Below are 59,835 nucleotides of genomic sequence, written 5' to 3'. Positions count from 1 at the left end.
ATACTTAAAGTGCGTTTTGCTTTTTTGTGGGATGAAAATGCCCTTGAACCTTCTTCTTCATACCTTATTTTATCCCTACTCTCCAACTATCTCTTCTTTACCACTACACTCTGGTGATCTTTCGGGCTTTTGGACTACTCTTTGGCAATATTTCGTACTTTCTAACTACTTTTTCCGACCTAAACTCCCATCTCAGAAAAATGAGTTCTAAACTTGTTTGAGAACAAGATGGGAGAAAATGAGATGAAAAATATTACCAAATTTTCACTTTTAAGATATAGGTTCTTTTTCTTTCTTTAAAAGATTTAGCTTGGATGGGTCTTTTGATAAGAAATGGTTATAAAAAAAATAAAATAAAATAAAAAAGACAGCAAAAACTTTACCTTTAAAAACAAAAGGGAATGCAATATAAACTTTGGGCCCACTTTTGAAATGTCATATAGTGTTTAAATGAGATTATTCTAGTTCTATTTGAAATGCTATTGAATTATCTTTTCAATGAGCCTAAGATCACCCCAATTTGACCTGTAACGAGGGAGTTAAGAGTGTTTTTGTGAGATTGTGCAATGCTAAAAATGAACACGAATACTATGATATACTTTGGACTCACTTTTGAAAAGTCAAATCGTGTGCAAATGAGATGATTATAGTCCCATTTGAAATCATGTCTAATTATCATTCCATCAAGTCCAAGATTACCCCAATCCAACCTATAATGAGGGAGTTATAACTTTTTTTTTGTGGAATCCCACGATATTGGAACAACCCCAATCCATGCAGTGTTACAACCACCATCCACACAGTGTTAGAATCCTGATCCATGCAGTGCTACAATCATTATCTATGTAGTATTAGAAGCACGATTCATGCAATGTTACAACCACGATCCATGCAATGTTAGAATCATGATTCAAGCAGCATTACAACCACGGTCCATGCAGTGTTATAACCATGATCCATGTAGTATTACAACCATGATCCATGCAATGTTACAATCATGATTCACAAAGTGTTAGGACCACGATCCATGCAGTGTTAGAACCACGGTCTTTGCAATGCTAGAACCTCGATACACGGTGCTACAATCAAGATCCATGCAGTGTTAGAACCCTAGTCATGAATGATGGATGTCCGACATTGAAGGTGGGGTCTACATGATGGACATTCCATGTTAAAGGTGGGTTGCACATGATGGGCGATGGAAATTGAAGGTGGACCCTACATAATGGACAACAACATTGATGGTGGGCCCCACATGATGGACGACCCACATTAATGGTCAGCCCATAATGATTAATGGCCCACATCCAAGGTGGCCCCAGGAGATAGACAACCCACATCGAAAGTAGGGCCCACATGATGGTCTATTAAGATCAAAGGTGCACGCCATATGATGGGTGGTGGATATTGAAGGTGGCCCCACATGATGGATGACCCACATCAAGGTAAGCCCCACGTGAGGACAATTCACATTGAAGGTTGCCCCTTAATAATGAATAACCCACATCTAAGGTGAGCCTTGCGTAATGCATGCCCCACTTTGAAGTTGGGCCCTACATGATAGACAATCCACATTAAAGGTTGTAAAACAACATAGACCATCCATGGATTCATGGTTCTAACACTACATGGACCGTGGTTATAATACTGTGCGGATCGTGGTTGTAACACCTGTATGGATCGTGGTTTTAAGACTACGTGGATCATAGTTGTAACATTGTCTTGACAATGGTTCTAACACTCCATGGATCGTGGTACTACTATTGCATGGATAATAATTGTAACACTGCATAGATCAGGGTTCTAACACTACATGCCTAGTGCTTGTAACATTGCGTGGATCAAGGTTGTTTAAGTATGGTGAAATTTCACCAAAAGAGGGATAACTCCCTCGTTATACATTAAATCGGCGTGATCTCAGACTCATTAAAAATATAGTTCTATGAGTTTTCAAATTGCAGTAAAGTCATCTCATTTGTATGTTATTTGACATTTCAAAAGTGGGCCTAAAGTGCATCATGGTGTTCATGTTTATTTCCAGCATCGTGCAATCACACGAAAACACTCCCAACTCCCTCATTACAAATCAGATTAGGGCGATCATGGGCTCTTTGAAAATACAATTCGACAACATTTCAAATAGGACTGCACTAATCTCATTTGAAAACCGTGGAACCTTTCAAAAGTGAGCCCAAAGTTCATCTTGTGTTTTCTTTTTCTGTTTTTTTTAAAAAAAGTGAAGTTTTTGCTATCTATTTTCTTTCCTTCTATCCATTTCTTGGTAAAAGACTCGTCTAAGTTGAATCTTTTGAAGAAAGAAAATAACTATCTTTTAAAAGTAAAATTTTTATCATATTTTTTTCCATCTCTCTCAGTAATTGAAAAGCGATGCAACAATACGCTCCTTAACAAAGTAGCTGGATTGTGAGTAAATCTTGGAAACCAGCTCTTGGCATAGTATGGGCAATTAGCATAAGAAAAAAGCAGCACAATTAAAGTTATTTCACTAATTTCGTTAAGTGCCAAGCGCATAATAAAACCGTGCAAATTATTCTTATCTTATGCAATGATGGAATGATGCCTGTCAAGTGGCTTCTTATTTTATGTGCATTATACATCTTTAGATTCTATACCGAAACCATGATTTGGACACTTTAATTTGCTATCTGCATGCCTCGTCTGCAATTACAGAATTATTTATATAGTGCCGGTGTTGCCATCACACTTTGCCAGAGCATCAAAGCTTTTCTACCGCAAGTAATTCTCCCGCAAGTATTCTATGAAGATTTGCTCCAGCAATTTGCTTTTGCAGCGACGATCTCTGTGGAGCCACTGTGTGAGAGATTCGCTCCATCCATTGCTTACCCCAACTCGCTATACAAGGTTAGCCCAAAACTTGAGTGGACCACAACACAAAACAAAGAAATTGTGAAAATGACAATGACGACAACCACCATTGAAAACTTCCAGGGACCACGCGATATCCATATGCCATTCAACCTGTTCATAAAGTGCGTACAACTAGGATGAAGGAAAAAACCAAATATCTTGATCCAAAATTTTGATGGGCCTGACAAATGTTTCAATGGAGTCTGTATCCATTGGATAGACTTGATTTTTAGGCTTGCACACATTATGTCTTAAATGAATAATGGAGTTGAGGCTACACGAACATCGTCACAGCTGAGTAGGCGTTCGAAGTGGATGGGGTAGGGACGCAGATATGCAAAGTGCACGTGGCAAGATGAATTATCAATCGGGTCCGTTCATCTAGTGGACACTAATAAAGATTGTTTAAACACAAATAAAAATTAAAAAAATTTAAAAAAATTAAAATTTTCGTATAAACCTATCCCTAATTTCTGTTTTGAACATTTAACTTGTTTTCATTTTCCTATCCATAATTTCTGTTTTGAACATTAACTTCTTTTCATTTTCCACCGTCTCTTTTGAACATCCACTGGTTTTTCGCACTTGCAGATGGCTGCTGCGACTAACATCTCTGGTCGTTCAACAGTAGCACCAGGGTAAATGTGTCCTAGGTGCCAGTGGACTATGGGGAGCAAGGTTTAAAGAATAGCATGAAAACAGCATGATAGAGGGAATACATGTCCCATATGGGTGAAGGAATGATACACAATACACCGATTTAAAACCTTGGCTGAAAGGTAGCAGTCATTTCACCTGCAATTAAGGACGAGGCCTACAAATGCAGAGGGCGGCAGTTATATAAAGTTGTCCGTGCAGATGTACAGTGAGGGATTCCAGTGATGCAACCGGGTTGCCCTTCATAGCCCCAGCGGCACTTTTGAGAGGAAGCATCAGTTCAATGATTCAAACCGTTGAGCGGATGCTTTGACAATCCTCCAAGATCAGAAGACCACTGGAATCAGCGGCCTGCACCATAAATCAAAACATGATGGGCACCCCAAACTTGCACGGCAGCTTCTCAGACGAAGCCCAATGGCCCCACCAGCAGCCCCCCTACCAGGCAGCACAGGATGAGAGACAGCAGGCAACCCCACCACCTGCAGATTCCAATTGTAATTCTGCTGTTTGGTTTGAAATGCAGCTTTATATGGGAATGTTATAGCGTTAACAGTAAAAAGGTGAGAGCTCTCTCAATAACTGTGAAAATCAACATTTAACATGTTTTTCTTCTTCATTTCTTTTTTCTTTTTTTTTTTTTTGTTTTTTGAAGAAATCGATATCCATGCTTTGTAAAGAAAACCTTGGAAATGAAAATCAGTTTCCATAGCTTTTTTTCTTTTTTTTTCTCTCAAAGAGAGTGAAAGGTAGATCATCCATGGAAATCGTTTTCTTTTATGAAGTTTCAACATTCCCAAAAAAGGCCTGAGAAGAAAAACCACATGCATCTAAGACTGCCACAAAAAGCCTTATTTTCAAAACCATTCTTTTATCCCCAACTCAGAAATATACAAATTGTACTTGTAAGAGAAACATAATCCATCCTAAAAGTACGACGAATAACACCTGCCTACGAACTTCACCTAGCCCCAGACCGTCTATCAGGCTCTGGCAGCTCTGCGAACAGAAGATGTAAAGGTTAGCGCAGAAAATTAAAATAATCATGATAAACATTCACAAATGCTCAATGAGCAGGTCTGACAAAACAAAGCTCCATGACCAGCTGATGATGAGATCCATGTAATGCAGAAAGAAACCTTTTTTTGCATTCAAGTCAACGACCCTTGGATGGACCAAAACCCAGTAATTGCATCAATACAGCCATCATTCGATTGCAGGAGTGCTACAATTGTGCTTTTCGGACCTAAACGCAACACAGAAAAGAGGGGAATCTTTTCTAAAAATGAATCAGAATTGAGCTGCCTGCCCGGGAACGAAAGATAGTTTTTACTTCCTCGTGGATACCGACAGCCTCTTCTGCATTACGATCTGGGGATGCACTACAACTTAAAAAAGGGGATGCTGGGGCTCAGAGGAATTGCGGTCTCCATCTTTGATGGTTGCAGGAAAAGCAGCGGCCTTCACCAACAGCCGTCCAAAAAAAAAATAGCCGAGTGGCACATTTCTTCCGAGAACGTTTCATGCATAATACATGTACAGGCTGTTTGCAGCAGCGCATGCGATTGAATTTTCAGTTGGGTGCCATGCTAGGTGGAGCAACTTCATTGTGAAATCGAAAGCATTTCCATTTGCGTCGACGCCAGGGCTTTCAGCTCCTGTTGTTAACATTCATGAACACAATAGATATAACAAAGGAAAACCATGTTGGACTTTCTAATCCTTTTAGTTTTGTGTAGCTCAGAGCAGGATAATTCAATACCAACCTCGTCTTACAACGCGTGTTAGGCTGCTCAGAGATCTTGCCGGCCTTGGAGGGGTCTGCACTTGTCTCCTACATATGATTAGCAAGGTGGTATGAAGTCAATGATGGATTAAATGGTTCTCATGCTCATCAAATGACTTCCAAATAAATATATATTTTTTTAGGCAAAGGATTATCTCACAGATGAAGAATTTCACTCTAAACTATAATAGCTATTATTTATGTCATAGATAAACCATGTTCTCATCATCATATCGCTCAGTCCTTTTAAAAAAAAAAAAATAGCTATACCTCATAGGATTTTTGCTGGCTTCCAAAGTCGTTGCCTCATTGCTCCCAGAAGCGCAGCCGAACACACGGAACAGATTGCTGGATAGCAAAAGACAGTCTTAGCATCACTGTCTACAAGGTTACAGATAACAATTTGGATACTGAGTAATGACAATAAACTGGACCACATTTAGAGGCATTGTTGAACTGGATTGAAACAACTGGTTCAAATAAGTTGGCATGGACAAATTGCAATTACATTCCATAGCATTCATAACAAGGAAGTAACCATCAAATTGAAGTTACATTTCTTTTGAGTTGAACAACATAATCGCAGTTTGGGCCCAGTCTCTCAATGTGAATAGTTTGAGGAACTCAATTAAGTTACGCATTCAGTTGCAGACGTAACTATTGAAACAGAAATTGCAGACCTGTATGAACCGGTAGCTACACGGAGTCCATCTCCACTCAGACAGCACTCAAACTTGTCAAAGATAGAGTCATTTTCATACAAATCACAGAGCTGCACAAGACAATGACAACATCATCATTAGAATTAGAATTCAGCACACCTGCATGGATTCCATGCAGCAGTGCCTCATCAAGGGTTCAGAAGAAATTTATCCATAGCAAGAATCATCACCTTTGGCCTCAGATATTCATGAACCTGGAAAGTTGCAACAGGAGCAGAATCCATATTTATATCCCATAGCTGGTAAAGTACGGACACGTGAAACAGATGTGAACGAGAAAGGCACAACAAAAAACACAAACAAGCTACAGATTAAGCTTTCAGCTAAAAGCAATGTGCATAACTAAAATCATTTTAAATAAGATCCCTATACAGTATCCAGATGCCAGACACTGCTACACTGGACTGATGATCTCAAAACTATAAAGATACAAGAGATGGAAGGAAAAAAAAAAAACATTTCTTCGAGTTGATGACATAAACGAATCATTGCTTCTTCTTCTTCTTCTTCTTCTGTTTTTTGGGTTAAAAAACTTTACTTGAAAAAGGAAAATATGTATGTATGTATGTGTGTGTGTGTGTATATCTATATATATATATAGAAATTTAAATCAAGAGAGTGCTAGTCTATTGGGGAGTGTCACTAGTATATCTATTGCCAGCCTTGGCATTCCTTCCATTGCAAGGAACACTATCATGTTTGCATTTCTTAATGCATGATGGAGCCCACTTAGGGCAAAGGGGGCAAAACAAGGATTGGGAGGACTTACAGATAAAGGAGGTGAAGATTGCCATGTAGGTGCTGAGGCATGAATGATGGAGAGCAAAAAGAGATGATGCAATGATGTGCAACAAAGACCAGAGACCACTCAACTAGGGAGGGAATATTGGTTAGAGTTTTAAGGGCTTGCAAAGAGGATGAGAGGAAGTCCTTGAGGGACTTGGATTGAGGTGACAAGGACCACGAAACTTGTTTGCTCACTGAAGATATGTCCTCACATAGAATCGATTGGTGAAACACGATCCATAAAGCCAACCCAAAATAGCAATGGCCATGATCATGATGGCAGCAGTGGTGGTGGTGATGACGACAACAATGAACTCTTCAATGCCAGTTTCTAGTTCTTTGCCAAGAAGCACATGCAAAAGATACAGCAGGACAGAGAAAATGAGAGATAGGGAGAGTATTCACCAAAAGGGTGGGATGGGGTTCCACATTCAAAAAAAAAAAGAGTTGGGATGGGGTTTGGGGTGTAAATATCAAACTCCCATTTGAAAAATGATTATTCTAGAAACTGTAAACATTTCAGAACATAACCTAAACACTCCCACACTAATACAAAAAGATACAAAAAAAAAAAACCTTAAGAGTCATGTAATCACGACTAAGGATGTGTCGTCCGTCCTTCGAAAACTTAATATCTGATATTGAGGCAATAATCTCCGTAAAGAATGACCTTGAACCAGGAGCCTCCTGCTCCTCAAACCTGTACATATTCGATATCATTAACTAATAATGCTTTATGAGATTGGGAAGTAAGATCATTGAACAAGTAGCTTCAAAATTGACAAGTAAATATTTCAAAAAAAAAACGAAAGGTACTACATAATATTTTATCATGCTTACTAGTATTGCATATGGTTCCTAAGTCAAGAGTATCCATCAGACTTAGCAATATGATCTGGTGAAATTGGCTAGGATCAAAGAAGCTGGTGAACTACTTACAATTTGGAATGAGTATCACATAATGCAGATTGCCGCAGGTCGATAAGCCGTATTGACCCTTTTGAGCTACTATATGCTAGCATATTACAGTGAGTAGGGTGGAACTCTGCAGAAGTTATCACCTCTGCAAGTATAAGAACAGATGAAAGATCAGGCATTTGTGTTCTTAAGATGGAAGAACCAATAGAACTGTTAAAAGCACATTCCCATCATTTTGAATTGAACATACAATAAAAAGAAGCTTATGGCCTATGACATAGCACTTACATTGAAAATCATAGAATGAAAAGACCGAATGGAGGGTGCTATGAGAAATAGAAAAACTATTGATGGTCATGTATCATGTAAAACACGGTCACCACGATAGACACAGCCGAAGGAGTTAAACAAGTTAGATCCAAAAGTTGGATGGGACGACCAAGGACCACTACTAATGGATAATGAATGACACAAACAAGGAACATAACTAAATGGATAATGATCTAAATACAGCTACACATGAAGAAGTCCAAGCCAATAGGGCCAAGACAAATAACTGCCTACTAAATTAAGATTTTTTTTTCTTAATCTTAATGGGCTCTTTGTTGCCATTAGTTGGCTGTTGGTTCCGCTGGGCCTTTGTTTTTATTTTTTTTTCTGCTTCTTGCAGCTTTCTAATAAAATTCTCATCACTCTTCAAAAAAAAAAAAACAAAACAAGAACAAAAACAAAACAAAACGGCTTCATTAAGATTATTTTTTTTGGTGTTTGAGCAGAAGGTAAACCTCTCTAAAAGTAAGTTGATTGGGGTCAAGCCAGATGTGGAGGCAGACTGGATATGCGAGAAGCTTAGGTTGCAGAAATGTTGGATTGTCGCCATGTGTTGGAAAGCCTCCTAAGTTTCTTTGCAAGCTGGTGATCGAAAGAGTTGAGTGGAAGCTCGCTGCTTGAAGGGCAAATATTTCTCTTTTGGGTTTCATATTTCTCATTCTTTGCAAGCTGGTGATCAAAGCCATGCTTCTTCTTTCATTTTTTATTTTTTTAAAATTTTTTTTTCTGTTTTTGTTTTTGAGCATTGTTAACATGGGGAGATTTTCTGTGAAATTGGAGGAAAAGTGCAAATCTTAGTTGCACAATCCTTCTACGCAGGTGCCACTCCAGCTTCAAATCACCCTTCAGATTCACGCTTCACCAAATCCTTCTTTCATGCTTGCTAGCTGTTTATAATTGCTAACGTTTTGAAACAGATACCTCATCAGTTGCCACTTTGCGTCATGCTCCATGCAACTCTAGTGCAAATATCATTTGGTTGAAAAATGAAAGGAAACAGGTTTATAAACCAATTAAGGAGGGTGGAGCTACAATAAAAGGCCCCCAAAACAATGAATTATGTGCTTTTGGGCAAATGGGTGAGGAGGTTCAGGATTAAAATATGGCATCCAAGCCTATGGTAGGGCTGTCCCACTATCAGCCTGGCGCAGAACTTGCAGGGTCCAGAAGGGGATCCTGTCTATGAAAAGCATGATCAACTTTGGAACAGCATTTGATATAGAAAATGGCTCAACAACTTGGTTTTGGGAGACAGACAGTGTGGCAATGGTCCACTCTGCAAAAATTTTAGACCGTAAAGGTTCTCACCATATAAAGAGCTCAAGTGCAGGATATCTTTAGCCGGAGAGGGAATCGGGTCATCAGGCCCTACTTTCATATGGAACTCAAGGAAGTTGAAGCCAAAGAGTCTGTGAGGCTCCTTCGGCTTCTGGAGGGAGTGGTGTTTAACCAATCAAGGCAATATGGAAGATTATGGAGATGGGAGAGGTCTGAGATTGGTGCATGTGAAAACAAGGGAGGAGATGGCAGGAGAGGGACCGATGGCATTGCTATGCTGTTAATGGTTCTCCTAGAGTTACTGCTTCTGGGTGGCTGGTGGCCATGACAAGGTGCTCACACATTATCATCTTCATAATAGGGAAATGAAAATTAGAGTGGCTGCTGCATGTTAAGGATGCTGAAAGTATGAATCACTTAAATGTCCACTGCCCATTTGTTACAAAGATTTGGTAGGGTAATCAATAGACACTGCTTGGTCAAAGCCTAGATCTATGGCTGGCTGCAGTGATCGAGGTGTGCCCTAAGGGATTGGAAAGATGTGCCTAAAAGAGTTCATTATCCCAGTCAGCTTAAAAGGAATTTTGATGGAATCTGGTGGGGAACCCCAGGCCATCCAGGGTGGGGGGATTCTTCAGGACATCAGTTGGAGCTTGATCAATGAATTTTCAGGGCCTGTCGGGATTAGGGACTCTAATTTTGCATTAAATGCAGGACTTCTGCAAGCTTGTAAGATTGCATTTGATGTTTCTTTGGGTCCAGTCCTCAGTTAAGGTGACACAAGTAACACTATTGCATGGGCTATGGGAAAGTCCTGGAGAATTGTGCATATTTTAGATGAAAGTGCACAATCTGTGCAACAGTTGGGACATTCTCTCACTTTAGTCCCCAGGAAGGCAAACTCAGAGGCACACTATTTAGAGAAGGCTGGTGCACGTAGAAATTTGATCTTAGTACCAAATGGGTGACAGTGTTGGATCCAGTATCTGTAGTAGTTGTGTGCAGCTTCTCACTGCTTTTTCCCCCTTTTTCATTGTAGCCTTCGTGTCATCTCTGGAGTTTTGTTGTTGATTTTATCTTCTTTTTTTAATGAATCTCTTGGTTATCTATCAAGACGTGAGAGAGAGAGAGAGAGAGAGATGTCTATGATTTCTAAATGGGAAATAAGATTTCACGACCCAAGAGCCCTCTTGACATCCACAGGTTTTGTTCTCTGAAATCCAATCAGACAACGTTGCTAAATGATTGTATATATAACACCACCACCAAAAAATGACAGGTTCAGTAACTAGATGCTTGGATAATATCATGGTGAACACGTCGACCGCTCATATTATATTAAACAGCAAAGGTATTGGATGACAGAGGAATTCATTAACAAATGCCAGAATTTTAACTTATGCTGGTTTTGAGATTCAAGAGAAACCTCAGGACTGCCATTCACAAAACGAGTCTGCAGATAAAATTTTGTCAATAAACAATGTCTATTCTGAACATTGTGAATTCTTACCAGTCAGATCCTCCATGTTTGCAGGCTTGACATCAACAATATTGAAACTCTGGCTGCTTATTTCTAAGTTCCAAAGATTTATTCGAAGATCGTCGGCAGATATAAAAGTCTCACCATCACTGAAAATAAGAGGGATAAAAGAAACTTGTGAAGTAGAAACTAGAAAGTGAATTTCCCTGCAGCCTGCAGGTAAGAAAAAGCAAAACCAGTATGCAGATCATAGTCGCCAATTCCATGTGCAGATAAACAAAGTGTGGAGATCAGAGTACACAGAACACATATAAACACATAACAAACCATATGCAAAAAGTTATACTTCATAGAATTGATTGGTGTTGCTTAAATAAGCAATTTTGGGCAACCATAATTCTCAAAGCACTTAAATAAGCATTAAAAACACGTAGAAAAGGGACATTTCAAAGTATTAGTAAGCACCAAAACGACGTTTCAAAGGAGGCGTTTTCGCTCTCTCCAAAGGGCTGTAATTCAATAAGCGGCCCCTCATGTGTGGGGGCATATGGCACATGTGTCAGTGACCCGAGGCATTCATTTTTTTTTTGAGAGATAACAGAAACTTTCACTAAAGGGAGAACAAGGGAGCAACTGGCCCGCTGAGATAGCGAGTTAGCTCCATACAAAAGCACATTACAATCTTTTAGAGGGATAATAATAGAAGCCCATTCGAAAATATAGGACTGAACCCTTTGCATAATGGAATCCCGCCCTTTAGATTCCCCTCTAAAACATCTTCCATTCCTCTCTTCCCACTCCGCCCACCAAATAGCCGCAAGAGATGATCTCCAGATTATAGATTTCTGCTTACAAAAGGAGACCCCATGCCAGGCCATAAGCAGCTGACCCATCGAATTGGGGAGAGCCCACGATAGATTGAACCAGGAGAGAAAACAAGACCAAATCTGGCCTATGAGAGGGCAGTGAATAAATAGGTGATTGACTGATTCTTCCACCGCCATGCAGCAAAGGCAAATGTTGGGAAGAATCATACCTTTTTTCCTCAAGTTATCTATCATCAATACTTTGCCCTTAACCTACCAACCACGCAAAAACTGCAATCTTCAGGGGTATCTTGTATTTCCACAGCTTATCAGTCCACACTTCTTCTGTCGCCTAAGAGATCCTGGCACAAAAATTGTAGGCCGATTTAACCGAGAAGAGGCCCGATTTATCTTGGATCCACACCAATTTGTCGATGTTTTCCTGGATAGGATTACCCTTACTAATGCACGCTAGGAGAGCCGCATACTCTTCTATCCCCCAATCTTGGAGATTCCTTCTTAAGGGGGGATTCCACACAACCTCAATTCCATGAATATCATAACTGTCAGCCACCAATATGGATCTATTAGGAGCTAGACGGTAGATGTTTGGGAAAACACCTTTAAGGGGTTGATCCCCTACCCACACATCTTCCCAAAACTGAAATTTATCCCCTTTGCCGATGGAGAATCGAATGCCTTGATGAATCTCCTTCCTCAAGCCTAAGATATCTTTCCATATGGCCGAAGCCCTATACACTGAACTATCTCTCGTCCACCCCCAGGCCGACCATATTTACTCTTAATCAAACGATTCCAAAGAGTATCTAGTTCGTTTCCAAGCCTCCAGATCCACTTCCCTAGGAGCGCACGGTTCATGCTTCTGAGGTCCCTAACACCTGCGCCACCCTTATTCACATTCTGACACACCATCTTCCAATTCACCAAATGAAATTTCTTTGTCTTCCTTGCCATGCCAAAGGAAGTCCCGTTTGAGTTTTTTCGAGCTTGCCCAAGATCGCATTCGGACATTTGAACAATGACATGAAATATGAGGGCAAGTTAGAGATGACCGCTTTGATCATAGTGAGACGCCCCCCCAAGGATAAGTACTTGCATTTCCATCTGGCTAGGAAATGTTCAAATCTGTCGATAACTTTGTCCCACAATGACTTAGGAGGTTTTCCTAAGCATAACGGAAGGCCAACAAAGGTAGAAGGGAGATTACCGGTCGGACAATCGAAAGAACCCGCAACAAGAGAGGTCTCAACTTCTTCCATGTTAACACTGAACATTTTAGACTTGGAGAGGTTGACTTTGAGGCCCGATATTGCTTCAAAACACCGAATCACCGTGCACAAATTGCTAATTTTAGACTGATTTGCTTCGCAGAAAAGGAGAGTATTGTCCGCAAATTGAACATGAGATATTGGGGCGTCCATCCCTCTGATTGCACACCCTCCAATGATACCAGTTTCTTGACCTCTTTTCAACATTCTAGAGAGGGCCTCCCCAATGATAAGGAAGAGGAAGGGAGATAGAGGATCCCCTTGCCGCAACCCCCTTGAGCTCCCAAAGAAACCTTTTAGGGACCCGTTAAGAATGACTGAGAACATGGCAGAGCTAACACATTCCTTGATCCAGAGGCACCATTTAACCCCAAAACCCATCTGCTGGAGCATATAATGAAGAAATTCCCAATCAACATAATCGTAAGCCTTTTCAAGATCAAGCTTACAAAGCAGAGATTTGGCCCCCGATTTGTGAATGGAATGAAGACATTCATTCGCAATCAATGCACTATCAATGATCTGCCTACCCGCAATGAACGCACTTTGATTCTCCGATATAATCTTCCCCATAACCTTTCTCAACCTAGTCGCTAGAACTTTAGCCAAAATCTTATACGAGCCACCCAGAAAACTTATTGGCCTAAAATCCTTTAGAGAGACAGCACCTTGAATTTTAGGGATGAGAGTGATGAAGGACGCTCCGAGAGCCTTGGATAACCTGCCTCTTTCATAAATTTCAGAAAAAAAAAAAAAAAAAGAGTCCATGATGTCTCCTTGCAACATATCCCAAAAAAACTGAAGAAACGTGATCGGAAAGCCATCCGGGCCAGGGGCTTTTTCTCCTTCCATATCTTTAACAGATTAAAGGACTTCCTCCTCCGAGAAATTGGCTTCCAGGGCTAGCGATTCTGCAGAAGAAATTTGATTGAATGGGAGAAAATCAAGTTTCGGTCTGCGCCAACTTTCTTTACAGAATAATTTGCTGAAATACCCTACAACCTCCTCAGTTATACGCTGCTTATCCTCAGTCCGCTCGCCGTCGATCTCCAAACAGCTAATCCTGTTGACTCTAGCACGCGCAGTGGCCATGATATGAAAAAATCTAGTATTCTTGTCCCCCTCAGCAATCCATTTGTGCTGCGACTTTTGCCTCCACGAGGTCTCAGCTTCACTCACCCTCGAAGAGTAATCGTGTATCAGTTGGGCCCTTCTATTCCACGAATCAGCAGACAAAGGAATGTCATTGGAAGAATCATCTAGCGCCTAGAGCTCAGCAAGAATGGCCTCAGTTTCCCGATCTCTGGTGTGAAGGAAGGCTGCCTTCCAGTCATTGATCTTGATTTTTAGGAGCTTGAACTTTTGGAGAATTCTGAACCCAGCAAATCCCTCCACTTCGAACCCTGCCCACCACCCTTTAATCAGCTAAGAGAAGCCTTCGATCTTCAACTAAGAGAGGTCGAACCTAAAAGGTTTTGGCCCCCAGTTATCTTCAGGCATGGAGAGCTTGATCGGCCAGTGATCGGACGTCGGTCTTGGGAGGGAGGATTAAGAGGAAAAAGGGAAAGCTTCAATCCATTCCGTAGAAACAAGAAACCTATCCAATCTCGCAAGAATTGGATCCCTCCTACCATTCGTCCAAGTATATCGAGCTCCCACCAGTAGCAGATCAATCAACGCCTGGTCCTCGATCCATTCTGAAAATAACCGCATACCCGCTTTCACCTTGCCCCCCGTAGATTTCTCGTCCGAGTATCGGGTGATGTTGAAGTCGCCGCCAATGCACCACAACCCATCAAACCTCTGCCTAGCTTCGCTCAGCTCCTTCCAGAAATCTTCCCCTTCAATCAGCTTGATTCGGCCCATACACAGAGGAGATGAGAAAACTACGGTTGGAGTTGACCTCAATGAGGATAACCGAGACCAAAAATTCCCCAATCCAACTCTGATCCAAGGACTAGACAGCTAGATTCCATGCTATTAGCACCCCACCAACACTACCTTTAGCATTCAGGGCCACCCATGAGCCATCTTTCACCTTCCACAGGGATCAAGGAATATTGTCGTTAAAGGATTGGACTTTAGTCTCCTGCAGGCAGATAATGTCCGCTTTACTTCTTGAACAAATATCTTTAATCATGAATTTCTTCTGTCTGGACCCCACCCCTCTGATATTCCATGATATGATGATCATTAAGCAACTGATCTGCCCCTACGACCAACTTTGGTCGTTCCCTTCTCACTAAAAAACAAGCTATTAGGACTGGCTAGAAGGCTCTGGAGTTCCCTATTGTGGCTTGTACGAGTGTGGCCTTTATGCGGAGATACCGATGTTGAAAGGGGCCGACCTCATGCCTCTATACACAGGAACAAGGCTACAAAATCTTTCAGATTGTCTACGAAAGATAGGCCGACGAACCTACCAATGTGACCCAGGGCGTCCCCTATCCAGCGTTTCTTCTGGATGCATTTTGCAATTTTAGCTTTCTGATCTTCAATCACCTGTGCCAATTCCATACTTACTGTTACAGTTCCTACCCGCATCTGAAGGGGTTCCGCTTCCAGAATACCTTGAGCCTCATCTTCAGGGATGCAACTACCAGCGTCTTCTTGAAATAAGGAAACAATGGCCTGATCACAAGCATCGGCCGAGTAGGGAGAATAAAGCAAAGACCCGGCTTCAGATTGATCTCCCCATTCCGTTGAGTGAAGAAGGGAGTTCGAAGTAATCTCGTCTTCTCTGTCCGAACCCTCTTTCAAAGACGAGAAATGGTCCAAAACTGGCGGCGGTATATCAATTGGGCTTAGAGCAGGATCGGAGGCAAGGGTCGCACGTAAAGAAAGGCTCAGATTTATCGACCTGGATGGCGTTAAATCCGAGCCACCCGATGAGGAGCCGAGGCTGATTTCGATGCGGTCTTTGTCTTCCCGACCCAGGCTCTCGAGAACAACGTTACCGCCAAAGCAGCTTCCGAGCCTAATGAAGTCAGACCGACCCTATGTTGCACTGCCAGCAAGACACCCGAAGGAGCGACAAAGCTCGGTCTCCACAGCGCCCTTGAGAAGACCACATGGCACCGTACTTATATCGCCAACGTCGCACGAAGACACGCCACGTGTGGCATCTCGAACCGAGAGGACTCCACTTTCTAAAGGGTTACACGCTTGCTCCGTGCGAAGCAAGACCAGAGAGCAAGTGTCGTCCAGCAAACGCATGTTCTGAGAAGAGCACAAGAGGTTCTGCGTCTCTCGCTCGATCGTTGCCACGTGTCCGAGCGCAGGCGTAAGAGCACGACGCTTGAGGGGAGGGGGATTTGGTAGGGTGCTGGTGTTTGTAGCCAGTACCTCGCAGAGGTTAGGTACTCCTGCAGTGCACTAAAACTGTGCACCATCTTCCTTCATCTTCTCGTGCCAGACCTTCGGCCTCGACGAGTGGATCTCTCTGGCTCGCCAGAGATCTCCCCACCAAGGGATGGGATCATTGTTCCTCTCCTGTTGAATCGACGGAATTAGCTGCCTCTCCTCCGATGAAATCTTCAGATATGGAGGTAGCGGCAACCCTTTCTTCCTCCGAATCCGAGCTCTGATGACCCCCAACTCTTCCCCTGCAGATGTTTTGGGGTCTATCTCGATTAAATTTCCCAAACAAGATATCAAGCCGTGAAAAAACTCTACGCTCCACACTTCCAAGGGGATCGACCAGATCAGAACCCATATTTCTTCATACCCAACGGCCGAAAACTCCTCCCATTTAAGGATTTGAAACACCGGACCGTCGGTGTGCAACGCCCTTGCCATCATCAAATAATATTCTATAAATCCTGGAGGCCCCTTCATCCAGACTTTGTTGAATCCAATCGGCCTTGTGATGTAAGACCCCGCTTTCATCCCTCCGATATCCTCTAGCCACCGATTAACCGATGGTAAGGATGCTCCTTCCTTGGTCATAACCACCACCGAACCACGTAGATCCATCTTGGACTTGGAGAAAGAGTCCAGATTGATCTGAATCACTGAGTCGTCAACCTGCATGGGACGCGTCTCTGGGCTACCTTTTCATTGCAATGAAACTTTCTCAGCCCTGCAAGTGTCTGTCCTACCAAGATCTGCATTCCCTGAATCTTTGAGGAGCACCTCTTTGAAGGAGGAAGATCCTGGCTGATACTGAGGAATGTTAGCCCGCTAAACCTCCTGAGACGAGTCTGCCTTTGTCTTCGTCTTCATCGCAGAAATGCGTGAACGTCTAAGCTCCAAGCCAAATCTCGCCCGCTGCACCACCAGTTTTTGTCCTCCGAAGCTCTCACCATGAAGGCTTTTAATCACCTGAAGTAACTCCCGCTCCATGCTCATCCTGACCAACGCAAAGCCCCGCATAGCTCCCGTCTCCCTATTCCTTGGTAGTACAACATCCATCACTATTCCAGCTCTACTGAAGACTCTGGATAGGTTGATGGGAAGCCAACCATCAGGAAATCCTTTCACAAACAGCGTCGGATAGTTCGCCACATCTCGTGCCCTACTTCTGGGCTGAGAATACCTCTTTCTTCTCGCAGGGATTATCGTCCAATCCCCATTTTCCTTATCTCCAGAACGCGTCTCCTGCGTCGCTACCTTAGAGCCGATAGCTCTATCTATATCCCCTTCCCCTATTTCTGCCTCTGTTAATGTCATCTTCTCTGATTCCATCTCCGTCCTCCGCTCAGTCATCGCGCAGCAGACACAAAATAAAAATACACTTATTTTATGATCTAGCTTGGGCATACTGTGATCAATGATCTTGTGACATATGTGGAGCCATCCCAAGCATATAGCAGGTACACACAGCTTTTGGTTAAATATATGAGGCCCATTAATCAGTGATCTTGACCATTTAGTGTAATTTTTGAAGGATGATAATTTTATTAAGAAAAACCAAACAGCAAAGCAGAACAGAAAAGCTGAAAAACAGAGAAAACAAGGCATAAGCTACACGCAGCAAAACTGCTAACAAGGAAAAAACTACATCCCTGGCCAATCAGCCAACAACGAGGTGACTCCAAGGATAATCATTTGGACAGATCTCAACCGATTCTGAAAAACGCCGCCTATTCCTTTCTCCCCACAAGGCCCACCAAATAGCTAACAGAGAAAGGAGCCATTTCGAGCGGTGGCCAGCCTCGCTTCCTCCTCCATGCCAAGCCCAAAGAGGATCCTGATTGACATCGGCATCACCCACAACACCTCGAACTCTGCGAGAAAATGATCCCAGACCTCTCTCGCAAACGAACAGAAAATGAATAGATGATCCACAGTTTCTGCTTCCCGGTTGCACATACAACACATTAGGGATCAACATAGATCTCTTCTACAGGTTGTTGATCGTTAGGACCTTCTTCCGACCCACCAACCAAGCGAACGCTGCAACTTTTGGGGGCTCATCATAACACCAGAAGTGGAAGGCATGCCGATCCTGAGTATAAGACTGAGAAGGCTCAATCTTCTCAAAAAAAGGCCTAACCGAGAAGCGGCCTGAACTGTGCGAAGTCCACACCCACGAGTCAAGACCTCCTTACAAGCAAATCAATTGCAACCGACCCAAGAGATCCATGAAAGCCACTCCCTCTTCATCAGTAAGATTTCTCCTACTTGGGGGGGGGGGGGGGGGGGGGGGCGCTCCACACCACCAAAGAGCTGATCATTGAATAACAATTGCCACCAACACATTGTGGGAATTTGCTAAGGTAGCCAAAGAAGGGAAATCGGATCGAAGCATGCTATCGCCACACCATCGGTCCTCCCATAAACGGATCCTAAACTCGTCCCCCACCAAGAGGCCACACCTTGCCAAAACAAATCTCGCAACGACATCACTGCTTTCCAGATAAAGGAACCTCTGTACAAAGGGGATCTCTTGGTCTCCCAACCCCCTAGGAGTCCCATACTTAAGAGGAGATGACTTCTCACCACAAGTTGCCTTCCTTCGTACCAAATCTCCTAAGCCATTTTCTAAGGAGAGCTGAGTTCATAAGCTTGAGAGGACGCAAGCCCAACCCACCATGGCAGATAGGTTTACAAACCTCCTCCCATTTCAACAAATGAAACTTGAAACCATCTTCGGAATCCCTCCTCAGAAAATCTCTTATTAGCTTTTCCATCCTCGCTAGCACGGTTTGAAGGCACTTAAAAAGAGATAAAATATAAAGGCATATTAGACAAAGCCATCTTTATAAAGGTAATTCGTCCTCCAAAAGAAATATAGCGGCTTCTCCATTTAGAGAGAATTTTCTCAATTCTCTCAATAACCTTGTCCCACGGGTGAATTGTCGATCTCCCGATACACAACAGAAGGCCCAAATTGGATGCGGGAAACGATCCAACCTTGGATCCAAAAAAATGCACTAATCTGTCAAGCTCCTCTTTTGAAACATGGACACCCAATAATTCGCTTTTCGACACATTGATTTTCAGCCTAGAGATCGCTTCAAAGCACATAATAACTTTTCTCGATTCTTCCATCTTAACCGGGTCTGCCTCACAGAAAATGAGTGCATAATCGACAACAGGAGATGAGAAACCGGAGTCGAAGAGTTTCCCATTGAGAAGCCAGAAAAAAGACCCACTTCTTGTGCCCAAGCTAGCATACAACTAAAGGCTTCTGTGATAACTAGAAAGAGATAGGGGGACAAAGGATACCCTTGTCTAAGGCCCCACGAGGCCTTGAAAAAACCTTTTGGAGAACCATCGACAAGAACTGAGAACGACACCGAACCCACATAAGAGCGAGTCCATTTTCTCCATTTGAAACCGCAGCCCAACCCCCCTTACATATAATCCATAAAATCCCACTCCACATGATCATACGGCTTCTCGACATCCAACTTGCAAACCACCACTGCCTTCTTTTGCCGCAATCGAGAATCTAAGCATTCTTGCGCAATCAACACCATATCCAAGATTTACCTACCTTCTATAAAAAGCCCCCTTGTTCAGGGATATAACTTTCCCCAAAACCTTCTTAAGCCTATAAGCTAGAACTTTGGCGAGGATTTTGTAGGGGCTACCTCTGAGACTAATTAGCCAAAAGTCCTCGAGTTCCTACACTGTCAACCTTGGGAATGAGCGCTATAAAAGTAGCACCCAACTCCGATGAAATAGAACCATCAGCATGAAAATCTTCAAAAAAGTCCATCAAGTCCCTCTTCACCAGATCCTAAAAAATCTGGAAAAAAAAAATGCGATGGGGTACCCATCCGGGCCAAGGGCCTTGTCCCTCCCCAAACTATCTACAACCACCCTGACCTCTTCTTCAGAAAAGGAGCATTCCAAAGCTTCCACGCCTTCCAAAGATGCTTCGTCAAACTGAAGGAATCCAACCCTAGTTGCTTCCAATGATCGGAGGATAGAAGTTTGTGATAAAAATCCACAATACCCTCACTGATTTCCTCTTTCTTCTCTAACAACCTTCACTCAATCATCAAAGAAGAAATCTCGTTACACCTTGCCCTCGCAAATGTAATGTTGTGGAAAAATCGCGTGTTCTTGTCGCCTTCTTTGAGCCAAACTGCCCAAGACCGTTGGCTCCATTTGATTTCTTCCTCTTTTAAGGCGTGTTTGGATTCTCAGTTTGGCTTATATTTTATTGTTGTGAGTGGAATCTTCCATCACATCATGGGTTTTATGGGGTTTAAGTTGGTACTATGTATAAGCACCTATTTGGATTAACCAAATATGGATGTAGTTACCGCATGAAGCAAGTATATCATGTGTTTGGAAAAGAAGTAGATTAGGTTGTACAAGGTAACACCTTCCACTTACCATGTGGGGCTCACCTTGATGAATGTGTTGTATATCCATTTTTTCAGTTACTCTTAGGACATTATCCAAAAAATTAAGAAGATCAAAATCTTCGGTGGAGCACACCACTAGAAAAAGTGGTGAATGACCATTACAAGCTTTTTGTAGGCTATAAAAGTTTTGGATCAGGCTTATCTTTGTATTTTCCCATCATCCAACTCTAGTTGACCTTATCAAGGGGTTGGATGACAAATAAACACTACGGATCTACTTACAGTGTAGGAAGTTTTTAATTGTAGGCATTAAATCACCACTATTTCCTATGGTGTGGTCCACTTGAGCTTTGGATCTATTTCATTTTTTGGCTCAAGCCTTAAAATCATCTAGCCAAATGAACGGATGATTTGGATATAACACATATATCATGATGGGTCACACAGAATTTGGTGACATCAACGCACCATGCAAATCGGGCGTGGGTGGGAACCCTAATTGTCAGGCCCACTGTGATGTATATGCCTCTCATATCCACGTCATCCATCTGTCTTGAAAACTTATTTTGGGGCATGATCCCAAAAGTGAAGCTGGTCCAAATCTCAAGTGGACCATAATACACGAAAATTGTGGTAACAGAGCTTTAAAAACTTCTCATGCGCTACCAAAATTTAAAAATCAAACTGATATTTGTGTGGTCTCTTCATGCAGGTCTGTGACCTTATCAACAGGTTGGGTGGCAAATAAATATTTTGGTGGCCCACATGAAGTTTCTAATGGTGGGAATTCAATCGCGGTTGTTTCCTGTGGTATGGTCCACCTAAGATTTAGATATGCTTTATTTTTTGGATCATGGCTTTAAATGAGCTGTCAAAATGGATGGACAGTGTGGATTCACCCAAACTACAATAGAATTTGAAGCAGATTTCCTACGAAAGCCTTTCGTAAGAAGATCCTATGCTGGGAACCTAGGTGGGGCCCACCGTTATGTTTGTGAGAAATCCACCCTGTCCATCTGTTTTGAGAGTTCATTTTAGGACACGCGGCCAAAAATGAGCCGAATCCAAGACTCAAGTGGGCAAGAAGAGAGGAAACAGTGAGAATTGAATAATCACCATTGAAACATTTGAATGGCCACAAAAATTTTGTATTAGGATAATTTTGTGTTTTTTGTTAATCCCAATGGGGATGACCTTATAAACAGTTTGGATGGCATATAAGCATCAAGGTGGAGCCTAAGAAGGTTTCAACAGTACACATTTCTTTCCCCAGATTTCCCTCGTGTGGCCCACTTAAGTCTTGGATCTAGCTAATTTTTTGGTTGTATGTCCTAAAATGAGCTCGCAAAACGGATGGAAGGGGGTGGATTGCAAACATCACAATGGTCCCCACCTTGGTTCACAAGCAAAAGGTATCGGCAGGAAATCACCGTATGTTCCGCCGAATCAGTCTAAATTGCATTAGAAAACCAACCCAATGCGCCAATTTGACATCTCAAGTTTAAAGGCGGAAAGCTAGCTCATTTCCGAGTATAATTCAAACAACGACTTTACCTCGTTATGCATTTAACACCATACAATATGACCTAAACCATGCCATCCAAACACACCCTTAGGATTTTGGAATATTCTAGCTTCAACCTAGCACAAGTGTCAATCTCCTCGACAGAAGCCTCGCCCACTTCCTCCTTGTTATCTATCGCCTAGATCTAATCTAATATGCTGGCTGTGTATACTTATCTGGCCCCAAAGACCTCCTTGCACCAAGCTTTAAGTTTATCTTTGAACAGTTTTAACTTCTTATGTAACCTAAATCCAGATGAACCTACCACCTACAATGAATTCCACCAATCTGAGACCAGCTCCTTAAAGCCCTTAGCCTCCAGCCACATCAATTCAAACCGGAAGGGTTTAGAGTCCCAACTCTCATTAGAAACCTGCAAGACTATGGGACAATAGTCTGAATCAATTCTAGGAAGAGCTCGAATAGAAGCCAAAGGAAATATGGAGATCCAATCTATAAACACCAAAAATCTGTCGAGACGCGACATCGTCGACTAATCCCGACCATTCGACCAAGTAAACATGGCCCCTGACATCGAGAGGTCAACCAATTATGCATTTTGAATCCAAGAAGAGAAGTCCCTCATGCTTCTGGAAATCCGAGTGATGTGCTTCTTCTCGTAGCTGTAATGAATAACATTAAAGTCGCCCCCTATCCACCAAGGGCCTGTCCATCTGACTGAAATTGACTGCAACTCCCAAAAAGTTAGTCTTCTGTTACGTCTACACGGACTGTACACACTGGAGAAGAGCCATAAAGCTTGACTAGAACCACCAGAATCGAAAACTCCCCGCTCCAATGGTCTTCCTTTTTCCAGAGACCCGAATGCCATGCCACAACGATCCCCCCTAAAGATCCTTATGCATCCAAGCACACGAAATCTTTAGAACGTGGCCCCCAAATCGACTCCAAATCAAAGTTGTCGAAAGAGAAAGACTTAGTTTCTTGGAGAGAAATAATTTAGACCTTCGATCTCTTACACATAGCTCTAATCTAAAATCTTTTATCTCAAACCCCTGACATTCCAACTAAGAATCTTCATCACGAAATTGACCTTTCCCTCCTTCCCCTATTCGGCCCAATCGGTTTGCTGCGCATGTTATAATTGACTATGCTTTCTAATCTTGAAAGTTCCCATTGCCCTCTACATGTGCGTCACGAGGTCTAGTTGTGAAGGTTATTCCCTCTTTGCTTTGTGTTAAAAGAGAGCAACCGCATTGCCATCGCCTGCTTGGAACGACAAAGCTAGCTTTCTCCCTACTTTGTTGATAATATCCTTGGTCCAATCCAAGACCTCTGGGGATAAAGGAACAGCATTAGGGCCCTCTGGACAAGCCCCGACGACTTGGAGATCCTCAGATTGGAGACGAGGCAAACCCTCGACTCAACCTAACAAGGCTTGAAGAGGTGTGACATCTAATGTCTCTTCCAACGCATCCCTCTCTACCTCTTCCCCTCCCATCGTGAGGGATAACTCTAGCAAGCTTACGTTCCTATCAGATCTTGAGCTCGAAGCTATGTCGTTGCCACCTAGGCTAGGATTTGAAGCGAGCTGAAGAGGCATCTCTTGTTGGACCTACATCCCCTTCTCCCCCTGCTGCAGAAGGGGCTAGATCGCCTTTGTCCTCTTCTACAACAGAATGAGAAGCAGAGATCGTCAACTCCCTACGAAGGAGAATAGCCCTCAGACCCCCTCTGGAGTAAGGTTAGAGGGCTTTTAAAGGGAGGGGGATAGGGCTCGAGTCCCGTGCGAGATCAGAAGCATGAACAAACGGAGCGATCTCCTTCGGCACAAGCAGTTGGATAGCACAAGCAGGTGACAATTGGGTAGCAGTTGTCTCGAATGGTTGAGGATAAGTCGTAGAGGATCCCCCTTCACGTGGCAAGTAGGCAGCGGAATTCATCTTACTTCGGATTCAAGTCGCACCCCGATCCAACTCCAAGCCAGCACCCAAAGCCAAAGTCGTTGAAGCATCAGGCTGAAGCAAGACACGCGTTTGACGATAAGGCCCTAACTCAAAATAAGCGGGGCACACAAGCGACTATTGTCCAACCTCCAAGAAATGAATTGGCAGAGCACCATTGGTGCTTTGAGCTCCCCCAAAGCACTCTACAGAAATACCAGGAGGAAAGGCCATGAGGGCCAAAACCCCATGTGGCACTACCAGGTTCAAACACTAAGGCACTATGGGAACTAGTGCTCCTCCTGAGTGTTGAAAAGGTGTTCCGCCTTCTCGCACTGCCTCACTGTCGGTCTGCAATTGCACCACCACCTCTGCTCTTCCAGAGCTCACCCCATCTGCGCGAAACCCCCAATTCCAACTCCTTTTACACCATGAATGAAAGACGCATCTCACCTACTGACCGGAAAATCGAGTCCAACAACGATGCAACTCTACGCCTCGTAATACACATACGAGTTGCGCTGATGTCCTCTCTCAACTCTGACGCCTCGTCTATCGCCAAAACTTCTCTTATACAACCACCTAGGGACAAGAAACTCCTTGTTCAAAAGCTCAAGGGGAATACCCCAGAACAGGAACCATGTGATTTCGCTTCTAAGAATAGATCCCTCCTCCCATCTGCGAACAGAAGTGATCGGGCCATCATTGAACATAACCCCAGCCATAACTAACTAGTCCATGTTCATTCATGGCTTAACTGAGATCCATACATCCGTTGTTGAGATGGGTCTAAGCCTGAATCGCAATCCTCTAGCTAGCAACATGCCCTAAGCCAGACTCTCAGTTGGGATAGACAAGCCCCTTCCCTAGTTACGGCAATCACCAACATAGAAAAGCCAAGCACTCAGCTTCCACCACTCCCGGGTCTACCACGATGATCAGTCCATCTAAGGAATCCTTTCTCATAACCTTGCTCCCCTATAGAGCCAAGGCCAAGGGAACCTTGCCACCCGCCACCCCTTCACTCTCCTGGAGAGAGACTTCCCGACCAAATAAGGCCTCTTTGAAAGATCTAGGCGCTGCCTTGCCCATGCTCCCTTCCTTTGGATCTTTACTACTAAAACCGCCTACATTACTTCCATTGCCTCTGCCTCTGGATCTTTAAGCAGAATAGGGATTCCATGCTCCTCTCTTCCTTCCAAAGTTGGCAGTTGCCTCCTGAATAGCTCTCTCAGGACCATACTTAGCTCTTTGAACCCGCATCTTCTTTCCGATGAAACTTTCACCATGATGAAACTTTCACCATTAAGAGCCGATACTACCTTTTTTATCCCCTAAGAAGAATGGGGATTCCATGCTCCTCTCTTCCTTCCAAAGTTAGCAGTTGCCTCCTGAATAGCTCTCTCAGGACCATACTTAGCTATTTGAACCCGCATCTTCTTTCCGACAAAACTTTCACCATTAAGAGTCGATACTGCCTTTTCTAACTCCTCCAATCCCATCCTGACAAACACAAACCCTCTCGGAACCCCTGAACTACGTTGTCTAGGGATGAGAACTTCTACCACCTCCTACCTTCCCAAACACTCTTGCAAAATTGATAGGGAGCCACCTTGCAGGATACCCCGTAAAGATGAGGGCCGGAGCGACTCTGATAGAGATCTACACCTCCACTCATCTCTTCCAGGATTGGAAGTCATAGGGTCCTCACAGCAAACCCTGTTACGGTCTATTGAGTTCTCTTTCGACGATCGATCCCCCTCCTCTTCGCAACCATTTTCGTTGGACTCGACCAAAACACCAGCCCCATTATTACATTCAGTCCTGCTCTGCTTGCTCAAAGATCTCAATGATGAACGGCATCTAGATCTGTGATTATTCCACCCGGGAGATCTACTCTCAAAACCTCTGCTTCGCATACTCTCAGAACGACCATTTAGTGTATGATAACAACATCAATTGAAAGATGCCCAAAAATCGTGCTAGACTACTCTTCAGGTGGGGACACAATGTGAGAAAATAGTGCAAAATTATTTCATCGATCAATTTGTTCCTTTTAGACTGTATCGACCTGACAACTGGACTGGGCTGATTTTTTGCCAAGTGCATCTTCGCAGTGGGGCTCAAATGAAGGACAGTTGGATATTGCACCTGTGCCATGGCACATGTGGCAGCATGTACATTGGATGTGATTTCAGTGTTTTATAGCTATTTGGGAGGGAGTTTTATACTTGCAAGTATCATTAGCGGTGAACAGTGCTATCAACTTGAAAGGGGAACAATTGAAACTATGTAATTTCAACCCCACGTTTAAAATGGTAGTGACTCATCCTCCTCACGTGCAGCACTTGCATCTATCCACACCATCTAAATTGTGTGGCACATTGTGGACAGAGCATATCTCTAAAATCACACTGGTCAAGTGAGCTTAGTTGCTTGAACCATGCCCTACTAGAAAAATGGTTTAAAAATAAATGTGTGGTCCAAAGTTGGAGGTCCAAATCAGATGGTCGTTATCATCGTATACAGGCAGTATTTGGGTCCTCATCCACCCATAATTGGTTCAGAGATTAATACAGTCTAGATTGTGTAACAATGCCAAGTGTGAGATCATTGGGATTCTGTGATTGGGGACTTTCTTAGGGCATGGTAGATCTATTGTGAGGACTCCTCATCAGATTTTTTTTAGGGGAGGGGGGAGATTATGATTTTATTTATAAGACGCCAAACAACCTAAAGAATTATAACTCAACCCAGGATACAGAACAAAGAAGAACACAATGGTCAAAAGCGATTGAGTTCGAAACCCAATCCACTGCACCAAATTTGGCCTGTCTAAAAACCTCCGACACTACTCCCTTAAGATTGCGGAAGCACCAGTTGTTCTTCTCTCCCCATAAGGCCCATAACCCTGCCAGTAAAGCCATTTATTTCCTTTTGCCCGTGCATGCCTGGATAGAAGAAATCCTTCAATTGACTTCAGCTTCACCCAAGCTACATTTAAGATACCCAAAAACCTCTCCCACGTGTATTACTAAGGATCCCAGAGTGCTCTATAAACGGTATGGTCATTCATCAGTTGGGAGCCTGGTGACACATTGCTATGGGCAAGATACGTGATTTTTTTATATGCATGTCTACCAAACTTTTGCATAAGCAATTCTCAACAAACAATTCCAAAGAATTGTTTGTTGTGAATCAATTTTGCACTTCCTAATACCAATGACAAATGGGGCCTAAATAAGTTCACATTTTTCTACAACATGGAGAATATAATGCAAAGCAATAAAGATTCTTCATGAATATTGACAATGTGTAACCAACTACAATCCCAAATTCCATAGAAGTGATGACATGAGAAGCAAGAAGTGATACAAGAGATCCTCCACAGGTAGGACACCAGTGTTTTTTATCCATGATTCCCAATGTCGAACAATTAGCCACACTCAATGTTGTAGTTGTAACATTCTCTTTACTGTGGCTTCTGAAACTTGTCCAGAACTTTCAGAACCCATTTAAGTTTGGTTGCAGATATTTTTTTTGGCTTCGACCTCACGTTTAAGCTCTGGAAAAGTCCTTGATCACTTTTTGACTTGTCTGACCAGCCCTCTTGTTACTTGTTAAACTCCTGGAATTTATCCTCAAAACATAGAGTTAACTGTTCTCAAGGAACAAGTTTGTGTGTGTGTGTGTGTGTGTGTGTGTGAACTGTGAAGACATGACTTTTAAATCATCTTGTTGAGTTCACATGTCCTAGTGTATTACCATTAGTAGTTAGCCACAAAACCGTTGTAACTAATAGCGAAGGAGCAATTAAAAAGATGAGAAATACAATTTCAAGCTAATGGTAGGAAAGAAGAAGAAGAAATGTCCCAAAACAAAGTATTTTTCTAAACTCAAACACAAGATAAGAATGAAACAAATTTAGCATGCATGTAGTGGATATAAGGTAAACCATTGTATTCAATAGAACATTAAATGCACCTGTTATTTGAGATGGAATTGATGTGATAGTCATGAGCATGAGCATAAATTCTTCGACATCTTGCAACGAGGTTCGTTTCCTGGCTGGATACCTATTTATTCAAAGCCATGCATAGATTAAGTATTGGTGATTACTATCAAATATGATTATAACAAGCTATTGTTGTATTGCACAAAAAGGTACCCAAATCCTATATCAGAATAACCAAGCAAATTCTATTTCTTCAAATATGCTTGATGGAGGCATTTATGCATGAATTTACGAGAATAGAAATACCAAAATCATCAAGAAAGTAACCAACAGGTATAGCCTATGAATGCTGATGCCATAACTGCTTTAACTTAAATCAGTACTATTCTGGATACATAAATCAGTAGGTTAGGCTGAGTACAACTACCACTGGTAAACGTAATGATGGAATCCCGCCAGGGGGGAATAAAAAGTCGTTGCCTGGATAATTGTTGGACCTTTCTGAACATCCACCATTTGGGAGATGCTTTCTGGGGCTATTTGATATACTAGAACTTGCAATGTTACCATTGCCTGCAATTTGTGATGGGTCCAAATTCATTTCACAAACTTTCTTCACCTTCTTTTCTTGCACCTGTCCATCGCTCAAGGAAACAGCACAAATAACACAAGGCTTAGAAAATCACTTAACCACATATAAAATGGGAATGATAGAAGAGAAAAGGCAAGCAAAACATGTCAAGAAATCACAAATGCCGAAGGACAAACAATAATCTTCTCAAAGTGACAACATGGAAGGAAAAGGGACCTGCTTATTTAGCTGGTGATAGGAACATGCACTTTCTCACTTTTCTCAATTATACATGTAATCAAGCACTATCTAATATATATTACATAGGTTTATTACAATCAACAAGGATATGGTATCGCGGCTATCGCCACAAAAGCCAAGGTGCTCAAGTACAAAATTACAAACTAAGCTAAAATGCTAAAATGGCCAACCAACGCCCTCCTTGTAAAGGAAGGTTGTGTTCTAAATGTTACACAATGGCAAATAACAAGTCTAGTATATGGAGTATGAGTCCTATTTTTATCACAGTAAAGGATCTGATACCACAAGTTGAATAAATAGAAGGGGCGCTGATATGTCTCAGTTACAGTGGGAACATGGGGAAGCTTTGGTCAGCCAAGGTTCCACTTAAAATCAAGGCTTTTATGTGGCTTGTGTGTTTGGGAAAATTTTGACAGTAGATCAGGTAGATCAGAAAGGAAAATGTCTGCCCAATAGGGGTGTTATGTGTCTTAAGGCTGAGGAATCAGCAAACCACCTTCTTATCTGTTGTAATGTTGTTAGGGAGATTTGGATGGCAATTCTAGTGAAATGTGGAATGTGTTGGGTCTTCCCTGGAACTGTTTCACAGTTATTTGAGCACCGGTCATCTGATGCTTGGGGTGAGATTCAAAAGTGGTTGCTGCACAGAAAATAGTGGTTACAACGGATATGTAATAAAAAGTTTGAAACGTTTTTGCCACTTGATTCAATCGTCCCTGAAGATACAAAGAGAAGGAACCAAAATCCAGAATCTCTTAATGCCAAAATATCAAGTTGGCTCATTCGTCTTTATGTTGATCGTTACAGGCCTCTTAAATCTTCTCTTCCCCTATTTATTTTATTTTGGATTTGTTGCTTTTGTCTCTCATTGCAATTCTATGGGCAGTATGGCTGGAAAGAAACAAGCGCATCTTTCAAGGGAAGGTATCTAGGGTTGCAACTTGGGCAGGTCAGGTTGGGTTGAAGGTCAACCAACATGATATCAAGTTGGGTTAACCCGTGGCCCAACCCAATCCAAGCTCCCTAACCCAACATACCATATCCTCAGCCTGAATCCATTTCAGGCTGGATCGGGTTGGGTCTGACAATGTAGTGGGGTGCACCAAATCAATATCAATTGTATAGATTTTAAAAACAAACAACAAGAAAGAAAGAAAAAGAACAGTACCTATTCTTCTTCCTCCTAAACAATGTCAAGCTGCTGAGACGGTATTTTCGACAATAAGTCAGATGCAGCTAGGGTGGAAATGAGTGGGGTTTCGACCACGGTGAGAAGAGAGGAGGGAAAGGGAGGGAAAAAGCCCGTCGTCTCATACTCTGTCGCCAACACCTTCATCTCAGCCGTTGGATTGAATCCAACGATCCAGAATTTGGCAATGCCCTGATTTGATATGCAGTCAATTAAGTAGGGTCACATTTGGTTTGCCCGAGGCCTCAAACCAAGCCCAACCCAACCCAGTATCAGGCTGAGGTTTTCCACCCTGATCCTAAACTGACCAAAATTTCAGGTTGGGTCAGTCAGGTTCAGTGAGCCCGACCCAAGTTGCACCCCTAAAGATATCCTCCATACGAGTCATTTTAGACAAAATTGGCAGGCTGCTAGTAGACTGGCCAAGGTTGATCAGAAATTTAGGGGCTTTTTGAGGGATATGATCTTGCATAACTGGGAGGAAGTGCTATTCTGTAATTCAAGTGGGCAGGCCTGTGTGTGGTGGGTGTAGGGCCCTACTGCATTCAGAATCTCAGAAGCAGCATATTGGTGGCAGTGGCTCCTTATAGGCTGCTTCTATGTTATATCTCTATGTTGTACCTCTTTTAGTTTTCTGAATACAGAGTCATCGTTCATCCAAAAAAAGATAGGAGTGGCAGTGGACCTAGTTAGCCCGCTGTTCAAATGGCCAGACCAGCTTCCAAACCAGATACAAACCAAGCTAAATGGGTATGGAGCTGGCAAGAAAATGAAGCCCATTTAAGTAACGGCTTGGGCTTGGATTAGAGCCTGCCCAACCTGATCACAATGATGCATGCATAAGTATCATGTGTGTGTCCACTTCTTAGGCTTGACTGGGCACACCTTTAACCCCTTTGTATTCTTAACCCTAGGATGGATGGGGCCAACCCAGTTACAATTCAATGGGACCAGCATGGGCCTAGGAAGTCTTAAGTGGTTCAGATCGGACCTTTGGATAATAGGTTGTAGGTCTGGTTTCAACCAGATTTTTTAGTCCATTTGATAAACGGTTAATCTCAGGCAGATCATCACCAGACCTGAACCATCCCCATTGCCACTGCTAATCATAGGCATACAATACAACTAGTTGCATGGACAGTTGGACACAGGGAATAAGCCAATTGTCAATATGAACTGTCCATCCACTACATACTACTATTGGCAGGCATGCTACAAACATCACACCGTCTGGATGATCAAACCTTCAAATTTTGGTCATTTTTGCTGAGGTGGTTCCAGTTTTACAAGCCATAGATTTAGCAGCTAACATCATCTAGTGGAGGTGTTCCTTTTAGAATGGTAAGTGATCCACGATGGTGCCCATCACATAGATGCTTCAAAGTGATGATTTAACCTATTTATAGCTGTTTGACCTTAACCATCCACTTTCGCATACTATTGAGATAGTCAAGATCATTGGTTAGTGTATTCTTTCATTGTCAGTTTGTCAATTGCCTAGAGCCAGCTGTAATGTTTGGATAGTCCAGACTGTTGGATGGAACACCCCAAAGTCTAATCTTGTATTGTGAGCATATAGTATAATGAGTTGTGTTAGATCCTTTCCCTACTATCAGATGATTTACTTGCCGCATTGAGTGATTATCTTCAAGTTCCTCCGTATTTGCATACTATTGAGATGGTCAAGATTGTCATTTAGTGTATGCTTTCATTGTCACTTACCCAGAGTCAGTTGTAATGTTTGGCTGTAGTTTCGGGATTGGGCTCCCTATGTTTTGTTTTTGGAGCAGCAGGGGGCTGCTCTTCTTCTGTTGTTGTACTTTAGATTAGGGCTGTTGTAGTCTTTTCCTAGGTTTTTTTTTTTTTCCTGTTTTCTCTTCTAATAAAATATCATCTTTAAAAAAAATGTGTGGACAGTCCAGACTGTTGGATGAACACCTAAGTCTAAAGCAGCGAGTTTTACTGGGATCATGAGCATAATAGTACTATTTGTATTACTATCCTTTCCCTACTATCAAATGATTTACTAGCCACATTTAGTGATTATCTTCAAGTTCCTCCATATGTACCTGAAAGAGATCTAAATGGCTCATGATTGGAGAGAATCAGTGTCTATTACAGTCATGTGTGTGCCCCCTTAGGGACCTGGCCTATAGATGAGCGGCATCTGATACTGATTGAAACCAGGTTCTAAAACTCTAAATAGAACATAAGAGATCAAAATATCCAGTGCATAAAAGATGTATAAATCCATTGCATGAATATAAAAAATGAATAGGTCCATGATTCCTAACCATCAAATCATGGACCATGTCTGTTCCTGAAAACTCTAGACGTAGAAGCAGGTCTTCCATGAGGTAATTGGCAGCATCTTATGAGACTACATAAATTTTGGCTAGAAACCTCTCAGTCTCATGGCCACAGCCCTTAAAAGAAACATTTCAAAACCAATACTCTTATGGAATGTTTGCAAATATGTTTAGTTATCTTAAGCAGAATGATAAACCCCCCTTGTCTAGATAACATAAAAATAAATGGCAGCCACTGATTTGCGAAACATAAGTGCCATTCTTACCTTCCAGTACTTAATTGTTTTGTCATTAGTAGAGAGAAGAAACAGGGCACCATTCGCCGTCTGGCACCATCTGATCTTGTTGATCTTCTCCTCAATTTCCAAGCTTTTAAGATAATCAAACTGAGACATAAGAAAACATCAGTATTAACACTCTAGAGTCCAGATTCAACAGGATGCAGAAGAATCATCTGAAACGCACTCCAAAGGGCAATAATCCATAAAAAGCAATACCTCAGGTTCATGGCTTTGAAACTCTGTTTTGTAGCGGAACTCAGGATGCCTCCCAATTGAATAATCCAGCCTTTCTAGATCTCTACGAGATCCATGCTACACATTGTGTTATTAGAAGATGTAAAAAATTGCAGGAACGAAGAAGAAATATCTAAAGACAACACAAAATCAGATACGATAGCAATGGAACACATAAGCACAGTGTTTAAGAAACTAACATCTCTCACATCCGTCCTTTCAAATAAAACCACTCGGCCTCCTCGGTCTCCAGTAGCAAGATGGTCTCCGCTCTTATCAAACTCAATTGCTGATATTATATCAACTGCAAAAGGTAAAAAAGGTCAGTCAACATGTGAACAACCAAATTAGGAGAAAAATAAAAACTACTAAGAAGATTCACGTGAAGATAATTTAAGAGGATCTCCACCACAGATGCCAATGAAGCACAAGTATGCATATCCGGGCCATCCATCTGGGCCACCATGAACATGCCATGGCTGAAAAATCAGGCTGATCCTCTTTGGATCAGCCACATGTATGGGTTGAATGTTGACCATCATTTATATTTTCCTAAGCATCTATTTTTCTTATAAATGTTGTGGTGCAGAGGATTAGTAGACTTGACAGATTTCCAGTCCTAGAAAGTTTATGGTAGGCCCCACCTGATGTATGGCTTGTAACTTGCACATGTGCGCCATGTTGGCAAGTGTCATGAAAATCCTGTTTCAGTATCCTTCACATTCTCAATCACTAGACCACATCATAATCCTGCCTAAAAAGTGAATACTGGAAGAAGCCAACATGTTAGAATCTGTGTGATATGCACATCCTCTACATGGTGATAGAAATCCATAAAGCAGGCTGCAATAACAAGCTCAGCTTCAAGTTGAAGCCTTAATGATGCAGAAGAGGAGAAAAGAGAGCATGAAGTTGGCGAACCAAAGGGTTAATTACATCATCATGACAAAATCAATTTGATGACATCATTTCTTGCACAATTAAGGAAACTTGCGATTGGTTCAAGCATGGACAGTGCTTGTTTCCTTATTAGAGGCTTACAAAGGATTATCATTCAAGTCATGTCTGGATTCTTATTATTCTAGTTACAACTGAGATTAATGCAACCAACGCTGTGATCAAATCAGCCTCAGGGTTGGTTTTGAGGGAATGTTTAGAGTAAACATGTGAACGTTTCTGAAATTTGTGGCTGTTAAAACTCTACATTATTGTTAAATTGAAGATTATCTTCATCTTGCATTGTTACAGCTGCATCTGATATAGGGTGGTCAACAGCTACCCAGATCCACATGTACCCGAGGGACCGGACCGAATTTAATGGGTCTGGGACCATATTCGGACCCATTTAAAAAAATCAGGACGGGTTCAGGTCCGCCACTTTATACCTATTTAAGAAAAGGGTAGGGTTAGATCAGGTAACCATCGGGTATAAGGATGCCCGCTTGACCTTCCTTCTCCTCCCCATCTAGCTCCCTTTCCCATATTTGTCCAATTTATAAAAATAAAATAAATAAAAAGCCTCTCTACTCTCTCCCTTTCTTTCAAAAAAGGGTTTAGTTGAATCCTCTCTCCTTGTAAAGAGGCATTTCTAGCCACAGTTGTGCAGTTTTTTTTTTTTTTAAAGATGAATTATATTATAAAACAAGGCCAAGGAGACCAAAAAACTAAAGCCACATAAACAGGAAACAACAACAACAACAAAAATGGAACATAAAAAGAAAGGGAGCCCAGCCCACAGAAAAGGCCAGCCAAGAGAAACAAGAGCAACAGCCCAAACCCAAACCCAAACCCAAAACCAAACACAGCCCTCTAACTCTAACCCAGTGCCCATTCCTTAACAAGATGAAGCACCTTACAGAGAACCCTACTATCTGAACAGTTGGCATTGTTGAAACAACAGTTATTTCTTTCCAGCGAGATGGACCTCATGGCAATGAGCATAGCAAGCCTCCGTGATGCATAACAACTAACCACTTGCTCCAAAAGCACGTACTAATAGAGCATGGCGAATTAATCCCTTTAAATCATAGCCCAGGCCCCACATCCATGGGTTAGGTCCTCAGTCGAACCCTCCCAGTGGGCCCCAAATCACATGGGTTCCACCCCCTCATGGGCCCCAAGTCACGTGTTCCACCTCACACGGGCCACCCACCCCGAGTGTGCCCCCACATCGCACAGGCCACCCCACTCGCGCCCAGTGTGAAAATGCCCCCCGCATTACTCCGTCTCTTTTTTCCTAGCTTTCCCCTACCTCCGACATCCCACGATCCGATGTGGTCCTCGATCGAATAAGAACACCCAGGAGGCCTCCTTGAAAAATAAGGTCCCATTCCAAACTTCGGAGGCAAAGGTACAGTGAAGAAGAAGATGGGAGATCAATTCTGCATCCTACATACAGGTAAGGCAGAGATGTTCGGAAGGCACAGACCCCTCTTCTAGAGATTATAACAATGCCAACTTTTCGCGGCCATTGTTAAAATGTTGCAATTACACTAACAGGATCTTCTCTTAGTATGGCACAGGGCACATTTCTTGCAGCCTCCTCAACCATGTCCCCTCCACCACCAAACCTTACACCAGCATATCCACCACCAACACTGTCTCCGACCATCTCGCCTCCAGCATATGACAATTCCCAAAGTTTGACACCATCTCCATCCATCATCCTTTCTCCTCTAGTACCACATCCATCTACCGATCCTTCTTCAACCACTTCTCCACCATCCATAATTGTCATCCCACCATCAGTGGAAAGAGTCTAACAAGTAACAGCACCTCTGAGCAGCGACAGCAGCACTGCTCTCCCTCCTTGAAAAGAATCGCAGTTGCAAGATCTACTCTCTCCATCTTCACTGTTGCGTTTAGGGCTATAAACGGTTGCCCAAAGCCAAAGGTACCAATGGGCCCAACACAATTTTGACGGATCCAGGTCTGATTCTAATGGTTCTGATTTCCAGACCCATTAAGAAACCCAGCAGGGTTCTGCCATTCCGGTTAAAAATCAGATCAAGTTGGCTTCGAGCTGGGGTCATCATCTTGGACCTGATTAAAATCAGATCAGGTCTGTGTCAAATTTAGTTGACTTACTAGGATGTTATATATATATATATATATAATACATTATACATATGATATTTTCTATTAAATGAATAAGATTAACTAAGTCATATATGCATGTGAGAGAGCCCATTTAAACACCATGTGTGTCAAAAATGGGACACTTTGTGCAATCTAATCCATTCATCAGTTGGGCCCAATTTGTAAAATGCCCTTATTGGACCCAGGCCAACCTGAACCCGATTGTCTGGGTCCTCAGAAAAGAGACCAAAGCTGACCCGGAAACAGCAAGACCCAAACCCAATCAGACCCAGTACGGGTACTGTATGACCCTACCATCAGCAGCCCCAGTTGTGCCTTCTTTTAAATCACCAACGTCAGATTGGAGCTGTAGTGATTGGACACTGCTACAGATAAGAGTCATGTTCGTTAAGAGAAAAATAAACTGGTCTAAACCAATGATAGGAACCTAAGACCCAATGGGCACCCCGTAGATTCCTGGAACCAATCAGATTCAGGTCTGGTCACATCAAGTGTGGTAACCAGACGTGAACCTGACACCCTCAGTGGGGTCCAGATATGGGTACACCAGGACCTAACCCTATATGGTGTCTTAAACTTACTTGATTGCTGGAGAAGTTCTGATTTACCATTAGAAACTGTCTGCACTTGTTGGAAGTTCCTGTTTACTGCAGAAAATTTTCTCCAGTTGCTGAAATTTTGCTCTATTTTCTAAAACTAGCATGCAGTTGCTGGAGATTACATATAGCTGCTGATTTTTGTGGATAAAATTATGAAAAAGTAATTTTGTGTTGCTTTTTATGGAGGCATTTGTGGAGCAATCTGATTTTGATCTTCCTATATATTTAGAAGTAAGACCACAATTGATCGGAACATCCTTAACCCTAGATCATTCGCCACTGCTCAAGGAGTCAAGTAGAGGTCGTGGTCAATAGAGAACTTGGGATGAAAAAATGAATACGACCATCCGGAACACTAGCCGCGGCATAAATGTGCATTACAATAGCTCATCGATATAGTGGTAGAACTGAAAGGTTCAATCATTTCCCAGATACATAATTGGAAGAAAAAGAAAAAAGCAACAATGAGTGTGTGTGTCTCTGTGTGTGTGTGTGTGTGTGTGTGTGTGTGTGTGTGTGGTGACAAGTAACTGTGAAGTTGAGTGGTGATGTTGACATTCTTGAATATGCTGGGGTTGGGCCTTCTACTGCTCTCCTATAACATCATAAGAAAATGGTCTGGTTCTGATGCAAATGCAACAAAATAGCACACAGCATCTACAGCTTGTTCTGATTGATTGTTTTCTTGACCTGGAAATTTAGGTAAATGTTAGGTTCCTATTCACTTAGGGTCAGCTTGTAATGGAGGGTGACTCTAAGAGTGAAATACCATCAGCTGCCAAAGGAAGCTCCAATCCTCAAAATGGCGCCTTTCTAATCAATGAGATTAAAAGAAGGGCCTAGACCTTTCTTGTTAAAATTAAAACTTAAATGGACTCTCAAACAGTCCATAGTCCATATGTTTTAGGCTTATTGTTGGGATTAGTTTGGAAGAGTTAGCTTTGTGTTTTGCAACATGTCATATTGTGGTTTGTCTTTGGTAAGAGTCCTTAGAGAAAGCTTTCTATGTTGACTTTGGAATCCTCTTGAATGGTAATAGGTTATTTTAATAGCACTCCTTGGTTCAATGAGAAAGATGTACATGAGTGAGTTTTTCTTTTCTTAGTTGTCCATTATTTCTATTCGATTGCTTTAGTTACTGCCCATATTAAAGTAAGATTGGAATTTGGAAGATCATTGTTTGTGTTGCATCAAGCTCTCGAAATGAGCACACAAAAATGGAATTGGAGCCATGAAAGGGTGTTTTTCATGGTGTGAATCAGCAAAGATGGTCTCCAACAATATTGTACAACCACAACGTCTGCGCTTCAATGGCTAATACTACAACCATTGTAGTCAGATGAAAATATTGTTAGGATTGCAGGAGATCTGGGACATCATAAAGAAAAGGTTCAAGGAACCTACCATGCCAACAGAATTCAATACTCTCGCTCAAAATTAAAAGAACCAGTTGATAGAGGTTTGAAAAAAAAAAGTGCGTCATTTTTCATCTCTCAAGTACTAGATGAATCGAACTTTGAAAGAGTTGCAGCAGCAGCAAGTGCGAAGCAAGGGTTAGATATTCTACAAACAGCCTACAGTGAATAACCAGGGTGAAAGGGTCCGCCTACAAACATTGCAGACTAAGTTCGATGATGTGAGAATGGAACCAGGAGAGTCAATTTTATTTTATTTTTAAGTAACAGTAATATATTGAAAGCGGGGGAAAAGATACAAACGGGACTGCTGAGATAGCAGAAAAGCGAAAGCGCGAAAGGGAAACTATAAGCCTAAAAAGAGAAAATCAAAGCCAGCAAGGGCAAGCACATTCGAAGCCCATTCAATTAGAAGATTTTTTGCTTTCGATCCCACAGACAGAGCCGATGCGTGAACGTTGTTGAAACATCTATCATTTCTCTCCTTCCAGACAGCCCACCAGATGGCCACAATTGCCATTTTCCAAACCTTGGATTTCACCTTACCCAGCTTGAAACCGTGCCAATAAGCAAGAAGAGAGGAAGCAGAAGAGGGGATACAGCCGGCAACGCTGAAACGAGAGTCAATTTATGATTACTTCACTCATAAAATGGTCATAACGAATCAGTTGAGATCAAACAGTCAAAATATCATTTATGTGAATACCCTTGAAATATATGTGTGAACATTATGGAGAAGATTCTAAGAATGACAACTCCAAAATTTGAGCACGTTTTAAGTTCAATTAAGGAGTTTGAAAGATCTACCAGAGATGTTGATAGATGAACTAATGGATTCAATGATGGCGCACGACAAAAAATCAGCATGCATCATTTGAGACTGCTTTTTAAGCAAGGGTATCGCTTAGTGATCAATCAGCCAGAGCAAGAGGAAGACAGGTAAATCTAGCCAAGGAAGGCGACAAGGAAGTGGCAGGACTACCAACACTAAATGAGATGAATGTGATCAAAATGAAAATTCTTCTAGAGAAAGAGATCGTGGGCAAGGAAGAGGTTGAGGCCAAGGCAGACAGAATCGCACATCCAGTGCTACAATTGCAATAAGTATAGACATTATCAAAGCGAATCCCAACAGAAAGTGGAGAATAAAAAATGTGAATTGCGCTACCAATGAAGATGCTGATGCCAATACATCTCTTCTTCTAGTGTAATATGTCGAAGAAGCGGTGTACAAAGATAAATGGTACTTGGAAACTGGAAACTGGTTCGAGAAGTCATTTGTGGAGATAAGAAATAGTTTTTTGAGTTGGATAAATACATTTTGGTTGATGGTGAAGTTAAAGGACAACTCCAAAATACCAATTATGGAAAATGGGAAATTTTCGATACAGACTAAAGACAGAATTACTTCATCTCTAACGTCTTCAATTTTTATTGGCTGTGGTGAAGACACAAAGGTGCATAAACTGTATAGACTATAGTCCAAGAAAAGTGAGGAAGAATCAACCATGTGCTTCTCGATTGCAGCATAGTAAGAGAGATTTAGACAGATATCTTAGCTTAATTCATTATTAACTGGATTTTCCCTGATAAAATAAGAAAATCTGATGGAGGCCTGGGTCTCACCTGCGTGGGTTGAGATTGGGAGATTTGCTCTAGAGTATGGTGGGCCTAGCTATTCTTTGGGCCATACAGCTGGAGTGAAATAGAAGAGTATTCCAACACAAGGTGGCAAGCTTGAAATCAAACGTGAAGGTTGTCATTTCTCTGATTATTGGTTGGCTAGAGCTGATGGCCGGTGCAGGGGAATTTCCACATATTTGTTTCATAACATTTGGGAGGAAGTCTCATATCTGCGCAGAAAAGTTCCTGAGAGCCATAGGTCGTAAAGGGCTCCCCCCTCATGAAGTATACAAGATAAACTTCGATGGTTCTCCCTTCCAGTAACGCGAGACCTGCGAGTATCGGCAGAGTGGTTCCAGATGCAAATGGGGCAGTGGCTAATTTTATTCTCAGGCCCAGGGAGAAAAGATTCTAGTTATGCCAAGGTGGCAGCATTTATTCAAGCAGTTAAGATTATTATTAATCTTAACATGACCCCTACTATGATAGAAGGGGTTCAATAAATGCCCATCTCCTGAGCACAGATACATCAGTCTGTAGAGTTTAGCAGACCTTGTCAAAGAACTAGAGAATTGTGCATTGATAAGGAGATTGTGTTTCCTCACATGCACAGGTAAACCACTGCAATAGCCAACAAGTAAGCGAAAGCTCTTGCAAGGGCTTGCTAATTATTGAACAGATGAGGCCCAAGTGAAGTCCTTTGGTTGCATCTCCAAGCAGTTCATCATCATTGTCAACTAAGCGTTATCCCAGCTGATTGGGATCAGCTACCTGAATGATGTTCTGCAGACCATGTCAAGATTCATGATAAAAGATGGAGCAAAAGTTCCACGCCAGTTGTTAAGCTAACCCTCCTCTTTTATCCAGGCTTGGAACCGGCAATGAGAGCACAATACTCCCACAAGTCATAATAAAGGGAGATTCAAAGAACGCCATTTCTTGGGTAACAATAGGTCACAATCAGTTGATTTTATCACGTTTTGTCAAAGAAATTAGAGAGTCGTGCATCGACGAGCAAATTGTGTTTTCTCCATGGTGTGTCGTAAATCGTAATGGCTGTTACAAGGCCATTACCGTTACACATTACAGGATCATAAAGGCCATAACGGCCGTTATGAAAAAAATGACACATAAAGGCCATTACAGCACCCATTACGCCCCCTATAAAGGCCGTAACGGCCCCATAAAGGTCCATTTTAGGGCTGATACAAGTTTTCGGATTCTTTTTTCAATAAAAAAAACAGAGTCCGTAACAGTCATTACAGCCCCCGCAATGGCTGTTACACCCCATATCATAAAGGTAACAGTAGTGGCCGTTACGGCCACCATTACCGTTATGGAATACATTGGTTTTCTCACATGCATAAAGAAGCCAATGTAATAGCCAACAAGCAAGCGAAAGCAGAAGCATACAAGATCTCGCTAATTACTGGAGCAAGGTATTCCGTAACAGTAATGATGACCGTAATGGCCACCACCATTACCTTTACGATATGGGCCGTAATAGTTGTTACGGTCTCTTTTTTTTAATTGGAAAAAAAAAAAAAAAAACCTGAAAAACCTGTATCTACCTCTTAACAGACTGTTACGGCCTTAAAGGGGGGGCGTAACGAGCCGTAACGATGCTTACGGGTCATTTTTCCCATAACGGTCGTTACGACCCCGTAGCGTGTAACAGCTGCCACTGTTACCTTTACGTAATGGCCTTTTCAGCCCTGTAACAGCCATTATTGCACGCCATGTACGGGAGATATGAGGCCCAAGTAAAATCCTTCTGCTTGTATCTCCATGTAGTTCATCATTATCGTCATTTAAACCTTATCCCTACTAATTGGGGTCAACTATACAAATCATGTTCCGCCATTCCACTCTATCATAGACCATGTCAGCTTTGATGATATAAGTTGTAGTGGAAATTTCACGCCAACTGCCAAACTAATGCAACCCTCTTCCTTTATTTAGGCTTGGGACTGGCAATGAGAACAAAATACTCTCATAGGTCATAATAGAGGGGGACTCAGAATACCCTCTCTTGGGCAAAGACAATTCACATTTTGTAGATCTTAGCTGATTTCGACCAAAAAAAAAAAACCTAAAGAGATGTGCATCGATAAGTAGAGCTTGTTTTCTCAAACACATAGGGAAACCAATGTAATAGCCAACGAGCAAGCGAAAGCAAATGCATGCATGCATTCTCGCTAATTATTAAAGAGATTAGGCCTGTTTCAAATCCTTTTAGTTGCATCTTTGTTTTCGTTCCCTCGGCCTATCGGGGGGTTGTTTTGATATGTGTAGTTAAGGTCCTATTGTGGTCCTCTTGGTTGCATTTTTTCTTGTTTTTCAGTAAAAGTGCTTATTATCCTTCAAAATAAATTTGAGAAGTTAGTTTTGAGTAGAGATGTCATCTTTCATGAATAAAAAGCCTTTAAATGGGTTATCAATGCAAGGAAGTTTGTGTCTATTGATATTAGTGAAGCTGAAAAAAGTGAAGAAGGTAGTGTGCAGCCTGTGTGGTGAGTCGCGTTCACCAAGTCCACCAACATCTCCAAGTTTGAATCCACCAAGCTCTTCTTCAGTTTGCAATCATCTACAATATTCAATTCTACTTCAAGTTAGAACAAGCTAAGGTGCATAACAAAAGAACCAACTTGGTTAAAAGATTTTGTTGTAAGCAATGATGGTGATGATTGTGAAGATAAGACTTCGATAAGTTTTGCCTTGCTCTCATATTGTGATCTTGTAGAATTCGAAGATACGTTTCGCAAAAAAGAGCCAGAAGACCATGGAAGAAAAGATCAAAGCCATTGAAATGAACGACATTTGGGAGTTTGATAGAGCATCCTAAGGGGCACAAATCGATTCATGTGAAATGAATCAACAAAACGAAGTTGATTGCTGAAGGAAAAGTGGAAAGCCACAAAGGGCAACTGATGGCAAAAGTATACAAGCAAAAGCCTATATCCAACTATCATATGGTATTCGCACTGGTAGCTAGACATGTTATGATCAGAATGATTCTTTTATTGACCGCTCAAAATTCTTGCCATATTTTCCAACTATATATGAGTCAACAAGTGCAGTATGTGTTTGTAGGATGCAGAAAACGTCAATTTTCACATCCTCATCTATTGTTCATTTGCATCAGCTACTTGGAATTGGTGTTTCAATCAGTTTGTTGCTTTGTAGGTGATGCCAAGCTCTATTCAAGTCCTTTGTGGCTTGGAAAGGGGGAACCTTCTGTAGGATAGTCAGACGTATTTGGAGAGTGTGATTTTGTTGCCATTTTATGGACCCTTTGGAAGGGAAGGAATGATCAGTCTTTTAATGGTGTGTCAATCGAGATAACAGTTATTCTTTCTTGAGTCAATTGCTTGTTTGCTCCTTAGCCGGAATCCTCGAGTGTTCGTTTTATTGTCCAAGGGTTTGTAACTATGTAGTTTACTGATGATCAGTCACTCTTTCTTTGCTATAAGCCCTTTGTAGGTGCTGTTTGGATTTTTTCTTATTAATAAAATTCACTTGCCAATCAAAAAAAGGGTCCATTGAGCATATTCTATATGTGAAGAACAGTGGAGATAGAAAGTCTATGATCGTTCGCTTGTACATAGATGATCTAATCCACAGTGACAATGACTCTAGCATGTTCCGTGAGTTTAAAATGTCCATGAAAAATGAATTTGATATGACACGCTTAGTCTTAAATCTTAATACACAATTTTCTCAGTATAAAATCAGTGCCATCCAATGGAGCTATGTTTATGTCTTGAAGAGAGATATGCAAGGGCCATTCTAAAGAGGTTCGGTATAGAAAATAGAAGACCCACTACTACTTTAATGGAAGCAAATTGAATGGAATGTGTTCCAAACAAATCGTGGGAATTTTGATCTATTTGATGGCTACACAACCCGATATTATGCATGGGTGAGTTTGATTAGTCAGTAAATGGTGAATCCAATGAAAGCACATTCTCAAGCAGCGAAGCGAATTTGCATTACATAAAAGGGACATTGAACTTTGCATTGTCTATGGAAGAGAGAAGTCCGATTTAATTGGGTTCACCGACATTGACTATGGTAGTGATCTTAGCGATCAGAAAAGTAAGAGAAGCTAATTCCTTAGCAGATATTTTAATCAAGGTGACTCGAGCTTCTTTGCGAATCGGATCTCATTGTCCATTGTCTTGGTAGTTTACTTGTAACTTTTTGCTGTTTTTCTATAAATAATTTTTCATTGTCAGTAAAGAGGTAAAATGTTAGATGCCAGTGAACATAATGATTTAGAGAGAAACAGAGTGCAATATTTTATCCAAGCCTGATTTAGAAAAAAAATAAAAATCTTGATTCTGTATAGACGCAACTTCCATTCCCTAAAATCAGACTACTTGGTCATTCATCACCAAGACAACTCATGAAAAACTTTCTGAGTAGTGAATTTGTATCTCTGCACTAATCTCTGTAAAACCCACTCTGACTGATATGTACCGACCCTCTCAACTTTCAGTAATACAGCCGTACAAAGCTGTGTCCTTGTCTTGCCAAAAGTTGAAAATGAAGGTTCTATTTATCAGTCGGGGCGGCTGGAGATGTCAATTCCGATAAATTCCTATAAAAGCTGACAATTTTATGTGTATGCTTTGTTTTCAAGCCTTCATTTCACTATCGAAACCTATGAAACAAAGACCGAAAATCCGCCGCCAGATGACAATGATCCGAACACAGATCAACACTCCACTGCCCTAATTCCAATATCGACCATCAGGAAAGCACCGGATCGTCCGGATCGAGAGGATGAAAAGGAGTCTTACCTTCTTGGACCTCCTCCCCTGCAGTCCGTTCACCGAAGACCTGAGAGAATTTCCACTCGAGAGCTGGCAGCGGGACCGCCGACGCGGCAGCGCCTTCGTCTCCCCCGCCGTTCATTTCCCGGCTAAATCAACGCCCGAAATCAAGCGGCAGCAACGCGCAACATCGACGATCGTCGGATTCTGTGGCCTCGTGTGGAGATCAAGGGCTCAAATCTGTCGAGATATCGGAGGAAATGAGGGTTTTGGACTCTGCCATGCAAGAGTGTCTGGTTGATTGGGGTTTTTTTTCTCTCTTCTTTTTTTAACGGTGGAAGAAAAAGAAAGGAGATTGGAAAACTACGTTCTGGCTTTTATGTACCCAAACACTATTTCTTCTTCGCCCTAGCTACGGAGAGGAGAGTTTTCAATGAAGTGGGTATCGTGATAGTTCTACGCCGTTTTTTAAATGGTGGTGATGCACGTGGGACGTGTGCTTATGAGGATCCTGACTGTCCAAAACATGGAGACAGTGTGGATGGATCTGAAAAAAATTGAACTGATCAAGGGATCCTAACCGTTGGGTATCAGATGTGCAGGCGGTTTTAAATGGTAAAGAGCCAGTATTCATCTCCTGCATTTTTGGTAGCTGAAGTCTTTCACCGTGTTTTTCGATCTATGATCCATGCATGGTGGGTCATTGAATTTGGACGGATGGAATGCTTGCACGTGCGTACCACGTGTGAGGCAAAGAGTCGTTGCTGTATAGAAAATGGTGGTAAACTCAAACTTTACTCTATATGTTTTTAATGAATATAATTGCTGTAGACGACCGGGGAAAAGGTTGGACACTGGGATCGAAACCGTGCTTACGGGGACATAGAAGCTGCCGTACCTCCATGTCACTGATGCATATATGGCATGCCTGGAAAAAATCTAAACCGTTTATTTGATATTTGAGGTCGTGATTGAATCATATACCGAAAACCACACCGTTTGAATAATCCTGACCATTTAATCGGTGGGACTCGAATGACACTAAAAGACAAAAGTGAGGAATGCGTCGAATTAAGTGAGAAAACGTTCATGTATTAGGTGGTTATGATGGTCCAATCAAAGTAATTTTTATTATCAGTCAATCACCGATGGACCCCACAGTATTTCTGGTTTGGATCATCGTACACGTGTGCTGACGTTGTTTTATATGGTAAGATGCAGAAAAATCCGTGCATCCGGAGTCAGTGAATCAGCTCTGAAAAGGCAAGGTAAGATGAGGTGTACAGTGCTCGAGCGAGATTTCGTTCCTCCAGCACACTGCACACGTGGTGCCCGCTGCTTGGGCTTTTCAGATGCTGCATGCGTAAGGATGGCGGCCTGGATTAACCCTATCAGGATCCTAGCCTTCTAAGCTCTTGATCGGACTAAAAATGGTTAGGCCCGGTGTATCTAGAAATGCGGTGACGGAATGCATCAGATAAAAGGGTAGAACGACCGGTGAATTTAGGAGTGTTTGGCATTTCTATGGATAAGAGTTTATTTTAAAAATAATAATAATAAGTTTTAAATTATTTGATAAAAGTTTAATTATAGAATTTATTTGTTTAAAAAGTAATAAATCAGCTTTGATTATATAAGCTGTAAAAGAATTTATTTAACTTAAATGGGTGGATATTTTTTAACTAAATTTTATGTAAGTTTGTCCTAAAACTTTTTTAAATAATTCTCATCCTGCTCTTTTTTATTCTCTTTACAATCTCTTTGGGTGATGGCGGCTCATGTTATAGGTAAGACCCCATTTGATGAATGGTCCACATCAAAAGTGGGCCTACATAATGCACAATCACATTAACGGTGAGCTCCACATGATAGATGGTCTGCATCAAAATGTGGCTCCACGCGATAGACAATTCACATCAAGCGGGTCCTACCTAACGGATAGTCCACATCAAAAGTGAGACCCACGTGATGGATGGTGAACATTGAATGTAGGACCACCTGATGAAAAGTGGACAATAAAGTTGGGCCCATATGATGAATGACCCATATTAAAAGTTGGGCCCCACATGATGAACGATCCACAATAAGGGCGGGACATACATGACGGATGGTTAATATCAAATATAGGTCCCACATGATGGATGGCTCGGATCAAAACGTGGCCCCACGTGATGGGCTATCCACATCAAACAGGCCCCATGTGATAGACAGTCTACAGCCAAGGTGGGACCCACATGATGGATGGTGGACATCAAAGGTGGGCCCCTCGTGATGAATGACCCATATTAAATGTGAGGCCTCACATGATGTATGGCCCACGTCAAAGTGGGCCCACATAATGAATGGTTCACATCAAAGGTGGGCTCCACACGGTAGTGGGCCACATCAAAGCGTGGACCAGCATGATGGAACATTCACATCAAGTGGGCCCCATTTGACGAGAGGTCCACATCAAAGGTGGGATGTACATGATGAGTGATGGTCATTGAAGGTGGCCCGATATTATAGTTGGTTGACATCAAAGGTGGGACCACATCCAAAGTGGGCCATATGATGGATGGTGCACATAGAAAGTGCCTCATGATGGATGATCCACACATAAGGTGCACCCCACATGATGAATGATGGATATCAAAAGTGGGCCTCACATGATGGGCAATCCAATTCTAAGGTACAACCCACACTATGGATACATCAAGTGTGGATTCCACGTGATAGCCGATGGGTAGTGTACACTAAGGGGCCCACATAAAGGGCAACTAGCATCGATAAGAGACCCCACACAATAGATGACCTACATCAAGGTGGGCTCTTGTTGATGAATGGTCTACATCTAAGATGGGCCTTGCACGATGGATGACCCACTTTGATGGGTTGGCTCACACGATAGACAGTCCACATCAAATGGGAGCTCGATATGACGGATGATTTATATATAATGTACGACATAATGGATGACCCAGATGTCGTATAGCTATCCATTCTTTTATCATTTGGGGACATGGTTCATCCATCATGAGATCTACAAAAACAACCGTGTAAATTACTCCTATAATAAAATCATTGCAATCTAAAAAAATAACGTCAACTATCCTTAAAAAAGTTTTTATTCGAAGGTTTTATCAAATATGTTTATTTCAAATATAGTTATTTTTTTCCTTGAAAAGGTAATTTTACCAAGTGAACTTATTTTAAACAATAATGATAACAAATAGAGTTTACTAAAGTATTAAAAAAGCTATTATTAAGTTATAATAGATACGTCAAACAAGTCATTGATCTGATCTAAAAAGAAGTAGGTTGTATCTGTTGTTTCTCGATTTCAATATTCAATCACGTATGATGCGTGTGGGCATGCCAGAACCAACTATGCGGCTCGATTCTAACTGAACAACTTTGAACCCAAGCGCTAAGAGAGGTAGATATATCATATTTAACTGTGCATGACCAAAATATGAGAAAAACGGTCACCTATTCAACCAATCACAAAGCTATTCAGGATAATCAAGCGATTATCGGAGGGTAGGGTTTGTCCTTGTAAAATGGATTGCACCCTGCCTTCCGTACGAAATAACTTTCAGATACATAAGCAAAATAATAATAATAATAGTAATAATAAAATGAAATATTTATAATCAGATGTGTATAGTAATTACAAGAAACATCTATGAAATAAGAACTGCTTGTATTACAATATAAACCATCAAGCGTATGAGCATAGACTTGAATTACTGCAAATGATTGCAGTTATTGAATTATTGTGACTCCTAATGTGAGATTAAACTATTTGCTATGCTAAAGAACGCAAAATACTGATGATGCTGAGGAACATAACGGATAATTGATATATTTGATTTGTTTAATTAGGTTGGCAAGAGATACTCTGTTTCATTGAGCTCCTCTACTATTTATAAACTATAGAGTAATCATATGGATGCTTCTTCGGCACCACCATGGCCTTCCAAATTTTTTTTTAGCACCTGTCTTAGTAATCGCTCTAACACTGTCTTTCGCTCGACCACGTTTCATATATGGATAAAGTGTATTACCCAACTAGTGTCAACTACTATTTATGCGATATGCACCCTAAACATCTTCAAAAATCTTTTATGTGCTATATACTTCCCGTGCAATGGCACGTGTCATTTCATAATCAGTTCTTCCGATAGTGGTAAAATTTAAGGTGGATCATTCAAATATGATCCTAAATCCAAGAGTGTTTGAAAAGTAAGAACAAGTTGATGTGCACATCAATTCAACGATGCTCGTGCAATGAGCAAAAACATTGGTTTTCCAACATTTTATGTATAGCCCACCTAGTTAGTGAGTTTGTCCTATCATTGTCCACATTATTATTCATGACATAGTATTTTTTTTTTTCCAGTTGCTAAAACGGCATGCATAGGTAATGTATTAGACATGTTATATGTTAGAATATGAAAAGTAGTATGTATTGGAATAAATGTAAAATAAAATAAAAATATAGATTTATAGGTTCAAGTCATGACTTGATTGGTCAGTATCTTGAGATAATTTAACTTTAATTTTGTATGGATATTCAAACTGGCACAAAAGAAGGGAGACAACAAATTGTCTATAAGACGTACTTGATTAATGCTTTTATTGGCTAAGTGCAATCAAATGATTATGTTTTGTAATTTAATTTATTTTCTTTTTAGAAAGAATATAGCTAGTTAAGAACAAATTTTATTTTTACACACACACCCCACATACACACCCACGTACTCACACCATAGTGGGATTTCATCACTTGTTAATACTTGAACCCAAGACCTCGTGTTGAAACTATGAAGAGTCTACCATTGAGGCAATGACTCAAACTCTAGTCGTGAACAGTTGTTAGATGGTAATGTCATGCCTAAAATGCTTATTAATGCATGATGCTTTAGATAACTTTGATATTGAATAATGACCCCCTTTTATTAGTTTAGGATTCATCCACATTCCTCTGGTGTAAAATTCTTTTGTTCATATTTTAAGGTTTTTTTTTTTTTTTTTTAAATAAAAATGGTTTTGTTTGCATTTAGAAATGAAAATAAATGAATTAATTAGTTTATGATTTGTTTGGATTCATGAAAAAGTAAACATGATTTTCATGAACTTATGTTGTTTGTCAAGTTTTGTTTGTGGGAAACATCATTTTTTATCCTTAAAAAAAAAAAAAACTTATTTTTCCATCTACACCCTAACAAAATTCATTTTTCCACGGTGGAAAAGGAGACTAGGTTTCTTAAGGCTTGAATCTATATATCATATCATCCATATTTAATTGCCTTATTACCACGTGCTAATGTGCCAAGCGAGACATTGTCCATCTTTCGTTATGTCCCACATATGCCACTGTACTACATATGCCACCATTCATCTTCTCTTCCCCCCTCAATGTATTAATATGTCATGTGTGCCACCATCCATCTTCTTTTGTGCCCCCATGTGCTATTTGCCCATGCATACTACTATGCATCCTATCTTGTGTCTCACATGTGCAAAGCACCTCACATGAATCAATATAAGTCACGTACTACATGTGCCATCATCTATCTTCAAAAGCTCCAAATATACCACATGTGTCAATGGTGTCAATTAAAAAATAAATAAATAAATAAAAACTCTAATGCCCTTGTGCCAAATGCGACAATAGATATCTTGTGCCACAGTGCCGTTATATAATTTCAAGTGCTCCGCATGTACAATGTGTGCCACAATTTGACTTCAAGTGCCCATGTGTGTTGTTGATCGTTTCTAAGCATGTCATACGTGTTATCTATGCTAATTTAACACATGCTATTAACTACCTTTTAAAAAAAAAATCAAGATTTAAAAAAAAAAATAAAATTTGTCAAAGAACAAATGTTAAATTAAATCTTAAATTTCTATAAAATTCTTATAAAAACAAACAAGAAAATCATTTTTTTATCCCCTCTGCATGGTTCACGAAAATAATGCTTTCTAAATTTTTCTCCCATGCTTTCTATGATTGGAGATGTGTAAAAGTTTATAATTATGACTAAGTCTTAGAGGAGGGTGAATAGAACCTTTTAAAATTATTTGCCTATTTAATCAATTTATACCAAAACTCTAAATGGGCCCAATAGAATAGACTATTTAAGATACAATTATATGTGCAAAGTAGTCTATGGAGTGAGACAGATATATCTATTATATGCAGTGAATTAAACTTTTAGCATACAACCTATTCGTGCATATATATGAATTAAAATTTCACAAGTATGTATAGAAATGCATATACAGTAATAATCCCAAATACAATGATATATAATGGTTCGACTAAATCCCTTCTCCAATACCAGATGACGAACTCAAACTCAAGTTTTCTGAATTTACTATCTCAATGGTTTTATATAGGTCTACTATTAATCTTTCTAATGGTTTTCTATGCATTCACCACCAACCTTTGCAGTCATACACAATGACCTGCATACACCCTCATTAGAGGCTCACAAAGAAACTGCGCACACTCTCGCCGGATGCTTGCTTTTAGATTTATAAAGGTTTTCTATCCTTGACCCTTCCCGTATCTCTCAAGTCTCGATCCCTCAAATAAGTGTTCATTTTACAAAGTGTGTCATAAGAGGAGTTCTACTCTAACTTATATATTAGCAAAAATGCACCCTACGACAACTAAGAAAGAGAGGATTTTGGATAGCTAAGATATGGTAAGTTTATAGTATATTCTTTCATTATTTTTGGTACATTGAACATAATTTGACTTGATTTATACAATGAACGGTGTGGATCAGTCACATGTTCATTTTGCATTGATTCATGGGTATATCTGATATAAAAATGATTGAAGTTTAAAATTAATGCGAAGTTTCTTGTTGCATATATTGATTGGCATGCACTTGATCAAATCATATTAGATCTGTATGGATCATACGATCCCTGTGACCAAAATATATAAGGGCCATAACTTCCAGATCAATTCGACCATTAGATGAGCCACACTGATCAGATTTGAAGATGTTTAATAACGAAAGCTCTGATTTTTGTGCAAGTGTTGGTATCACTTGGCGTAGAAGGTCGAGATTGGCTATAGATATATGTGTAATTAGATCAACATCATTCATCCAATGTCTATAGGTAAAATATATTAAGACCTCAAGAATATGAATGATCCAATCATCCAATAGGCCACCCCGATCAATCAATTATCACTCAATTTCAGAATTTTAAAAAGAAAATCTAATTTTCGATAATTAAATTTAATAAACATGTTATATATTAAATTTTAATTATTTGATTATTTAGGGTTTGACCACTTAGGATGTTAATCAAAGGCGGGCCCCACCATGTAATAAAACTAGACGAATAACAATATCGTTGATATAATTGATATGATCTCTGAATTCAAACCAACCTAATCACCTTAATCAGCTATACCACTAAAATTGCATCAATAAAATAATCCAACCATGAAAAGGTTGGTCATCTAAATGGATGGTTAAAAAGCGCCAACAAGTTACTTGTTTATGATTCTTATGTTTGTGGCCCACTCGATGCTCGATTTTTTTTTTCATTTTTCGCTAAAGTATGCATTTCAATGGACTTATTACAATCACCCCATTAAATACTACATTCGTACATTGATTTAAGATATTAATGCTGATTTGAGATATTACATATATTCCTATAGATATATTGAAAATTTCCAATTCATCCAACTCACTTCCATCCAACCAAAATATTTGGATTTCAAATACATTTCATTTACTCCCATTCAAATACAACTTAGTAAGCCATTTACTCCCAATTCATTTACCTCAAATTCTATTTTCCATTTACATGCCCCAAGTAAGATTTATAAAATTATACATGTAAAAATAAAAATAAAAATCATGCATTCATTTTGCCTAAGACCTCGGCTTATTTAATGAGACTTAAAATTTTCTCTACAAACCAATTTATTATTATTATTATTTTTTACAAATCTTAGTTTATTTATTGAGACTTAAATTTTGATACTGACATATAATTTATGAGTAAATGGGGTGAAATGCCTTTTTGAACTCCATTGGAGAGTTACATGTGTAAACAAATGTGGTGCTACACACACATCTGTTATGCACATTGCATGCTAATGATACTCCGAAACAATTCAATTATCGGCTACACTACACCAATAAAATGATCCAACCCATCGAAAATTCTAAATGGACAGTTAAAAAGCGCCGACAAGTTGCTTGTTTGTGATCCTTATATTTGTAGCCCACTCGATGCTCAAAATTTTCTCGTTTTTGACTAAAGTATGTATTTCAATGGGCTTATTGTAATCACCCCGTTAAATATTACACATGTACATTGATTCGACATACTACATATATTTCTATAAATATATTGAAAATTTCCAATGCATTTCAAAATTTCCACCTACTTCCATACAAACAAAATTTTAGATCTCGACTACATTTCATTTACTCCCATTCAAACACCTGAGTAAGCCATTTACTCCTAATTCTATTTTCCGTTTACTTCCATTTACATGCCCCAAGTGAGACTTCTAAAATTATACGTGTAAATAAAAATAAATAAATTATGCATTCATTTTGCCTAAAACTCTAATTTATTTACCATGGCTTAAATTTTTTCTACAAACTAGTTTCTTTTTTATTTTTTAATATCCACTTATATTCTATTGGTTTGCATTCAAATGATTAAACTACCGGTTTCCATGCATTATTTGTATGATGTAATCCATTTCAATATTGACTGCTCTTTTATAAAATTAAATAAAAAACATCACGAGAAGTTGTCTTTTAAAAAATGTCATATTTTATATTTATAATAACCATAGACTATAGTACAACTTGTTTATCTCATTTGATTAAAAATGAGTAAAAATATGTTCCGAAATAAGATGAGCTTAAAAAAAAAAAAAAAAAAAAACTTCACTCATCTCCTATTCAATTCTGTATTATCATATCCTTTATTATACTATATATTCATTGAAATTTAAATTCTTACTAGAGTATTTATTTATTTTTCAAATAAAAGTTGTTGTTTTCAAAAAAAATTGCATTTTTAGATTTTGTAACTATATTATTTTCAACAGTTCTATTCGTCTCTAATGTTAAGAATATGTAGTTTTTTTTTTTTTAATCATATATTATGAAAACGCATTTGACTTTCGTATTATAATTTTGATATTTTGAGATCATACAATCTAACTAAAGTTCAATTATTGAAGTATTTAATGCTATATGTCATACTATTCCATAACTTATAAAGCATAATCTTACGCTTTCTTTTAGGTGTTTTGTTAAGCATGTAACATGAAGCAGCAAAAAATTCACATAAATTTTAAATTTAGTAATGAATTTAACATCTAAGAGTTAATCATTCTTACTAGGGTTCTGTATTTTAGTATTGTTGAGGAGAGTAGGGAATTATAGTCTAATGAATAATTTCATTGATTTTATATAACTTGATAAAGGTATTAAACGTGTATTATCTCATTTTATCATTTTAATTTTTATTTTATTTTGTAATTTATACAATTTTCCACATTGGCTATAAATATTTAAAAATTAAAAATGCATCACATGTTTTAAAATCATACTTATTCAATCAATGAAGTAAGATACATCGTGATGATGGGGTGCTCTAAAATCAAATTCTAATTAATCATTAGGTTGAACATGTTGCGGCAATGGAAATATTTCCAAAATGAAAATTATATTTTCTTTTTCTCTATTTGTTCATACAACATGTATGGTGATTCTTAGTTCTTTATTTTATGATGCGTGGTTTATATAAGGAAGATCATAGGTATACATGAATATTATTCCATTAATTAATCTTATGAGCTATTCCTTGGTGTGTGAGAGAGGTGAATTTGTATTTTTGTTTTTCCTGTTTTGGTGAACAAGAAAGTTAGTTTGCAATCTCATAAAGTAAGCATATTACTAAACCACATAAATCTTTGTGATTATTGTCTCTTGTTTTTATTGGCCATTTGACATTTTGTAACTATTTTTCTTTATGTCTTGGCCTCGTCTATATTAATCATGCGCAAGTTTTTTTTTTTTTTTTTAAACATAATATGCCATACAAACAAATGATAACAATCCAAAACCTTTAAATTCATGTGGTAGCACACGTGATGGTTAAATCCAACTTATATTTTAGATATTTATGATGGGATAATTGTGCTTAATCGGTTGAATGCCATGCACACTATGGTTACACCATGTAAGAATATTGTATAATAGGCTTATTGTCTGTTCTTACTATTCCCATCTCAAACACGTGTCAACTCGACATGTATATGCAATATTTAGGTTGTTCGATTGGTGGACCCGTTCCCACATATGCCAATTTATTATTTCTATGTTATATTCAAGTTGTTCGTCTAGTTCATATTGCGTTGTTATAGCTTGAAGTTAGGTCGGGTTCGTTTATAATGGGATTAGATTGACTTATTTCCTGGGCCATGAGATATGCTAATGGGCTCGGTTGACTAACATTCCAAATCTATACGAAAGCACATGTACTAATAGAGCATATGGGATCGAAACCTTGCATCGAGCAGACGTATCGCTAATGACGTGTTGTATGAGGTCAAGACGTTCCACTCATCAAGCGATCTACAAACACAATGTTTAGACCATAAAACACATACAACTAAAATAGCTTTTCTCTATTCGTCCATTTGTTTCCTATATTGTGCACACTCAGAGGAGCAAAATAGTTGATTATGAGTTGCATGATTTAAACAACTTGGTCCATCGAAAGAAAAGCTTTAATATTACACAAATATGTGGGTTGGCTCATTAGGCTTAACTTGTCTCTGGTCAAGCTTGGGCTTAAAATTCAGGCCCATTTATCAATTGAGTCATGCTTGGATCATGTATAACAAGTAGTAGACTCAGCTCGAGTTCAAATGAACCCAACTCGTTACGGTTTGCAAAGTCAATTTTGTAAATCGGCGCCCACGTAGATTTATGTTTGTTCCCAAGTTTTAATTCATGATGTGCACCAATCTAACGCATCGCCTTTCAAGGATTTTTGAAACAGACGGATCAACGCTCCGTCATTTTCTGTTATAGTATTAAGCTCTCCACATAATGCTCTTAAGTGATTCACGGGACACCATGTTCCATCATATCTTTTGAATTTTGGTACCTCAAAGTCTTGAGGTACCTTTGCATCAAGAAATGGACAAAGATCCCTAAACTTGGTGGGTGGAAGATTCACCCCCTGCTGCCTTCGTAACTCCTCTACGTCTCTTGTAATTACTCTCGAAATTATTCGATTTCGGAGAGTTCGGATGAGAGGGGTTTTGCCCATTGGAATTGACTGGATCTCCTACTAGGAAGAGGATGTTGGAATTGGTTGCGTTTCCTGGTTGTGGCAGTTTGATTTTAGTTGCGGCTCTTTTTAATGAGAGAGTGTTGAAAGGTATTCTTGACTAGGAAAAATTGGCATTGAAAGTGACTCATATTGCGGGGAGGATGCTGGAAAGTTGAGATGATTGGGGCACTGAGTAATGATACTTGTATAGTTTGGGCAGCCCCTCTTTCAATATATTGGGCAAGAAGGTCCTGTAAAGCCTTGAAATTTCGGGCCACATCGGTCATGGATACAGTGGTTACTGTATTACTAGCCATGAGCTCAGGTGATCCAAGGGTTGCCTTTTAGGCGCAATGGTTTTTTCTTATTGGTTTGCCGTAACAACTCTAGATTAGGTGTGCACGGGGTGAATGAAAGCCTTGAATGGGTGCAAGCCAAAGATCGATCCACATTTTTTTCTCTAAATGAAAAGCATGAATGCAAATGTTTGTATGAAGAATATCCCCCTAAGATTGTATTACCACACCTTTTCAAGTTGGGTCTCAACTAGTGCAAGCTAGCAATTCTCCAGTAGAGTCGTTGTTCTGTGAACGTTGGAAATCGGCACCCACGTAGATTTATGTTTGTTTTGAAGGTAATTTGGCTGATTTGGATTGATGATGCAATGTAGACTTTGAGTCGCCGCTAGCCACTTAACTCAAAACCCCGCAGTCGGCTAAAACATACAGAATATGTAAAACTAGAGAATCCGAAGACTCTCTCGCTTAAGGTTGACTCCTGATATGCGACATGAGATTTTGAGTAAGGGACATCAGTTACAGAGAGTAAAAGGTGTTAGGCACTCTCTCTGCCCGTACATGTATACGGTCTCTACTCCGTGTGGTAAGCTGATCTTAAGGGATGAAACGATAGGATGTAAGGCATTAAAATGAAATTAAACATACTCGGATTTATGATGTGGCAGGGTCTGAAATTTCGGCAAGCCACAGAGCATACGTCCAGAGAATGTCTATAAATGGGATTTATGATGATGCTAGAATGACATGTGGGAAGATTAGACTACCATGAGTTTCTGATGTAACAAGATCCAGAGTTTTGACAAGTCACGAAGCATACATTCAATGACGATCAAGAGAAGCAGAGGGGTTGAGAAGGGAAATAATGATGCAATTGATGAAATATAAATGCTAGTGATTGTTGGGAGCCTTGCACAAAACCTTATGATCTAGCCTCTCGAAACAAACCAGAATTATGGAATAATAAAACAATAAACTAAATCAAATCATAAACCACACCATACCAGGAATTTTTATGTGAAAAACCCTCGAAGAGGTAAAAACCATGGGACCTCGCCTAGATCAACAATCTACTATAAAGCAGAACGTTACAACCGATCACAAACACACACTGCTTGAATCAAATCTTCTTCATTCATGCAGGAGTGGATAAACAATAAGAGAAGCAAATAAGACGGAGAGATCTAACTGATTACGATGAAGTGGACGCGCTGAGATATGGTAGATCACCTCTATGAGCATAGCCTCTCTTCCACAAGCTTTCTCTCTCTTTCTCTCTCTCTCACACCTTTGATAACCTTAAGCCCTTTAGCAAACCCTTGCAAAGCTTTAGGAAATCCTATAATACCCTAGAATACACCTCAATCCCGCATACACCCCTTTATATAAGAATAACAAGAAGTATAATCAAAATAGGAAACAAAATCTGCAAAATCTGCGTTTCCGTAATCGCATATGCGGAACTCTTCGATAATATCAACGGTCTCTTGATAACAGACTTCGATATCATTGACGGTCCTTCGATAATATTGAAACAGGACCAAAACTGTCCAGCGACCAAGGTGAAAATTTTCAACAATTATCGATGTCATCGAACCACTCTCGATGACAACATCGATATCATCTAAAGTCCATCGATGATATCGACAGGACCAAAAAAACTGTCCAGCGACTAGTGGTAAAAAATTCAACAATTATCGATGATATCGAAACTAGTTCGATTTCATCGAACCCAGCAATAAAGAGAAAATCCTCATCAAATCTCTCACTTTTCAACTCAGGAGGAATTTACATTCTTCAAGCCAGCCTGATTTCTACAAACCTCAAACTTGCCCTTGAGCAAAGCCTTGGTCATCATGTCTGACCCATTATCGTCCGTGTGGATCTTCTCAAGCTGTAACACCTTCTGTTTTAAAGTATCCCTGATCCGGTGATACTGAATCTCTATGTTTTTCGACTTGGAGTGCTGACTTGGATTCTTGCTCAAGTGTATAGCACTTTGACTATCGCAATATACCACATGCTGTTCCTGCTTCAGGCTAAGTTCTTGTACGAACCTCTTCATCCAAAGTATCTCTTTACATGCCTCTGTGACTGCAATGTACTTGACCTCCGTCGTCGACAATGCTACGACCTTCCGTAGCTTGCTCTGCCAAGAAACCGCTCCCCCTACAAACCTGAACATGAACCCCGATGTAGACTTCCCGAAATCTATGTCACCTACCATATCTGCATCTGTGTAGCTCTTTAACACAGGTTTTCTGTCACCATAGCATAGGCTCAACCTAAATGAGCCTCTTAGATACCGCGGTATCCATTTCACCATATCATAGGTGTAGTTCTTATGCAATGATTCTATCTCCTCTTGCATAGCTTTTAACCACTCTCTCTTATGCTTATCGGCTAGGGTGTCAAAATAATCTTCTGGCTGTCCCCCATCAGTAAGCATAATATACTCATGCGGCGAGTACCTCTTCGACGGCTGTCTATCTTTAGATGACCTCTTCACCTGTGGCTCAACAGGCGGATCAAGTGGGGGCTGCTCCCCTGGTCCATCTTCTGAAAGAACTCCCTCATCCTCTACACCTTGCTGTGCTCCCCCGTCATCGGATACCATGAGAGGTGTCACGCCCCAAATTCGAAAACCGGGCTCACAAAATTCCTGATCGCCGAATCCGGGGCCGACAGCCTCCGTAGAACCCTATTCTCGGCTCCCAGTGCCCATTCACCAGGTTTCGATCCTGGGATGCTAGAATGAAGATTTTCAACATCAATTTGATTCGTAATAAGCATAACCAAAGGCATAACCCACAAACAACAACAAAAAACTCCATCACATTTTCACTATGATAAAAAACTTTACAAGTACAATGAGCATAAAGGGAAATACAATGATGATAGACCAAAAGCTCCAAAATGGTCTACTACGGCTCAAGCCTCACCGCTGCTGCGATCCAACGTCACCTGCACGCAACGGTCGTGCATAAGCTTATAGAAAGTTTAGAGGGTGGTGAAAGTGTATGCTCAAGTTGGTAATGCAGCTAAGCAGTATCAGAGTAATGCGGAACATGCTGATGAATGTCAAGAATACCATAGCCGTACCAAGGTCATGCGGTGCAAAGCATGAATGATGTTGGCCATACCAAGGCCATGCAATACGAAATGAACTCAAGCATACAAATCCTCATCTAAGTCCACATATCGATACAGCTCAAAATCTGAAATATCACCGGGGTCTAGTACACTCTAAGCCAGATTGCCGCCCCATCGCACGCAATAAGGTGAGTGGAAAAGACCTCACTATCCGCCTGCCAATATCGGGCTCGGCTCGTCAATAGCGTACCCATTCCTCGAGCTGGTCAGACTCAGCCTAGCATTGCCCCCTACTCTCGGGCGGGTAAGGCCGCACCCCCTTCCAACTGACCACGACATAGTGGAAAACACAACCGTCTGGTAATCAGCACTCGGCGCTCATGCACCCACTCGGTCTAGACGTTGGAGCAACCTCTTGGTACCATAAGGGTTTAGGGACTTTCACCCAGGGATATCTATAGCACCCCATGTAGAACAGTATTTTCGGTATTCAATCCTGCCAACCACGATACGTCTGTGGAGGCTACGGCCCTAATATCGCTAGGGCGTACAGTAACCATATCATACAATGCGAATGCATGAATCACACTATCCAGTCATGCAGCAATCCTGCGCGTATCGTG

General features: G+C 40.7%; 1 protein-coding gene and 1 long non-coding RNA gene across 6 annotated transcripts; both read right to left on the bottom strand.

Annotated features, from left to right (window-relative positions):
- Positions 1–4,371: 4,371 nt before the first annotated feature.
- Positions 4,372–44,885, bottom strand: LOC131222850 (serine/threonine protein phosphatase 2A 55 kDa regulatory subunit B beta isoform-like). 5 transcript variants are annotated; one of them, XR_009160206.1, is made up of 16 exons: positions 44,517–44,885; positions 42,218–42,298; positions 33,176–33,279; positions 32,958–33,053; positions 32,727–32,846; positions 28,555–28,764; positions 28,160–28,251; positions 10,877–10,995; positions 7,780–7,903; positions 7,417–7,540; positions 6,225–6,293; positions 6,013–6,104; positions 5,603–5,680; positions 5,313–5,380; positions 4,686–5,204; positions 4,372–4,545 (listed from the first exon to the last, which is right to left on the bottom strand). XR_009160206.1 is itself a non-coding variant. In XM_058218068.1 (15 exons), exons 1-15 carry the CDS (start codon positions 44,629–44,631, stop codon positions 5,068–5,070), a joined length of 1,629 nt encoding a protein of 542 aa, XP_058074051.1. In that variant the 5' UTR covers positions 44,632–44,885; the 3' UTR covers positions 4,372–5,067. The 5 variants fall into 5 exon arrangements, 4 of the variants coding, with proteins under 4 accessions (XP_058074051.1, XP_058074052.1, XP_058074053.1 ...); XM_058218068.1 differs by having other exon boundaries at positions 4,372–5,204; XM_058218069.1 differs by having other exon boundaries at positions 4,372–5,204; positions 28,558–28,764.
- LOC131222851 (uncharacterized) lies at positions 34,156–36,102 on the bottom strand. The gene is made up of 2 exons (XR_009160208.1): positions 35,467–36,102; positions 34,156–35,432 (listed from the first exon to the last, which is right to left on the bottom strand). It is a non-coding gene; the product is annotated as an uncharacterized LOC131222851 (long non-coding RNA).
- Positions 44,886–59,835: the final 14,950 nt, after the last annotated feature.

This window comes from Magnolia sinica, chromosome 13 (genome assembly GCF_029962835.1).
Source record: "Magnolia sinica isolate HGM2019 chromosome 13, MsV1, whole genome shotgun sequence".
Classification (NCBI taxonomy): Eukaryota; Viridiplantae; Streptophyta; class Magnoliopsida; order Magnoliales; family Magnoliaceae; genus Magnolia; species Magnolia sinica.
This window is presented reverse-complemented; position numbering and strand designations above follow the sequence as displayed.

What these genes read in the sequence shown, in the direction of transcription:
- LOC131222850 (XM_058218068.1), bottom strand. Translation starts at nt 44,631, where the DNA reads ATGAACGGCGGGGGAGACGAAGGCGCTGCCGCGTCGGCGGTCCCGCTG. An exon ending in TTCAAAGCCATGAACCTGAG is followed by an intron (nt 32,847 to 32,957) that starts GTATTGCTTTTT and finishes CTTATGTCTCAG; the next exon opens with TTTGATTATCTTAAAAGCTT. An exon ending in AACACGCGTTGTAAGACGAG is followed by an intron (nt 5,205 to 5,312) that starts GTTGGTATTGAA and finishes TGTTAACAACAG; the next exon opens with GAGCTGAAAGCCCTGGCGTC.